We start from the raw sequence: 72089 nt of genomic DNA, 5'->3' as shown, positions 1-72089 counted from the left end.
CCCGATTCACTAATTTCGGTATTCGAGCCATCTTACATGCATTATGTGACATATTTGCATGATTCGGGACCATTGTACATTATGTTTCAGAGCTGGAAAATGTGTGTTTGCATGCCATACTTCATTCTTTGTCATGCTTAGTTAGAGTTGCATGTTGTGCCTTAGGATTGGTCCTTTGCATCCGTGCATGTTTGCATGTATTTCGGTTGTCTCATTTCCATCATATGGCCACTGATGTGAGTGTGGCTGAGGTCCACTCATATTGGTGTAAGTCCATCTTGCATTTGCATATGCCATTTAGTTCATGTGCGCATGAAAGTCTTCGTAAGTGTATTGTGTATGCCATGTTATGTCACGTGCATTGTGTATGCCATTTTAGCCCGTAGCATTGCGTATGCTAGGTTGCATGTTAGTTGCATTGTGTATGCCATCTCATTGCTTTGTGTTTGGAGTAGGGTTTAGTCCGAACACGGGAAACGAGGGACGTTTTGTACTCCAAGTGACGAAACGTGCCTCGATTCTCGGTCGCCGACACTCTTGACTGTCCATGATAGAGTTGTTGGCTTTACTTGCTTATATGTGCATTCATTTCACATCGAGTCATGCAATTCGACTTCTCAACCATCATGCATCGAGATGCGTGATTGGTGGCATGAGGATCGAGGACTACACTCCCTTGAGCTTGTGCAAGGATGGGGAGAGTGGTCATGCACACATTTGTTGAAAATACATTACATTTTCTCTCTCTTGCCTTTGTTGTAGAAAAACCAGAAACCAGAGGTGGAAACTGGTTGGCCGACCAGATTTTCTGGCAGGCTGACCACCCTCTTTGGTCTCTACCACAAAGGGTGGTCGGCAGGTGGTCTCCCATGCTAATAACTAGTCGGTGGCCTTCCCAAGGTGGAGTTTCAGCCTTCTGGAGCTTTGTGCAAGTTTCTGAGATCAATTGCAAACAAAGGCGAGGCGAGGCATCGCGATGGAATTTCCCGACAAGGCGACCCGAGGATGCATGCATCCTTCATCATTCAGAACAGAGCTGAGGCAGTCCATTGCACGTAGCATAGCATGCTATTTACTTTGCTTACCTAATTCATTTGTTAAGTAATTAGTATTGTGTAATAATTCATTATTTATTTTGGTTGTGTAATATTCTTTCAGACCCTCCGAGAGAGGGCCAATTGTTGTAATAAGTGTGCGTGTGTGTGATGTATGTCTTCCAACCCCACGTCTTTCTCCCTTTTATTTACTAGCTTATGATGGTTAGTTTAGGGCATGTTTCAATTAGCATACTTATGATAACATGTTTGCATTCATTCATCTGTCTTGCACGCACCAGGCTCGGCGTATCATACTAACTGCATTGTATTTCAATTCCGAGTTGAATACTTGTTAGTTGTAGCATTTCACATGCCATCTTTAGAATAGCCGAGCCTATTGTAGTTGCATTCCTGCATCTGTTGCATTAGGCATTTCAGCATAGTTAGGATCCTACATGGATTTCTAACATAGCTTCTGTTTTGGCATGGAGTACACGATAAGTGTTTATGCTTAGCATCCTTGCATGTGTGTGAGTGACTGCCATGATAGCATGCTTACCATGAGGTTATGTGCTTATGTGATATACCTGCCTGAATGCCTGTGGGTGAAGGTTGGATTATCTGAATTGGAATAATGCATTGACTGTGAGTTTTAAGTGCACTTGAGAGTGGCAAACCATCACGTTTTCTAAGCCCACCCGAGGGTGGCAAATCCACGTCTTAGCCTACTTACGGGTAGCACCATCAAACCATTTTCAAAATAAACAAACATGAGATGTGTTGTTCCAATTCAGGCGATCCAGTCTATACTTGTATGTTGTGCGCATCACGTAGTAAATCTAGGCTAATAACCGGAATAAGAATGCATAATGTTTTCAAAACTCGATATCATGGTTAGTAGAGGCCGATCTTTGATCGGGCAAGCGGGGCTGCTCACGAAGTGACCTTCCCCAATCGTACCCAAGTTCCCGAGCCAAGGCAACTTTGGTGATGACGGACACGTGGCCTTCGGCACAAGTCAGGGTTTCCTAAATTCCCCCAAAATAAAATATTTAGGTGGCGACTCTATATCTGGTAAAGCAATCCATGTTTGGCACTTCTTTCTAAAAATCTATTTTCCAAAACGATTTGCCAGATTTGGACTCTTTGATGATTCATCGGTCTTGCGTTGCACTCTGCGAGATTAGATACAGGACCGTGACTTTTGAGTTTGAACTGTAGTGAGCCCAACAAACAAAATTTCCCTCCCGGGACGTTCAGGAACGTCTACAGGTGCATTAACTCATAAGGTTTCCCCGCCTGCTTCGCTCTGGCTCTCCCAGCCATCTCTTTGCCTTTCCTCACCCAATCCTCTTTGGTGGGCAGATAACCCAAGCCAAAGGTATGCAGGTTGTGCGGCACTTCGGCCGATACTGCAATGCCCTTCCGGCCACTTCTTCCTAGTCCCATCCCAGGGATGTGCTGGAGTTTGTTCATGAGGTATACTGACTGAGCGCTGACATACAACCCTTCATCCACAGCTAAGATGTTCTGTACGACCCGGGCCTTGGCTAGGGTAAAACCCGATAGGAACACATCCTCCGTGCCATGCTCGATTTCCAAAACCGGTGTAGACACTTCTGGCGGTGGATGGATTGACGAATTCCCAAAAACAATAGCCACCCCCTGCCCATGGGGGTATTTCAATATCTGATGAAGGGTGGAAAAGACTGCCTTCACCTGGTGCAGCCACGGCTGCCCTAGGAGTAAATTAAAGGTTGCGGGAACGTCCAAGACATGAAAGTCAGTCTCATGTTGTCCTGGACCAACCTGAGTTTGAATTTTCACAGTCCCCATCACCTCTTTGCTTGTGTTATCATATGCCCTTATCACCTGGGCTGTTGGCACAAAGTCCGCAGGCTTCAACCCGATTGCATATGTCGTCCTTGACGGGCACACGTTAATAGCGGATCCTGTGTCGACAAGAACCACCGATATCCATTTGCTTCTACATTCCACAGAGATGTAGAGCGGTTTGTTATGATTCACGCCCTTAGGCGGTAGTTCCATGTCGGAAAATGTCAACATCGGAGAAGCCCCTCCCGGAAAAACCAATCCCACCAGTTGTTCAAGCGTGGTGTCTATTAAGAGTTTGGCCTTGTCCATTACCAATAGGACAGCTTGTCTATGAACACGTGAAGCCATAAGCAGTCCCCAGATGGAGATGTCTGCTTGTATCTTTTTCAACTGCTTCAGCACGGCCTCTTCTTCAAGTAGCTTCTCTTTCTGCTTCTCCGACTCCTTGTCCTTCCCGGACGCCTCTGGTTGATCTAGGTGCGGGGGCTTGAAATACCGCCCACTCCTAGTCATATGGTCAACTTCACCAATATACCAGGTATCATCCGGTTGATTGCTCCCCCAGTCCTCATCAGTGTGGGCGAGACATAGGTCATCATCTTCCCACCACATTCCATCGACAACCGACAAACATCTATCCAGCTCCGTTACAACTGTCCTTGTACGCACAGCACCTTTCGTCCCTGCGTTCGCAGCACGCTCTGTTCTTGTGCACATAGCACGTTCAGCCCCCAAAGGAGCTTTGGCCTTTCTGGCTCTCTCAGAGTCTTCGATCTCTTCCCGTTCAAACTGCTTCAATGCAGCCTGCTATTCAACAACTCCTATAGTCAAAATACCCAAATCCCGAGCGAAATTTTTGGCACCGACACTCTCCGGTGATTCTCTTTGTTCCTCGGCCACTCCAGCCATTGCTAATGTCCCCGTTTCTGACGGACCCTATTCCGGCTGAGACTGCTTAACAACATTTCGCTCGTCGCTGAGCCACCTAGTAGCTTCTGCTGACCCCTCAAAATCAAACCAGTTGACTGTCATGTCTCCCAGATCTTGTTCGTTGAAAAACTGAAGGTTAACTATGTCCCCTTCTAGAGCTGCTAAGTCATCTATCCTCTGATCAAGTCCCTTCCCTCGTATTACACAAATTTCTGCCCCCATTGGTAATTCCAAGTTCGGCCTAGCCTGGCCTGCTGACACAATATAGCCACTCGGATCATATACCTCCTCAACACAGCTCCCAATTTCCTCAGATCCTGAATCATCAACCCCACTTTCGCTGTCAGGAATGAACACCTCCGGCTTAGGTAGGTGAGACGGGGTGATATATATGCTAGGGTCATATGCCATGACCCCAGTTTGGATTGAGTTGATGCGTTTGGGAGGTGAGGCTTGGTTGTGTGGTGGGAGAGGGTTGGTTGTGACGTTCGGCTTCTCCGAAGGCACGATCACCCTGTTGTCAACGAGATCCTAAATCTCGTGACGCAATCTAAAGCAATGGTTGGTGTCGTAACCATGTTGCTGGTGAAAGGCACAATATTTGGCTAGGTTATGGGAGGGGGGAAGTGTTTCTAGCAATGGTCGTGGCTCTAGGGGCTTCAAGTGCCCTTTCCTGATTAAAACCCCAGAGCTTTGGACAGGGGCATGTATAATGGGATGAAGGTTCTTTGGCCTCGAGGTTGGTACTTGGTTGTTTGTGAGTTGCTTACGGACGCACCGGTGAATGGTGTAGCTGTAAGGGTTCTTGCGGGGGTGGTGGTGACCATGTTTACTTCTGAGGCTCTGGCAGTTGCAGCACTGCTCGTGCCTGCATTGGTGTTGCGGTTGAAGGTTCTCCTAGGCTGCTCTCTGTCATTGTCAATCAGACCCTGTTTCAGAGCATCCTCGATCTGCACTCCAATCTTATGTAGATCTCCAAAAGTGGGGAGAGGAAGGATGATCATCTTTTGCATGAGCTTGGGCTGGAGGTTGCGCACAACCAGCCATATTTGATCTTTGTCAATTGGCCTAATGGTCATCATCGAGGCCTTGGCCCTCCAGCGAGTTACGAAGTCAGAAAAGCTCTCCTTCGGCTCCTGTCTAGTCGTCTCAAGATCACGAGTTGTGATCTCGATCTGTGTGTTATAGGAGTATTGAGCTACGAAGGCCTCGGCCATCTCCTCCCAGTTCCTCTTGACGGAATCTTCCAATTTTGCATACCAAATGGCCGCTACACCCGACAGGATCCGGCCGAATAAAGAAAGCTTCTGTAATCTGGTGAGGCCCATCAGCCTTAGTATGTCCGAAAATAGCCGCAAATGCACCATGGGATCCCCAGATCCGCCAAAGCGGTCAATATGTGGCATCTTAAACCGGTCCGGCAAAGTTACGGCCGCATCGGTATACCCATCCTCAATGTCCGAAATGGACTTCACACCTTGAGATTTCTTGAACAGCTTCTCAAGTTTGCTCACTTTTAATGCCGTGGGGTCCACCTCGAACTTGAAGGGAGAATCCGGTAGATTGATAGGCGTGGGTGCCTTGGATAGTTGAGGTAGAATCGGGGGCGGAGGTGGCCCCATTGGGATGTCTGTATCCTCTTGGACATTCTAAACATTCGCCGTCTCCCCAGGTATTGGGACTCTTGGTGGGGGAGGAGCTTGGTGTGAAGCAGATGCTCCGGTTTGCTGTTGTAGCCTGGCAATTAACTCTGCCTGTTGAGCCATGACCTCAGCCTGTTGTTTGGCAAATTCTGCTTGACGAACAGCGTCCTGTTGCATAGTTTTCATACTTTCTTAGAGTTGACGCATCATTTCCTCCATTCCTGTTATACTGCCCTGATCTAACTGAACTGCCGATATATCTGCCTCTGTAGTAGACTTGAAAATCTCAACCTGACTGCTCAAGGACCACTGATATGGGAACCGTGGTACCAATACACTGTACCTCACTGACCTCCGTCTAGCAACCGGGGGTAAAGAGTAGAACACTGGTTGTCCGTCTATCAGATCCTTAGATTGATGAAGTCTGCGACCTCTAGTCCAGACTGCTTAGGGAATATCTGCTTGGTCGGAAGCAATTGTGCTAAACTACCTAGCAAAAAGATAAATAAAGCATAATAAGAAACAACCAGAAAAACGGACAGCATAACGGCTTAAATAAACACAACACACAGTCGGTCATTGACAACACACAGTTGGCACTTGTAAGCTAAATATACTGTTCTCAAACACTGATCGTTGTTTCCAAATCACTGCCCCAAATTTGAATCCGATACCCACAGGTAAAACTGATTTCCAATTACTAATACTGATGCCCGCAGGCCTGATACCCAGACTTGCAAACTGATACATGCATTCCTGTAGAGACGAACTCTAAAAGCACATAGCAAGCAAGTGAGAGCGAAAACACCCCTATGTTGGGGTAGGGTTTCCCTGTCATACTGTGTCAGGAGCTAGGGTTTCACTACGCACACAGCGGTTTCAAACAACCTATAATCGGGTAAGCAACCTATCCTAGTTTGGGATGGTCACTATGGATTCCGAATATGCACTAGGTCGAATGGTCAAAAAGGGTGCCTCGGTAAAAATCGGGATTTGTGTTCCCATCGTGGCAGAGCCCATAACCGGTCAGCTTTATGGCACGCTTCTCAAAGCAAGCCTTCGACAAACCATTCAGGAATAGCAGATGGCAAACACGGTGTCCTAGGCGCACCAATGCACATGTAATGCAAAGAAACACATAAGTGTAGTCAAAACAAGAAATCATAAGTTCAAGTCAAGTTCTCTAACTCCCCAGCAGAGTCGCCAGAAACTGTAGATGTCCCCGAACGTCCGGGGAAAGTCCCGTTTTGTCCATAGGGCTTACTACAGTTCGGACTCAATGTCACGGTTCTTAATCTGATCTCGCAAAGTGCAATACGAGATTGATAAATCACCAAAGAGTCCAAATCCGGCAAATAGTTTTGAAAAACTGATTTTTGGAAAGAAGTGTCAAACATGGACTGCTTTGCCAGATACAGAGTCGCCACCTAAATATTTTATTTTGGGGAATTTAGGAAACCCTGACTCGTGCCTAAGGCCACATGTCCGTCATCACCAAAGTTGTCTCGGCTCGGGAACTTGGGTACAATTGGGGAAGGTCACGTAATGAGCACCCCCGCTCGCCCGATTAAAAATCGGCCACTACTAAACATGATATCTTATTTTTGAAAACATATGTGCTCTTATTCCGATTTATTAGCCTAGAATTGCTACGTGATGCGCACAGCATACAAGTATAGACTGGATCGTCTAAGTTGGAACAAAACATCTCATGTTTGTTTTTTAAAGCGGTTTGTTACTCGCAAGTAGGCTAAAATGCGGATTTTGCCACCCTCAAGTGGGCTTAGAAAACATGGTGATTTGCCACTCTCAAGTGGGCTTAAAACTCGCAATCGATGAATTGTTCTAATTTAAATAACCCAACCTTTACCCACAGGCATTCAGGCAGGTATATCACATAAGCAGTTAGCCTCATGGAAAGCATGCTTTTATGGCAGTTACTCACACACATGCAAGGATGCTAAAGCATAAACACTCACCGAGTACTACAAGCCAAAACAGAAACTAGTTAGTAATCAATGCATGATCCTAGTTTATGTTAAGATGGCTAATGCAACACATGCAAAATGCAACTAAGATAGGCTCGACTATTCTAAGATGGCATATGAGATGCTACAGATAACATGTATTCAACTCGGAATTGAAATACAATGTAGTTAGTATGATGTGCCGAGCCCGGTGCATGCAAGACAGATGAATGAATGCAAACATTCGAAGCATAAGGATGCTAATTGAAACATGCCCTAAAACTAACCATCGTAAGCTGGTAAATAAAAGGGAGAAAAACGTGGGGTTGGAAGGCATGAAGCACACACACGCACACTTGTTACAAAATTCGCCCTCTCGACGGAGGGTCCGAATAAATAATACAAAACCAACTAGCTAACCTAAGCTAATCTAATTAAACTAGTTATTACACAACGAAATGAATAATAAGCTACAACTAATTATTACACAACATTAACTAAGTAAGCAATCTAAATGAGCATACAAACTAAATGAATATAGGCTGCCTTAGCTCTGCTTTGAATGACAAAGGACGCATGCATGCTTGAATTGCCTTGTTCGGAAATCCCTCGCGACGCCCAACTCGTCTTTGTTTGCAATTGATCTCAGAAACTTGCACAAAGCTCCAGAGAGATGAAACTCCACCTTGGGAATCTGTGGGAAGGCTGCCGACCAGCTTATGGGCATGGGAGACCACCTACCGGACCACCTTTTGTGGTGGAAACCAAAAAAAGTGGTCGGCCTGCCAGTAAATCTGGTCGGCCGACCAGTTTCCTCTCCTGGTTTCTAATTTTCTGCAACAAAGGGAAAAAGAGATACACGGCAAAGTATTTGCAACACATGTGTGTACGACCACTCTTCCCATCATGGCATAAGCTCAAGGGAGTGTAGTCCTCGACCCTCGGGCCACCAATCACGCATTCCGATACATGATGGCCGAGGAGTCGAATTGCATGACTCAATGTGAAATGAATGCACATACAAGCACCTAAAGCCAACAACTCCGTCTTAGGTAGTCAAGAGTGTCGGCGACCGGGAATTGAGGCATGTTTCATCACTTCAAGTATGAAACGTCCCTCGCTTCCCGTGTTTGGACTAACTCCTATTCCAAACACAATGCAACACATAACATGGCATGCACCAATGCGACTCTAGCATTTAATCTCAATGCAATGCAACTAAGTCATGCAAACATGCAAGGGATAACATGAAAACGTGCAATTAACATGCACAATGCTATGAACTAACAGTGGCATACTCAATACACATGGCACTTAGCATACACAATGCACATAGAAACTAACATACACAATGAGATAAACAAGGCATGCACAATGCAATGATCAATCATGCGACAACATGGCATACTCAATGCTATGAACTACAATGGCATACTCAATGCAAAATAGACTTAAACCAAAATGGATGGGCCTCAGCCACACCCAAATCAGTGGGCAATAGATGATGAAACTAAGGCACACAAAACACATGCAAGCATGCACAATGCAATGGACCAAGCTTAAGGCATACTACACAAATTTCCCAAATGCATTGAAATGATGAAATATGAAGTGCAAGGGCATGTGTTCCAGCTCTGGAATGGCATGCAAAATGACTTCGAATCATGCAAACAACTCATGTAATGCATGTCGAAAGGTTCAAGCATCGAAGCTAGTGAAGTATATTACACTATAGGCATGCAAGGCAATGCTCAAATGGCCAAACCAACTCTGAACAGACCCTATGCAGGCCAGAATATGAGCAAAAATGAACTAAGATGATGGCTTGAAAGGGACAAAAATGAAGCTCATGCAATAGCTCACAAATGGGGTATAATGATGCAACTCTCAAGCACATTGAAAGAGTGACAAACATGAGAATATGGCCAAGATATAAGCTCTGAAATAACATTCTTCATAATGCCAAAACATGCAAATACCTCAAGTTAAGCATGCAAGGGACCTCAAAAACTCAAAGCTAGGCAAGACTATTACACTACAAACATGCATGGCAAGCATCATTCGACCAAGAGGCCTCAAAACAAAGCTAAGGCAACCCAAAATATGGACAAAATCAGTTTGGATCAAGGTCAAAATATGCTAGAATAGAGGACCAAAACAACATGCATTTCAAGCTCGTAAACATGATTTACACTACAAGCATATGAAGCATATGAGGGGCTATCAAACCAGCCAAAAACAAAATCATGGCATGGCAAATCATGGCCAAAAACTCACTGAAACATGACCAATACATGCAAGAATGAGGTGCTACTTTGATAAGCCATTAAAGGGGTTATTCTACAGATGCAAGAGGCAAACACAAGGTGACCAAACCAGCCATAGACAGAGTCTAGGAAGGTCTCAAAAGTCACCAAAAAGGGCCTGAACCAAGCCTTAGAAGTATGAAAGTATGTGCTCCTTTGAAAGGCTAAAAATGCAAACAAACAAGGCCAAAAGAGAGAGGGTCTCCCCTCTCTGATTTAGGCCCTCAAAACCACATGTCAACCACTGAAAATCCACTGGATTTCAGTGGCTAAAAGTTCAAGCAAAGATCAACACAAAGGTCTCATGGCATGGCACAAAACAAGGCTAAATAGAGCATGCAAGAGGGTAGATGACCCTCAACACCAAAAGAGCCTTAAACAAACATGAAAAACACTTAAATATGAAGTTTTTTTCAGTTGACAACAAATCCTAAATATGCATGCAAGTATGGCTAAGAGAATGATCAAAATAGAGCTTAAAAAGAGGGAAAAGGAGTTACCATTGAAGCTCAGCAAAACCAGCAAGTTTTGGGACCAAAAACCAACTCTTCAACCTCTGAAAATACCCTCCAAGAACCTCAAATCAATGGTGGGGGTGTATGGCTATGAGGTGTGGTGCAATAGGTCAAGAACAACACACTTTTGAACCCAAAATGTAGATATATATATATATATATATATTTTTGCCTTAGCCAATTTCAGAACCTGTGCAAAGGAGAGGGAGGGCCTCTCTTATAGAGGTTTGAAGCTAAAGCTTCCTCAAGAAGCTAAAAGCTTGGATGCAAATCCTCCATACACGTGTATGGAGGATACAGTCTGTGCCTTCCAGCTGGCACAGTTGGCATCCACATAATCTGACAAAACAGGGGGAAACCAGTCGACCAGAAAAGGTGGCCGGCCGACCACTTTCCCTGGTCGACCGACCAGGGCAAGTGGTCTCCCAGATAAAAAGTGGCCGGCCAAGGGTATTGATGGTCTCCACAGTGAAAGCAAGCCCAAAGTGTGGTGGGAAACTAGTAAATGTGGCCCAAAGATCAAGAAAACCAGTTTCCCGACCAGAAAATCGACTGGCGGGGAGAAAAGTGGTCTCCAAGGAGAAAGCTGGTCTCCCACCCTTGTACCACCTCCCAAACAAGGAAAACAAGGTTCATGCCAAAAATGAACCAACATGAATGCAAAACAAGAGCTCGAGAGGCAAAGCGCGTGGCCGGGGGCCTCGAAAACTGGCTGTTGGGCACAAAAAATGGCGTATGACCACAAAAGTGATCTCCCGGACCACAGTGTCCCTCTAGACAGAGGAAACAAGGCGTGTTCCAAAAACTGTGCCAAACGGAGAATGTTAAGCGGTCCTGAACCAAGGCGCACGGCCGACGGCTTTGAAAATCGAAAACTAGTCTCTAAACAGGAACAGTGGCCCACGACCACGAAAAGTATTCTACGACCACTGAGAGATGGTCTACAAGACCTCTCCCTCCCTCCGGGAAGAGAAAACAAGACTTAGTCCGCAGACCAAGTCAAAGCACAAAAGGTCCCGAGGTCCGGAGGCGAGGCTCTCAGCCAAGAACTCCGAAACCTCGAAACGAGCACAACATGCGCAATCACCGAGCGCTCAATCGATGATGTCTGAGTCTTGAGGTCGGTCAAAAATGGGGTGTTTGCAGTTACCAAAACAAAAAACGCAACCTAGTTGACTGGAGATCCCAAGATCTAGTTTCAAAAGGATAACCTAACTGTGTGTAACGGGTGAGTCACTAAAGAGGTAAATCCTCTTACCCATTCCTTTATACAGTGATACCCTGTGGTGGTGGAAGGTTAAGCTAATGTTTTTAATGACCTAAGTGATATAAATAATCAACCGTGGTATAATGAGACACCTTATATAGGTCACCTATGTGAGTGCGAAGTGGGCAAACTTATTTAAGAATTTGGTAAGGCCGAATTTTTTAAAAGCACTCATTGAACCAGGCTAGTGTTCTAGGGTCATACCAGACACAATAGTGAAAACAAGAACAATGGTTGGACTAACTCCTATGTGAGGTCTATTGTCTCGGTTTACACAAATGGCCGAACAATTCAAGACATCATGTTCGCTATTAGCTAGTAAATCCGATAGCCTTTCACTACGAAAGGTTCAAGGCCAACAACTACCTTTTCTGATGCAGGGTTAGTCTGTGTACTCTCTCCTTCTTTGAGTCTTTGTTGTTAAACGTTGTCTATTTTCTTTATTCAGACAATTTTTATTCATATGGGGGATTGTTAAAAAAATTCTTTTATGGTGACTTTAATGTGAAATTAAAGTAGGTCCCCACCACCAATTGAGGTGTGATTAAATAGGTTTAGATTCTTTGTAACAAGATCTTTACACCACAAAAAGACTGACCAAAAAACATCGGCAATTAAATGATAAATTATCTCATAAAGTTGGCCTCATAAATGAGGTATTGGGAATAGTATCCCACATTGATTATAGATGAGAGCATTGATGGGTATTTAAATCCCAAGTTTTGGATCAGCATGAGCCCTTTTTGGCATCCAAATTTTCCGAAGGAAATGAGTTATGGATGCTTCAAGGATGGGCTTGGGCCAAAACTATAGTCCAAGTTGGTTATGTAAAAATTGTCACATGCTCACGCGTACCGCCTGCCCACCCAGACTGGACCGGGCTAGGTCCGAGTCCGAGTCTGGGTCAAGGTCCGTGGTCCATGGTCCGTGATTCATAGGTCATGGATCTTAGATCCTAGGACTTGGGTTTGAGCTTGAGGCTTATAGCTTGCATTAGGTTTGGGTTGGGCCAGATTGGTGGCCCATCAACCTAATCCTTTTTGGGCCAAGTCTGTTAGGTGGTTGCAGATATACACACGTGTATATAAAGTGTATAACTTATACACTAATTGTCCCATCAATTTTGCTGCATTAGTTGGGTAGTTTTGCAAAAATTGAATTCTGCATTGGTTGCAGAAAGGCTCCTCATTTCTCGCTCATTGTGTATAAAAGGTGACCATCCTCTTTGGTTGGAGTACAAAAATTCTTTTACTCTGTAATGATAGTCAGTCTGTTCGTAGATTATTCTTACTGTGGAAAAGAGTTCTGCCATTGTCAGTTCGCTGAAACTAAACAGAAATTGTTTTTGCATTAGCGAGCTTCAACCGTTGTACCCTAAGAAACAAACACCTACATATCTCCAGCACTTACGGTGAGGTGACGAATCTGTTTTAAAGAGACTGTAGAATTACATGAGTTTCAGTTTGCTTCCTTATCTTATTTCAATAATTTATTTTGATATATATTTTTGTTCATCATATTGTTTAGTTTCATGGATTTCTTGATATGTAATTTAAATTATTAAATATGAATTTTTTTATTTTTATATAATTATACAATTTATACAACAATAATTACGTGTATTTATTGTGAAATATTAGCAATTTATTAAAAAAAATTAAGGCTCTGTTTGGTTATGTTTTCAAAATGTGATTCTACACCGAGTTTTGAATATGATGTTTGGAACGTGTTTTGGAAACTCTACAGAGAAGTCTGTACCAGGCGCGAGTTTCGAAATTTTTTTTTGCAAATTTTGCTTAACCGGTCGTCCCCCGGTTGACCGGAATAGTGATTTTTTTTTTTTTTGTAATTGATATGTTAATTTTTATATCTTCAAAAAAAATATTTTTTGAATTTTTTAAATTTTTTTATGTATTTTAAAATAATTTTGAGTTGTATGTTTGGTTATAAATTGTAAATTTTTATATCAAATATCAAATATCACATCAATAATTTCCCACTTAATTCAAAACTGTTTTCAAAACTCTTTACTAAACAAATTTTTCACATTCAAATCATAATTCTAAACTTCATAAACTCAAAATATAACTTATAATCTCAAATCATAATTACAAAACTCTATCAATCTAACTTTTTTTACTCACAGTGACAGTGGACTCCGTACACTACTCTTATCACGAGTAGATAGAATACGTGGTAGAAAATGGTGGGTTCGTAGCTGAACTCATGATATATTACCGCATTGGATTTTGTTGGTTTGAATTTTAAGATTTTACTTTTCAAAACATTAAATTTTTTTTTATTTTTTTGTATTTTTTATTAATTTTTTTAATATTTTAAGTAATTTTTTTTTAATTTTTAAATACATCTAACATAAATATATTTAAAAAATATAATATTTGTGAAAAAAAATCTTTAGAAAATTCACTAAATACCAAAAATATAAATAAAAAAAATGAGAATTTAGTATTTTTCTTATTTTTTGTGTACTTATTGATTTTTTAAAATATTTTTTTAATAAATATTTTATTTTTTAGATACATTTAAGTAAGGTACATTTAAAAAAAATAAAAAATTACTTAAAATTTTAAAAATATTCACTAAAAATAAAAAAAATACGAATAATAAAAAATTCAATTTGTAAAAAATTGAATTTAAAAAATTAAAACCAAACCCAATTAATGGTTTTTTATATCACTTTCTACATAAACACCCACAATTGATTCTCTTATTTTATATAATTATTAAATAATTAATGAAAAAATAAATATATTATTATGTAATCAGGTAATAAAAATTGTTAAAACAACAATCTTTTGTCAAGATTGTATTGACCAAAGTCTCACTACTTATATTCATTAATTGAATGATGAATGAAGAGGGTGTTTGGAAAGTAATTATTTTAATTGATTTTTTTAAAATTTTACAAAAAAATAATAATAGCTATGATGGGACATTTTAATTGTTTTTGATTATTCTACCGAAAAGGTCAACACACCAAGCGGGGATTAACTGTGGAATATAACTATGGTTACCATTATGTTCCTATAAAAAAATAAAAATAAATAAAAATAAAGGATAAATTATAAATATATCTCTTGAGATTCGTTTAAAATACGAATTGTTTCATGTGATTTGAAAAATTACAAATATTTTTTTGTCAGAATTTTTTATTTATCAGAATTAATTAAAAAAATAAAATTTCTAACTGTTCACATATACAATAATAAAATTATCTGAATTATTAATTGAAATAAAATTTTAACATTATTAAAAACTGTTAACTAACTTGATGATTTATTAATAAAATGACCTATTTGTTATGAAATTAGAAACTTTACGGGGCATAATGTAATTTCTAGAACTATAAAGAGTAATTTGTAATTTAAGTAAACTTCAAGGGGTGCGTTTGTAATTTATCCAAAAATAAACTATGGTTACCCTTACTCATGCATAATTTTTTTGGAAAATTTTTTTTTTTTAAAAAATCTTAAAGTTGGGCCCTTAGAGCAAAATTAACCTTAAATTTTAATTTTGTCAATTTAATTCTAAATTTTTAATTTTTTTAATATAAATTATATGTCTATTTTCATTACGTAAAATCGACAAAAAAAAGAAAGAAGAGTATTTTAGTTACTAAACTTAATGAAAATAGATAATTTATATATTTTATGTATATCTACATTGAATTTAATAATTAAAATACTATTTTTCATTAATTTTAATTAACGAAAATAGAAAATAATTTATATTAAAAAAAATCAAAAAATTAAGATTCAAATTAATAAAATTAAAAACTTAAGATTCATTTTATTATAAGAGTCAAATTTTAAGATTTTTTTTAAAAAAAATTGTTCTTAATTTTTTTATGGTATAAACAAATGTGAAAAATAAATTTATAAAATCAATTTTAATTTTTGAATGGGAGGAAGGCAAAAAAAGTAGTGAAAAAAAAAATACTATAAATTGTCATATTATTTTTTCTATTTTTTTTACATATATTTTCATAAAAAATTAAAAAATTATTAAAATAACATGTTCCAGTTTTAATGTCAATCACACGACTCTTTTATGCGGATACATTTGAAATTTTGGACTATTTTAAAAAGATAGTTAAATGTCATCTTTTAACTTTTAATTCATTTTATATGATATTATCTCTCATATTTTTTACACATTTTTCAAAAAAAATAAAAAAAAATCAAATTTTAATAATCTTTTCAAAATAACCATTTGTAAGTCGGGTTGGTAGCATTTTCCGTAGAAATAAGGGCGCGAATATGCGGGGTCGTCATCATTCATCAAACACCGGTCGGCGCATACGACGATTCGATTCGATTCGAGTCAAAACCACAAACCCACCAATTACACCAACCATACAAGTCCAAACCCATATATAATTGTAATTGTTTATGTTTTCCCATAATTTCACGCTACAGATAGATAGATAGATAGATAGATAGATAGATAGATAGATAGCGAGATACATATATATCATTTTCAGACACCATTCTCGGGTTCTTTGGCCTCTACACTTGCCAAGACCCCAAAAGCTCTAGATTTTGCTGACCAACGATATTTTGTCGGATTCCTCCAACTTGGTTTCTTGGGCGTGCATGTCTTTTGCTTCAATTTCAATTCATACTTGATTCTTGAGACCAAGGCCTGTTGACAAACCCATTTGTGCTTTTTTCCTATTTATTTTAACAAGGTTAGTGTTGTTTCTCTTTTGTGATCATTGGTTTGTTTGAGGGTTTTATTGGAGATTATGATTATGCTTTATATAATTCTGGGTTTGTGTTTCTATTTTTGCTTCTGCTTTTGTCAATGTACTCAATATATGTTTGCTATTGTTGATTTTTTAGTAGTGGTAATAGCATGATTGTGTCTGCATTTTTCCCTTTGATTTTTTTTGGGTTGTTATGATTATTAATTATAATGGTTGTTATTTTTTTACTGTTTAAATTTTTGTTTTTAATGATTGCATGTTCCATTTGATCCACTCTATGATAATCCGACAATTTGATTGATGATTCATTGATTAACTTCACTATGTTTAATTTATGAGGCTTCTAGAAGTTTCCTTTTGGGACATATACACTATGCTCTGCACTTTCTGTTGGGATTTAATTGCAGATTATGCCTATATTTACATGTCTTTTCTGTATATTTTGCTTGATTGATGATTGCAGAATTCAAGCTATTGTGTTCGTGGCGCAGTTTTTATTTTCTCCCGTATTAAGAAAGTAAAGTTTTGGGTTTAAGCACTTCTTTATTGTTTGTTGGCTTTGAATTCAGCTTTAAATGTTGTTTGTTTACCCTCATTTACGTCTTAATTTGGCCTAGTGTTATCTGTAAAGAATCTATAGATATACTTATGAGTGCTAGTCTACTAGATATGTAACAGTTACCCTACATTGTCTCTCTATTTATTTTGAATATGATAGAGATTGTTTGAATTTTTTTAACCATCATTTAAATGGAAAAATGTAAAATGCTGGGCTATACTTTCTTGAAATTCTTTTCTGCTTAAAGTGTTTATCTCAGATGTGCATATGCCTTATTCTTTTTCCAATCGCTTATCACAATTTTCTATATGGATTTTCTAGGAAACCAGGAGACCATAGAAGTAGGGAAGCTTTAGATTTGGCATCCAATTCTGGTTCTTGCTGTATCTGTAACATAGAGCAAATATTTAAATGTAGTTTTTTCCCCCTTCAGTTTAGGTTTGTAAGTTTACTGCAAAATATGCTGCCAAGGCCTCATGATTTTTCAGCATGCCAGGCACAAGATGGTTAACATTTGTGGTCTCCTAATGGGATCTCACTGAACTGGGTTGCACCTGGGGTGAGGAACTGTGTGATTTTTGCGGCAATACAAGAAACAGCTCTTATTTATATTCTAAATAACTAGAAGATTGCTATTTTTATTGGATATATGAATCGTGCTTACTATCCAATTACATGTATTACATTATATTTGACTTGCATTGAATGCATTGTCTTGTCTTTTGCAGCGTGCCTATCTTTCAGTGGTTTCCTTCTAAAGGGATGGAATCGAAACAAGGTCCGCCCAGTGTCATTGCAAGCTTGATGGGTCTTGACGAATTGTCACCACAGAAGCCTGTCTGCAAACCTCACCGAGTGCTCTCTGAAAATTATCTCCGGAAAACTGCTTCCATCGGTTTACTAGAGAAGCGATCTTACCATGAAAGACGTTCATTCAGGGTCACTTATGAAGAACAAGAAGAATTGATGGATGCGTTTGAAGTTCGAAATATACCAACGATGGATAAACACTATATCCAATCAATCCAAGAAGTGCGAGCAAACACAACCATGACTGAAGTGAAGAAGTCATTTGTAAGGCAGAAATCAGAAACAACTGCACGCCGGAATATTTTGAGATCACTTCAGAAATTTGAGAATGGTGTTTTAACGGATTCGTGTGGTGACCTTGTTATTGATTATACCTCCCAGTTGTTAAATCCTCAAATGGAGTTAAAGAATGAGACATGTTTTTCCCCTTCAAAGACTACAAAGGATGGCACACATCATTCGCCTTCAAGGATTGTTGTTCTAAAACCAAATCTCGGAAAGTCACAGTATGCTGCGAAGTCTTCATTTTCGCCTATTTCTGTGGATTGTTCTCAGTCAAGTGATAGAAATCATGTGGAGTTTTCTAAGCTTAAAAATGGAGAATTGAATAATCAAGTAGTAGAAAGGAAAATTTTGGCCAATGACATGGAAACTTCTAGGCATGCTTCTAGAGTATCTAGGAAGTTTGCGAAGGGCATTTCCAGACACATAACACATAGCATTAGCAGCAGTTTGAGAGAGGTATCAATAACTGAAACGAGAGTTGATAAGACCTTCGTGAATGAATCTGAGGTAAAGATGCCTTCTTGCTTGAGTTTCTTTGACTGGAAGAACCAATGCGAAACCACAAATTCTCCTTTGAATAGGTCATCGAACGCCAACCAAGCCAAGAAACAACTCTCTCGAAGGTGGAAAATGACCAAAAGTCATGAAGAAGTTGGAGTAGCTAGTAGGGGCACCACCCTTGGTGAAATGCTTGCTACGCCTGATCAAGAAACCATGCCTGAAAATTTCGACTGTAAGCTTGATAAAAGTGGCCTGAACAATCAATTGAGTCTGAATGATGGAGATACAGACTTGGACAGTCCTTTTGGTATTAGCAGCAGGGATGGTTGGAAGGAGGAGTACACTAGAAGCTTAACAAGATCGGGATCCATTCCTGGTGCTTCTATCACCATTGAAAATCATGAATCTAGGACCAGAAATAAGGCTGTTCACAGTGATATCTGCTTGAATTTAGATGAATCTGTTACTGAGGGAAATACTGAATCAATGAATCAGTTCTGGTCCTGGAAGGAAAGTTCAGAAGCCAGAGTGTCGAGACATGGTGATGAATGCCAGACTTCTTGTATGGATTCAGGGGATAATCATTTCATACGAGAAACTTGTGTTGTTCTGGAAGACCTGGAAAACAAAATTGAGAAGGAAGATTTCTCTGAAGAAAGTTCTGCAGAATATGATCAAAAAGTACGAGGAACCCAGATGGTTCAGGATCGGTTAAAAATTCCTAAATCATCAAGTAGCAGTGTTGACTCATCGAGAATATATTCAGAAGTAGTGGTAGTTGCAGAAACTGAGAATGCGGGACTGTCTTCTGGAACCCGGGAGAAGGAGCAGTCTGAACCAGTGGTCTGCATCTTGTTTGGGAAAGATGGACATTCTTCTCATGATTTTGACACTTCTGTTGGACAGGTTTGCCTTTTCTTTGAAGGTTCTTTTATATTCTAGACTAATCTTTTGCTAGCATTTGGGAAATGCAACACAATTGTTTTAGTTTTCTCTCTTAAAAAATTTCAACCACTTCAAAGCACCTATAGCTGTCCATTTCTCTTCATGAATTGGTTAGAATTGGAAGATGTTGGTAATTGTGTGATTGTTGCCGCCACCTATGAAAGATTTAGGTTGCGGCCACTTCTCTCTTTCTCATGCTAGCATTATACGATTGAAATTTTGTCTCAAGCTTGAGCTGCTGTAGCACAACCAAACCTTAGCTGGTTAGTTTAATCATGGTTTGAAGGAATTCTTTTAGTTTGGTTTTAAGTTTCTTTTTGGAGTTATGGATTATGGATTTGACATTTTATGAAACTAGTTCTTCACTGGAAATACTTTGGTTTTGTTTTCAAAATCTGTGTTCCGATTTTTTTATTTTTTTTATTTTAAAAAAGTAGAAACTAGTTTGAAGAAAATAAACACCAAAAAGATATGTTCAAAATTTTAAAAATTATTTTCTCCCCCCAAAAGAGAAAATCATATAAAAATAATAAGTATTTTTAAATTTTTTTTTTTTTCACCTAACTAGTTTTTAGTTTTTATTTTTTATTTTTAAAAAAGAAAACAGATTTTGAAAATGAAACCAAGCAAGGACTGTGTTTGGGAAACCCCATTAATTTTATTTCATTAATGATGCATTAAGTTGTGCTTATGTGAATGATGTTGAACCTAATGCTGCCTAGATCATGCATTTTTGTGGTGGGTAAATGAGGATAAAATTGACAACTATGGCATGTGGCATGGGCACTTTTCAAAGGATTGTCCCTAGCGTGATGTAGCCATGTAGGGCTATGAGGACCGGGCAATTTTTAAAATGAGTTTTGTGGACACTATGTCAGATATTACTGATGCAAAATATAAGAAGCTCAAGGAAGATTAAATTCAAAGAAGAGATGTTATTTGGACATTGACATGATTTCAAAGAGATCTTGATAGGAATTTTATATAATAATATTTCTAGTATTATTAGAGTCTTATTTTATGATTATTTTTATGTTTTATAGAATTTTTAAGTCAAGGGTATTTTGGTCATTTCTATTTTTGTTATCATGGGTTGTAGGGGTCGTGGGTCATCTTGGAGGTCAATTTATTTAATTAAGTTTTAGTTATGTTTTCTTATTTGGTCTTAAATTAGTTTTGGAAGATTAAGATATTGTAGTAGTTTTCTTTTTTGGTTCTAGTTGGTTTAGGAAGTCTCTGAAGGCTATATAAAGCCATGGAATGCATCTAATTCAATAGAGTTGATACTTTATAAAAAAATTGAGAGCTTTGAAACTTCTTTATAGATTGTGTGATGCAATCAAACCCTAGGTGCGATTCTTATGGAATTTAGGTGCGATGGTGTGATGCCTAGACTTATCTTCTTCTCTTCTTTCTTCTTCTTTTCCTTTATTGTTCATGAGTTACTACTGTTCACAGCCTCATGACTGCCCCTAAACATTGCTAAAATCCCATTTTTTCATGCTTAAACTCTTGACCTATTTGTTACCCTAAACAAACCCTATTTGTACCCTTTTACTCTTATTGCAATTTCAGCCATAAAATCCAATTAAAATCAGCTCCAAAGCCCAGATTTGTTGCTGTCGCCATGAGTTTTCACATTGTGGGAGATCCTATACAAGTGGATTGACTTGGGAAGAGGGTAAAGCGCTTCTTAGAGAAAAAATTCGTTTAACGGATCTTCAAGATGATTTTCTTGATCAATTGTATACTCTTGAGCAAGGTAATATGCATGTGATTGATTATACAAGAAAATATAAGGAGTTGTTTGTCAAGTCTAGAGTTGTCAAAAGTGAACGGATGACTATTGCTCGTTTCAAAAGTAGGTTGAGATTTGGAATTAAAAAAGAGAAGTCTTATGCTTATTTGAAAGATCTCGAAGATGCCATTGAAATGGCTATACAATTTGAGGTTTTTGTAAAATTTAAGGAGAAATCTACAGTGTTGAAGCCTACGCATAATGCAAAGACTGTCTAGCAAGAGAAACCAACAAAAACTCCAAAACAAAGGGTTAAAGTTCCACAAAAAGATGCTGAAAATTCACAACAAGATGTGCCAAAGCCAGATGTTGTTCTTAGGGATCAAAACCCTACATAGTTGAAGTTGCAAGACAATGAATATGTTCAAAATCAGCTTAAAGAGAATGATTGCCAGATTATGAAGGATGAGAAGCCACCAATTGAAGCTCTATGTATTGAACGTGAAAAGGCAAAGGGTGAAATCAAAGAAATTGTCAATTCTTATGCTCTTGAGAGCAATGAATCGAAAAGAGAAATTGCGGGTCTGGAGCATATAATACCCTTGTCATGACATTGCAATCCGAGGTCTCCAATGACTTTGCTCCAATCAGGATGTGTGAAGAATCCAAAAGTGAATCAAAAGATGACCTTGTATTGGGAAAAGAGATTAAAAAGTAAGAGATTGAGGTTGTTGGGAATATCAAAGAAAACTTTACAAACAACTGATTTGGATCAATTCAAGGATGTATTTTCTATGCTAATTGACTTTGTTATTCCAGAAAAATTTAGCGGCAAGATTGAAAAGATCAATCCTCATTATTTTTGTTGCTATCTCCAATGAAGAAAAGGTGGCATCAACTTGAAGAATTTAGTGTGAAGCCATGGATGCAATTTCAAAGCTTGTGGATTCTTATATTCCAATACTTCAAAACTCGAGGTCGAGTTTTTTCCGACCAAGGAAAAATGGTGTAGAATATAAGAAATTCATGGAAGGCTAAATTCAAAAAAGGTATGATATTTGGACATTGGCATGATTTCGAAGAGATCCTAATAGGAATTTTATATAATAATGTTTTTAGTATTATTAGAGTCTTATTTTATGATTGTTTTTATATTTTTTAGAATTTTTAGGTCAAGGGTATTTTGGTAATTTTTATTATTGTTGTCATGGGTTGTTGGGGTCGTCCATGGATCATCTTGGAGGTCAAATTATTTAATTGAGTTTTATTTATGTTTCTTATTTGATCTTAAATTAGTTTTGGAATGTAATTTCCTTTTTTCGTTCTAGTTAGCATAGAAAGTCTCTAAAGTCTATATAAAGTCATGTAATGCTTCTAATTCAATAGAGTTGATATTTATAAAAAATTGAGAGCTTTGAAACTTCTATATGAATTTTGTAATGCAATCAAACCCTAAGTGTAATGCCTATGGAATCTAGGTGCGATGCCTAGACCTATCTTCTTCTCTTCTTTTTTCTTCTTTTCCTGTACTGTTCACGAGTTACTGTTCGCAGCCTCATAACTGCCCCTAAACGGAGCTAAAATCCCATATTTTCATGCTTAAACTTACTTATGTATTAACCTAAACAACCCCTACTTGTACCCTATACTCTTATTGCAATTTCAGCCAAAAAAATCTAATTAAAATCAGTCCTAAAGGCTAGATTTATTGCTGCCCTATTTGTCCTGCATCAATTACAGTCCTCCACACTTAGCACATTCTAGCATTTCGACCTTTTCCCAATAAGAAAAAAAGAAAAATGGTTGATATCAACTGCATGGCTAGAAGCATGCAATAAATACTTTTATTATTGTAATTAAGCTTGACTCTCCAATTCATGTAGCTGTTACTTGTTAATATAGAAATCTTAGTAATTAATCAAACTATATTTCCTATAGTAGGCTTTGTCAACACTTTTTAGGTTTAGAACATGAAATTTAAATTGGTTTGGATTCTTAACTACTATAATAAGATCAATGAAAATTACATGTAAAATGCAAATTATACGTTTGCTTCCAGAAACTTGTTTGAGAAGAATCAATCATGCTAGGCAGATCACTAGACATGGTTATATGAGTTCCTCCATGTGCATCCTTGCTTTTTCTTTTTCTTATCTGGCATGAAAAATTTCTATAATCTTCTTGGTTTCAATTTAACGTTTCTGACATTTCCCTATGAGTTTTTTCTTTTGGTATCACAAGCATTCCTGTCTTATTGTCTTTGAAAGGAAGTGTACTGTGCATTGAATTGCCTCAGTTGGTATTGCTAGTTATGTGAATTGCCATATTGGGGTAATCTTGGTCCAATTAAAGCCATAGTGAGTGTTCTTGCTTGGTATATCTGAAGGAGTTAGCATGGGTTCTTTCTTTCAAGATGTAATCAGAATTCTGGTTCATTTACCTGCATGAGTATATTATTAGAGAACCAAACCAACCCGACCTCTATGGGTGAAGTTGGTTTGGTTTTTTAATACACTGATTCAGTTTAGGGTCTTAAAATTATCAACATGATAGGATTGGGTTGGGTCTTGGTTTAGGCAACCCGAGACCCGAACCTATATATACTGTATAAAATTTTATTTATGTTCACATGTCTTCATGTAATTGGCTTGTTGCAAATACTAAGTGGACTGGATTGCACGTGATCATTTCATATAAAAAACAAAAGTTAGGGCTTATTAGAATTCATTTCCTACCTTCATCCACACAGTCTATGCCACTGCAAAAATTTCCTCTACCCCCCCTCTTTCTGTTTGTGCTATATTAAACTTTGTTTTCAAGACTTGTTTACTCTAATCATTTATTGTTGATAATGTTCACTTAACTTTTAGTATATTTGAGTTGTGGTTCCTAATCAAACCAACCTGTGCTACATTGGGTTGGTTTGGTTTGGTTCCAATGCATGATTGGTTTGGTTTTAGCTCCAAAAACCTAGAACTGACTATGGTTGATTTGGTTTTAAGTTTAGTGCTAACCCAAACCAAACCAACCCATGCACAACCCTAAGTATTGTTATCTATGTTCTACTGATTGCGTGTTTAGCTGCAACATATTGCACATATGAGAAAATCAGCAGAAAACATTTTTCTGTTTTCTTTAGGCAATTTACTGCTGTAGAACACCTACTTTTCTTATGGGACACAAGGCATGAAATCTTATTTTCCTCGAATGAAGTTCAAAGTGATTCCATATTTGGCATGTCATGTTTCTTATCAAAGATACTCAACCAATAATGAGTCTCTCCTGGATTGCAATCCTCATATTCATCTTATTGATATTTTATTTTTTTGTCGTGAAGAATGATTTCGTCAAATCCATGTGTTTTGTTTCTAGATTATTTTCTTTCACTTTCCATATTGTTCTTGCTCTCTGTGTATTGTGATATATTTTTCTGTCACTGCATTTTATTTTGTGTCAGGCTGTATTACAGGGTAGATTTCCTTATTAACTCTGTTATTGAACTACAGGAATCATTAACTACATCCCAAGCAGAAGTGTTGATTTGCTCGAGCAGCCCTAGAAATGACCCAGAATCTCCCATGAGCTTCAGGGAAGGACGTTCTCCTAGTCCAAATTCAGTTCTGGAACCACCTTTGAGTGAAGAAATTTTATCTGGCTCTGAATGCTTTCAGGGTGTTGGTGCAGACTTTCATGGTTTGTGAACTACAAGGATTACTTTTTCTCACCATCTTTGTTTAGTTTTTGCTGATTCTAATATTGTCAATTTCTGCAGATTTTTGGATGCAACTTCAACTTTTGAAATCAGAGTCGGAAGAAACAAATTCAGAGGGACCTGGAATGGTTGTGTCAAGTGATGAAGATGGTGGGGATGGATCTGTCGATCTTTCTGAAGAAAACAGAAAATTAGTGGGATTGTTCAGAGTTGAAGAGAGTAGGGATTTCTCTTACCTCGTTGATGTTCTGGACAAGGCAGGCATTCATGGTAGTATCATGCAATTTGGCTTTAAAAAATGGTACTCTCCCGAATACCCAATGAGCCCTTTGGTGTTTGAGATGCTAGAGAAGAAATATGGTGACCAAACATCTTGGGAGAAGTCAGAACGGAGGCTTCTGTTTGACTGTGTAAACTTGGGGTTGAAGCAGATTCTCATGCCATTCATGGATGTGCTCACATGGGACAAACCCTTGAGAAAAATGTTTAACCTCTCTCAAAGCCGTGAGGTGATTGAGGAAGAGCTATGGAGGTTTCTGGGTAGCCAGGAAAAGGAAGCGAGCAAGGATTTGTCAGAGAAAGCGCTAGGAACAGAAGTTAGGTGGTTTGAGTTGCGGGATGATATTGATTCCATTGTCAGCGAAATAGAGAGATTTTTGTTTGTTGAGTTGGTAGCGGAGTTGGGGAGCATTGACAGTTTTTAGTCAAGGTGTTTATAGTTTTTGGGCATGCTAGGTGGTTTGAGTTGTGGGATGATATTTTGATTCAATTGTCAGCGAAAAGATTTTTTGTTTGTTGATTTGTCAGTGGAGTTAGCTATCATTGAGAGTTTTTAGTCACTAGGTAACATTTTTGAGAGTTTTTAGTCAGGTAACATTTTTGCTTATATGTGTTGTATAGATACAATTTTGGTATGTCAGGATGGAGAAGTACAAGTGTAAGAGTCTTGGATTGGAAATGGAAACAGATTGGGATTGGTGTTTGCATTGAAGTTGTGTGAAATTGTGAATGAAGAGTCTTGGATTTCTATGAGAAAATTGCATTGCCTGTAGAAAATATTAGATTGGTCTGTGTCACTTGCACAGAGATTCAGAGCTCTTGTACGAATACAACCACCTCCTCATGCATATACATGTTGAACCTTGTTACTGATTGCAGGGTTTTTGATGACTTGATTGTGAATACCGTCTGGAAAGTGTGTTACTGTCATAAATGCCTTGGAAAATAAAGATGGTGAACTTAGATTCTGAAAGCTCTGTTTAGCGGCCTGACACTGCTGTCCATGGTTTCACCCTCCAGAAGCTCATGTTTGGTGCCGTGACAGTGTTTGATGATGAGTTGACAGAAGGATATGAGCTCAGGTCTGGTTTAGTTGGCAAGGCACAGGGGATTTATGTGGCAAGCTCAGAAGGTGGTAAAAACTCAGATGATAGTCTCCATTTGTCTGAGGTTCATAGGATGGCTGTAGCAGAGTGACAACTAGCCGTGCCATTCATGGGTGGTACTGGAAAGTATGTTGACTCAGAGATTTGCTACTGTCAAAGACCATTCCCTCAACCAATCAGCCCATGACAGATGGCATCGTGACATCATTGGCGTTTTTTGGTTTATGTTACTGAGTCTGTCTAAGAGGATCAAGGATCTTGTGTCTTCAAAATTTCTGTCCATACTCCCAAATGCTCTGGGAACCACTGCATTTGTGAGATTTTGAGACAGCAAATCTTGTGTTGTCTAATAGCCCTAGCGATCTCTATTTGGATTTTTCACCGGTGTTGAGCTCAATATCAAGTGAGAAGAAAAAATGTTTCAATTTCACCTGTTTTGTTTTACTTGAGAATTTGTTTTTCTGATTTTTTTTTAATTTTTTTTATTATAAATAAAGTAGTTTAACAAAAACAAACACCAAAAAGCTATTTTTTGAATTTCCAAAAATTATTGTCCCAAAAAAGTGAAAAACGTACAAAATGATGAGTGCTTTTTATTTTTAATTTTTTTTTTCACCAAAATAATTTGTTTGTATTTTACTGGAGGAATTCTATGGTTTCAGCTTGTTTCTATTTTACATTTGGTGGTACAAACCATACCCTTTTTTTTTTTTTGTGTATGTTGTTACTTAATTACTTTTCACAGCTGAAGTCCCTTTTTTATGTATGTTGTTACTTAAAGATAGCTCACTATGGAAGAAAGTCATTTGTAACAACTATGAATATGTGGGGAGGCAAGTGGCTACCCTTTCTTTTCTTACCTACTCAGATTTGGTGTGACATTGTCTCTGTGGCTGAACATAACAACTTGCTGCTTAACTTCTTTTTAGAGAACCTATCTCTGAAAATTCAAGATGGCAATAGAATTATGTTTTGGAAGGACAAATGGATGAGTAACTCAAATCTTGAATCTCTTTTCCCTGGACTTTTCAGCCTTTCAACAGAAAATGAGATCTCTCTTAGATCATTGGTTAACCGAAGAATTAGTTCAAACTCTTGGAACCTCAGGTTAAGAAGACCTCTAGGAGTTGGTCAGATTGCAAGGCTTGATAGGGTCTGGTCCATCACTGAGTTCTGATTTAATAGCAATGTGGATCCTATTTGTGTCCTTCGCAAAAATGAACTTGAGTCATTGAATCATACCATGTTGTATTGCCCCTTTGTCTGGGAAACTTGGTCTGCTATAATGGATTGGTGGGGTCTTCAGTGGGTAATCCCAGGTTCAGTGGACTTGCTTTTTCAGTGGTGGGCTGGAGTGAAATTCAAGAAGAGGGAGCTGCAACTTTGGAGAGCTATACCCTTGACAGTGCTTTGGTCTCTCTGGTAAACCAGAAATGATTGCATCTTCAATGGGGCTACTCCTAATTTAGGTGAATTGTGTGAGCTAATAAAAGTGAGACTTGCTTTATGGATGAAATCACATTCCTAAGGAATTTTTCACTCAATTGATGATTTTGTTTCTAACCTATAGCAGACAAGGTTGTGCCTTGGGCAGAGAGGGTGATTTGGTATCCTGATGTTGTCATTGATGCACCAGGAGCTTGGGAGTGTAGTTGTTGCTGGTGTACTTTCTATTTTGTTTGTTTTTTTGTTGCTTGGTTGGTTGCGCACCAACTTAGTGTGATGCTTGCAGATGATTGGGTTTGCTTTTTGGTGCTAATCTAATTGAGATCGCTTCGCTTTGTTATGATATTTCTGTACCCATCCTCTTTATTGATGTATTTTTTACTCTGTCTTCTCATCAATAAAAATTCCTTTTACTGATAAAAAAAATTAATTTGATCATGACTAATAATACCTCACTAAACTTTTTCAACCAGTTCTACCAAAAATTGGACATATGATTCAAGTTGAAGCTACAAATCAAATAGAGGTGGTATTGCCTTATCATCCACACACGAAGCCCCCATTATCTAAATGTCACGGTAACAGCTACATAATTAACTTGAAACATGTAGTTACATTTGAATAGTGGGGGTTTACTGTTTTATACATAGTTGTGTTATTTGTTGATAATATCATGTGACAATAATAACGCGATATTGAAGCATCCTAAATAAATAAATAATGCCGTGATATCACCATTATGTTGAATTATTACTATTAAACTAAATATGTTTGTAGCATTGTGGTCTTTACAAGGATGGCACATCGTGAGTAATTATTTAAAATGAATTATCAAGCACAAATTTTGGACCAAGGCTTTTTACAACATTTTCGCTTCCACATTGAGAAAATAAATAAATAAAAATTCAGAAAATGTTTAGAAAAGCACACCAAGTTTAAATTTACCTCATATATTGAAATTCTGATTTTGTCTAAATATTATATAAATATATTTTCTGAATACATTGGTAAATGTTAAAGCTTGCACCATTTTAATCAACCTATCACCCATTTTATGCCAATTGCAGTTTTACAAGTCTACCACAAAAACTTCTTTGCTGGAATTGCCTTGGAGAAATTTATCATTTTCAAGTTTTTGTTCATATTCCAACTTGACATTCCTTGCTGCAACTCTCTCATCCAACCAAGCAACAATGTCGGAAAACACGGCATCGATGTTCTCCGGCAACTCGCCGTAGGTGAGTGAATGCCACATCCCTGGATACAACTTGAAAGTCTTGTCTTTGCTGCAAGCCGTTTCAAATAGGAGCTTGCTCACGGCTGGGTCAGTCACTTTATCATCACCCCCATGGACAACTAGAAATGGTAATGAAACCTGGTAGATCAAGCAAAGACAACAAATGAGTTAACAAGTTTAAAAAATATATTTAAACTTGATTTATTTATTTTTCGAGTTCAGCTTTCTTTGACAATTGGCTTAAACGCATTTTTGGGGACTTTTTTAGCTTCGAAAGGTAAAAATGCATAGCCTCTTTTATCAGCCTAACTTTCCATCCCCCCCCCCCCCCCCCAAAAAAAAAAAATTCAATAAAAGAAAATTGTACATTAATATGAAGAGCACACATGTATTAAAAAATTATGAAAAAAAAGTGAAATGTCGAAGATATATATCTAAAAAATAAATATTTCAAAACCATAATGGGTGTGTCAAACAATATAATTCATTTAGGACAAACATTTTTTGTTGACTTATTTATATGTATATATATATATATATATTTTAAGAAACACTTAACCTAAATTTTAATCGCGTCAAGTTTAAATAATTTTTTATTTTATACAATTTTATAATGTATATAAACTTGAATCTTGCTAACAAATACCTCTAAGACACAAGTGAAAAATAAAAAATTTAAAAAACATAAGACATTTTACTCTAAATTTAATGCATTTTTATTGATAGGGTTATTTACATGAAAACTTCCTAAACTATTGAGAAATATTATTTTGATCCCTTAAATTAAAAAAAAAAAAACGTATAAATAAACCCTCTAAACTATTAAGAATTATCACTTTGCATAATAAACTATAAAAACGTATGAATGGATTTCCTAAATTATTGACATATTTTACTTTGACCCCTTTTATTAAAGGGTCTAATTTATACATTTTTATAGTTAAGGGGTTTATTTGTAAGTTTTTATATAGTTTAGGAGTGATACTTCTTAATAGTTAAGGGTTTATTTACATGCTTAAATACCTTAGGGTATCAAAGTGATATTTTTCAATAATTTAAAAAGTCTCAGTGTAAATAATCCTTATTGAAATCAATATATATATATATATATTTTTCATATATTTTCAACAAACTATTGACACACTTCCTAATATTAAACAATACTCATAAACACTTGTTAACATTTGCCTATTAAATTATAAGCCTTATTTGGTTTGGTTTTTTTTTTTTAAAAAAGATAGAAACTAGTTTGATAAAAGTAAATATCAAAAATATTATTTTAAATTTTAAAAAATCATTCCTGACAACTTAAAAGATAAAATTATATAAAAATGATAAATTTTTTAAAAGACTTTTTTTTATTTTTTTTATCAAATTAATTTTTAATTTTTAAAAAATAAATTTAAAATAAATTTTTGAAAATCAAACCAAACATGATCATAAAGTTGAGTTCGAGATCACTTCAAAAAAAAAAAAAAAAAAAAAAAAAAATTAGCTTTGAAAAACTTGGATCAATTTTCAACACAACCATGATGTCTGGCAATCCGATTGAACAACAGAAAGGATGTGATACACCACCAACTAAAAGTTAGCTTTGAAAAGCTTGGATCATTTCGTTACGAAAAATGTTTTGAACTCTAATTTTTGAATTTTAAAATCAGTTTTAATGAGTTAGCAGTGGATCTCACCTATTTGTAATGGGATGTTTTGATCTTGATTTATTTTTATTTTTATTTTTCTGTATATCATGTCATTAATGCTATATTAAAATATCAAAATTAATTCTCTAAATTATTACTATTTTCCTACACAACCATGATGTCTGGCAATCCGATCGAACAACAGAAGGGATGTGATATACACCACCAACTACTATAGAAAACATGGTAATAATGTTTGAGACGGCATATGATACACCTAAATACATTCACAATAAAGTGGCAAGAAAATAGAATTTATATAATTAAATATATATAATAAATTAAAAATTGATATTTATTATTTTATATTATTATAGGTAAAATTGTGATTATTTATTAGTGGTCTGAAATATTTTTTGAAAACATCATAATATTAGAAAGAAAAAAAAAAAGAATGGATAAGATTAATCTATTGTTAACAGTAAACAATTAATATATATATATATATATATAAAAACAAACCTCGTCAAGTCTTTGCTCGAGATCTAAGCTGACAGCCATTAGTTGATTGCCCGTTTGTAACCGTGGTTTGTCTGTGTAGCAGTACGAGTTTGACCGAATCTACAAGCACAGTATAAATTTTTTTTTTAAAAAAAGTTAATTTTTTATTTATTTATTTTTTTTTATGAAGAAACGAAAGGGACAAGATTTATCATCATCTATACACACTATTATTTTAAGAAAAAAAAATCTAATAAAGAAAATTAGAGAAAGAATCAGTTACAAAACCAACGGCAACTGATCACCTACATTCTAGTAAAATTTAACTGTCTCAATTCTCGGGCGATCGCACCAAAAACTCGAGTTCCTTTTGGATTTGCTTCTTGATCAATAACAACTGCAGCATTGTCATCATATTGTATTATCATACCATTGTCACGTTTGAGTTCTTTACAGGTACGTACAATTACAGCTCTAACAAGCTTGTGAGTCTCACGTATAAATTCGTCGAAGTTTCTATGATTTTGGCCTTGTTTGAGATAAATTTTTTTAGTTCGATTTTTTTATTATTTTAGTATGGCTAAAAATTTTTTGTCTGGGATTAAATTTTGATTTTTTTTTATTTGATTTGATAGTTATGAGAGAAAAAATAAAATGATTATGATTTTGATGTAACATTTGGTCTTCTTGGCTAAATTAACATATTGTGTCTTTTTTTGGGGGATTAATTTAGCCCCAACTCATGCCAAACAGGGCCTTATTTTAGGAAAAATTTCAATGCAATGTATGATTTAAAAAAAATACAAATAAATGGTAAATTTTATAAGTGTTAATAATTAAAGACATAAAATTTTTCACCAATCTGTAACAACTTTCTGATAAGTGCATTGATTAGTAATTTTCTCTTTATTCTAGGGCTAATTTTGTGTACGTAGTATTATTTTAAAAAATTATTAGGATGATAACCAAATTTTATTTTTATTTTTTTTTCAATCCTTGGAGAGAATTCTCAATTATGCTGTTTCACAACAAGACCTAACAAATCCTTGATTGTGAACTCTATTAATTACCTATGTCATTATGGGACCATGCCACTCTAATCAACTTTCTACCACCTAATAATTTTTTTTTTCTCTAAACAAATAATTAGTGCCACTACCAACTTCATATTCAATCACGGATTATAAAACAAATCACTGCCTAATGACTTGACATTGATGAGACGCCGCCTTAACCCAAAAATTATTAGTTGTTCTTATGACGTTGAGGCACACTAATAAAATATGAGAAATTTTTTTTAAGGTTTTTAATATTAAGATTTTATAAGATAAAAGAAATATAACATTTTTATAATAGTTGGGGGGGGGGTTTCAATATTTTTACAAAGAAAATTTGATTCATATAAATTTTGGCCTAATTCTGAGAAATTTTAATCCCAACACAGAGAAATTTCAATTTTTACAGAGAAATTTTAAAAAATTTTAGTATGATTACAGAGAAATTTAATCAATGATCTTTAATTAATAAATATATATATATATATATATATTTGATCTTTCATACTACACAAAATTAGAAAAGAATGTTTCACTTATTTTTTCATAAAATATGCCATGCCTACATAGACTTAAAACAACAATATAAAAAGCTAAAAAAACCAAAAAGTTGATTTTTTAAAAAAGTTTATAAAACGTCCATTAATAGTTTAAATTCATTTCACTCATTAACTTCACACTTTATTAATTTAATACTCACAACACATATTTAAATAAATTCTGACACCCTAAATCTGGACTAGCAGTTTTGATTTTTATGCTTTTTGAAAAGAAAGCCTAACACCATGAGCTCCAATTAGCTCTGTGATTATAAGACTATTAATCGCACCCAACATGTTTATTTATTTATTTGTTTTTCCCTCAACAAATAATTAATCGCACTCCCAACTCTTAATATCACATCGCGGAGTATAAAACAAATGTTTACTTCATTATGACAATGATAACACACTCCTTAACCCGAAAAATTATTGACTAATTACTCTTTTGAATATTGATCCGCACTGATATAAAATAGAAAAAATTTAAAAAAAAAGTTAATGATAAGTGAAATTTTTTATAAATATCAATTATTAAAATCATAATCTTTACCATGGAAATTGTAATAATTTTTCAGAAGTACCATTGTGTGGTAATTTTCCCTATAAGATATGCCACACCTTGGATTAAACAACATTTTTTTTTTCTTCTTTTTACTGAATTATAATTTTCCCATAAGGGAAGAAGACGAAAAAAAGACAAAAGTAAAAAGTAACGAGGAGGGAAAAATTGTACCTCCTTTCTGACTTCAGGGTCTCTGAAGGCAACATCAACAATATCTTGAGTTGGAATAATTTTCCATGTTGGAATGACACTGCATAGCTTGGTCAATACTTTAATGACCAATGGGTTTGGCCTCAAATCATCTGCTATCTGTGTATCCAATCAAAACCAATATAAAATTATATTTTACTAATTAATTTCAAAATACTTTTTATGATTTAATTTTTCTAACTTCTATTTATTTATTTATTTTTCACCTATTTTTCACCTATTTATTTATTTAATGCATGTTCATACTTTTTATGATCAGTCAAGAATTAAGTGCAAGACTTATAGACTCTTATCTTTAAGGGTACGACTTCTGTCCAGTTCGGGATTGAATTGGACCGTGTTGTTGGATCTGTGGGAGCTCACCACAGGTCCCGTTTTGATAATCTGAACCGTTCAATGTGTAGAACTCGTCGAATACTATATGTTAGTAAAAAATCACGTTGATTGGATATCGATAGCTATATGATCAAATCAGTTTCGTATTAAAAAAATTGGACGGTGAACAAATTAACGGTTGACAAAAAACTGTTTTGATTACATAGCTATCAATATCCGATCAACGTGATTTTTTACAAGCATATAGTACTCGATGATTTCTACACATTAAACAGTTCAGATTATCAAAACGGGACCCGTAGTAGGCCCCCACGGGCCCAACAACACGGTCCAGTGGATCGGACTGGACAGAAGCCATACCCTATCTTTAATTAATGCATGTTCTAGTTTTCTACTACTAAAAAAAAAGCAAAAAAAAAATTGTTAGTGAAAATAACATTTGACATCTTGTAAAATATCTAGCTAGGTTTATCTTTTGCATCAATCTCTCCTAGAATAATCAAAAATAGCAGCAGTTATAATGGGGCAATGGTGGTCCTCAAAATTAACGGAGTTGGAAGTCAAGATCCAACTTTTAAGGGTTAGGCGATTATTTAGAAGAATATTAAATTGAATGAATCTAAAAAAATCTTATATATTAATCCGAGCAAAGCTTTTGGGATCTCTATTTTGGGGATAGTGATAGGCCATCTTGAACTTGTTAAACTCCATCCTGGCAGAATCAACCTATCTACCAAACATGCTCTCCTCCACTACCAATCGGTCTTAAGGTTTCCTTCATTTGGCAGAAGCTTTAAAAAAAATAAATAAATAAATAAATAAAAATTGACCAATAAAAGTTCATTTTTTTTTTTTTTTAACAAAAAATAAAAGAAAGCCTTAGTTCATTTTACTCATTTTAGTTACTTTAAAAAGTCAAAACATTAAAAATATGCTAAGCAAATTAGTTGTTTTAGCGTTAATTTTTTTTTTTGGTAATATTATTTTAGTTGATAAATTAACTTTTCAACTAACCCGCAAACAAAAGTAAATTAATAAAATAAACTGTAAAATATTTTAGAAAAATGATATGTGGAGTTGTTAAATGAAACCGGCTTACGCGGTGCAAGAGTCTTCTTAGGCCACTTTCCAATGAGTTGTTTATGCCTTGGTTAGTTTTAATGAGTCCTTCAATTTTATTAGAATTAATAAGGGTTTAGTTTATCTCAAATTGTTGTATTAATTTGAGAGAGCGTTTAGCTTTAGTAGACCTATTTTGGAATCGATTTTGATGATTCGAATTATTCACTTTTTTTAATTCGTTGAATAGAATATTTATACAATTGGACATCGCTAGTCATATGTTTGAATCATATTTATTTTAAAAAAATAAACAACAAACATAATTTCAAGAATAACCATCTATTTTTTGTAATACAAATTTGATTCAAATATTTATCCGATCATTTTAATTTTTTACATGAATATTTTATTCAATGAGTCGTAAAAATTGAACAGTCACGTATCTTTTTAATCCAATCGTGGGTGTATATTTATGTTTTATGTGAGATAATTTTTATCTTGCATAATTAAAGAGATCTGTCATTATTTCCAATGACTTGTTTTATGATTCTTTTGATCAATATCAAGCAATTGCTATCATATTTTTACTTGTAAAATCAATTAAGATATTATTGGGATCAATATAAAATTTATGTTATAATTAATTTAAGGAAAATGTTATAAATTTCAAATAATCTATCAATTTTTTTACTAAATCTCTCACATGGGTGAGATTCATACAAACCCATATGTGTGGGTCTCACACTTTTGGTAAAAAAAATTGATAAATAATTTAGAGTCTCTAGGATAACTCTTAACTTAATAATTTAAACATAGGAGGTTTGGAGAGAGAGAGAGAGAGAGAGAGAAAAGAGGGGGCACACACCTTACACATGGGCGCAACCAAAACAGCACCATCCCATGAAGCTGGCTTCTTTCTATGCAAGAGTAGAGCCACAGCTCCTCCCATGGATTCTCCTAATAAAATTCTCAACTTCTTCATATTCTCCTTCCTCTCTGCTTAACATATTCAAATTTAACATAAATTAAACCCACATGTAAAATTTTACTAACTAAACTTATCAATTACAAATTACAATTCATAATCAGTCTGTTTCCCTAGAAACTTGGAGGAAAGAAAACATGCTGTACACTAGAAAATTAGAAATTCACCAGAAATGCTCGTATAATGATCGGAACAGTCTGTGACAAGATCTTCAAAGCAAGGCACATAGCCTTGAAGCCCTGATGATTTTCCATGTCCTTCATAGTCCATCCCATATACTCCAAAACCTGCCTTGGCTAGCCGAGTCCCAGCACCTATTCCAATCAACTGACTTTTTACCTCTCATTCAAAATATGAACCATACAGGCGAAAATAATACATGACTCTATATGTATGTATTTGTTCCTTCAAAATAAATAAATATATATATATAAAAAATAATAACGAGAGTATTCAAGTTTTTGTCTTAGTAATCTCTTCGTTTCACATATACTGATTAATTATCGGATACAGAACCCATCATCAGAGATAGACCTTTTTCCTTTCTGGTTCAAAATATGAACTGAACAGGCAAAAACAATACACAACTTGACAATGGACATGTATTTGTACCGTTTCTTTTTTCAACAATGCTTGGTAGTCAGAATTTTCATGGTCCGAAAATATTCGAGCTAGTCGGGTTACACAAATTCAAGCTACCAAACATTTCTCTCTCTCTTTTTTTTTTTTTTTTTTTTGAAGAGGGTATTTGGATTTTTCTGTCAATTAGTCTCGAGTATATGAAGTCTCTTCATTCCACATGTATTAAAGAATTATTGGGCATGGGTATTTATACATTTATTTGTATAGAAATACAATTTTTCTACGTGCGCTTAGAATTTGTCATAGAAAGTATAAGATGTTGACCTTTCATAGAGATGCTGCACTCCATGGCATAACCATGGCACAAAAAGATCAAAGCTTTTGGTTCATGATTTGCAGGCAACCATCTGCACGTGAAAAGCTTCATTCCTCTTGAATTCAGTATAAATTCCTGTAATAGTTTTTGAGATTGGCCAACAAAATTAAATGGGTATAACTTTTTAAATAAAATTAAAAAAAAAGAAACCGAAAAGAAAAGAAGAAAATATATTTTGAAAAACAATTACAATTGAACCAGGCTAACCTCTTCATATCTTACGCCTTCAATTTCATATGCCTGTAAAGAATAAACGAAAAGGCGAAAAAGAGAGAAGAATACATATCAGTGAATATGGGTATCAGAATTTCAAAATTCCTATACATATTGGTGAATAAACATTGTATTGGTCGATATTTAAAACTCTGGTGTATAATAGACATATATGTATATATGTTTGTATGTATAAGAGATATAGATACCATGAGGAGGGCTTTGAGACAGAAGATAGGATTGTTGTTCTGATATGAAGAGAAGGAGAGAGAAAATGGAGAAGTTTGTAACTGAAAAGGAGAAGGAAAAGGAGGTGGAGTAATGGATAGGTTGAGGATTCGATCTATGTGTTTATATATATAGACATGTGTGCGTGTGTGTGTGTGTGTGAGAGAGAGAGAGAGAGAGAGAAAAAGAGAGAGAGGGGGGCAGCGGGGCAAGTTGGCTTGCCAGCTAGAGTGAAGGACTTCCCTTTTGTGGGTTGTTGTTAGGCATAGTTTGGAAATTCTCAATTTTAGTAAAAAAGTTAAAATATTATTAAATTAGTCAAAAAATAAATAATTCATATCAAAAAGTTAAAAAAAAAAATTTCTGGCTACTTTTTGCACATCTTTTCGTAAAAAGTTAAAAAGTCATTTCAAATATATTAATTTTTTTTAACTCATATTTTAACTAAATAATCAAAAAATTACTAAATTAACATGTTCTCAAACGAAGCCTTAATCCTAATTTGACCCATAAACATCTTTTTCTTCCGTCTCAAAACCCAAATAGGTTGTTAGCTGTTTTTCTTTTAACAGAACTTACTATTTATACTGCTCCACACACGTAATAAATTTGTCCATTATTCTACAAGAAACTTTGTTTAATAGGACCAATATTGGATTATATGCCATTGCTGAAATTAGTTCATTGCTAGTTAATAAAATCCTCTTCTCTTGGTGTAAAAGGATTTAGGCTGAACTTGGATAAGGAGTCTAATCTTTTCTTGGGACAAAAGGATTAGGGCTGAGTTTGGCTAAAAAGAAGGGCAAACTTCACTTTACTCCTGTAGTTTCGATCGAATGTGATTTATTCCACTGACATTCGGAAATAATCACATAATTCTCTTGTGGTTGATGGACTAAAACGCATAGTTAATTTTTCTGTCTAAAATAACAGAATGTGTAAGTCACGCGCCCTATAGAGCGTGAGTCCATTTTATGACGAAAATATTCTTTCTACCTCTTCAAATTTACAAAATATGTCATTCTATTTTCAACTTTCTTTTTCTTCACCCCTCTCTCTCTCTCCTCACTTCTTCTCAAACAACCACAAATACTTCGCGGCATACTTCAAATTCATTTTTCTCTTAAATTTGCTGATTCTAATAGCAAAATTCCAATGTAAACAGATCAATTCAATGAATAATATTATCAAGGACTGTAAGCTCGGCATAACCCCTGAAGACAATGGAACCTCAAATTAACCAAAAAGACATTCCTATATAGTCCAATAAAGACCATGATTGAAACAATAAAAATAAAAACTGTAAACTGTGGTTAATTGAATTTTATTTTATTTTTTTCCTTTTCTGGGTAGAAGTTTTGAATCAAACAGGTTCAATATTTCTCACCAAATCACTCAATTAATTATATTCATCAAATAAAGAAATTATAGAATTTAGATCAAACCATCTTTCAATTTTTTTTTTTTATTTTTTTTTTTTTTCGTAGAAGTTCTGAATCAATATATATATATATACAACCGAATCAAACTTTTTTTAGTTTTATAACTTTTAAATCAAACTATATATATATACAACCCAATCAAACTTATTTTTAGTTTTATAACTTCTGAATCAAACTTTATATATATATATATATATATATATATATGTATATATATATACAACCCAATCAAACTTTTTCTTGATCCCATTTTGGTTCGAATCTGAGGCAAATACAATAGGACGATCTTAGATGGAAAGAGAACCCAGATGATCCTAGTCTGAATATGAGGCAAATATATATGCATATTATTGGATATTATATCATTAAATTTAATAAAGGTGTTGATTATTATGAGTTTTAATAAAGGTGTTAAAGAAGATAAAGAAAAAGAAGAGGTGAAGAAAAAGAAGGTTGAAATGAAAGAGAGAGAGAGAGAGAGAGAGAGAGAGAGAGAGAGAGAGAGAGAGAGAGAGAGAGAGAGAGAGAGAAGAAGAAGAAGAAGAAGAAGAAGATGATGATGAAGATGGAGAGAGAAAGAATTGGGTTTCCCCTTAATTATATATGAGGGTATAATTGTCAATTTATAACTTATTTTAACAGAAGTTAATGTGTGTTTTAGTCCATCAATCACAAGGGGGTTATGTGGTGATTTCCGAATGTCAGGGGGTAAATCGCACCCGGCCCAAACCATAGGATGGTAAAGTGAAGTTTTCCCTAAAACGAATTTTGGCCTGATTGAGATTGTGTAATTTATAACAAATTAAAATGAAAAACTAATTTTTGATTATTAACGTAGCATTTTTTTTAAAAAATAAAAATAAAAATTAAAGAGTAAAAAAAATAGATAAAGATGCTCATAATATTTAAATTTGAGTAAATTATACAAATAATCCCTGTAGTTTATACGATGTGTCAGTTTGGACCCTATTGTTTTAATTTGATTGATTTTGCAACTTAATTCAACAGATTATATCATATTGGTCCAATAAATAACGGTCATTAGGTTTGGTGGACGAAAAGTTGTCACATGCTCAAATGATATGTCAATTTGGTCCTTATAATTTACATGATGTGTCAATTTGGTCCCTGTTATTTTAATTTGTTCAATTTTGATAGGAACTAAATTTATACATCGTGTAAACTACATGAACCAAATTGACATATCGTTTGAGCTTCTGTCCACCAAACCTAACGGTCATTATTGATTGGACCAATATGACACAATCTATTAAATTAAGTGACAAAATCAAGCAAATTAAAATAATAGAGACCAAATTCATCGTATAAATTACAGGACCATTAAAATTTGGATAAATTGCACTAAGCTCCTTTGAGGCTTGAGAAAAATATAGTAAGCCTCACAATTTTGACATAATTACATTGAGCTCCTTTGTGATTTTAATTTATTTAACACTTAACCTCCTTTACATAAATAATTTATTAGTTATATGAATGTGTACGAGCACGAAATAATCTTTTCGTATAATCCTGTTGACCAAGTTTGCATTCCTCCAAACGTCGTCGTTTTGCTACTGTGGAGAAGTCGTTTGGAAATACTCTTCTAATCCTAGGGAACGCTCGTGATCCGCTAATAGTCACCTGAAAATGAATAAACACTCCGGTCGGGGGTACCGGAATTAGCACTCCAACGGACAAGTCAGTCTCGACTCTCAAGATTACTTATATTCTAAGTTAAGCACAACAATTCTCACATATCTTTCTTAGTCTGTTGTTCCTTTATTTATACTCGTTTCTTGGGCCTCGGGGCTAGGTCCACTTTTCACTTATTATCCTTTTATTTACTCGGCTCCATAGTTCAGTATCTACTCGGCTTATATGTTTTATTCGGCTTCCTGATCGTGCAGGAAAGAGCCGAGTAATATCTGTCTTCTAGAGTACGCTTTTGATTCTTCCAATTATCCAGCCCACAATTGCCCCCCAAACACCCTGCTATCATCAGTTTAGTCGGCGTGTTTGGCTTTTAGTCTGAGAAGTCAAAAAAAATTCGGCGATTAACCCTCTTCCCAATGCGTGTCAAAATGCGCACACGCTTCTTAGTCATCGTAACGCTTTCCCGCCCCTTCGTACACTGCTTTCATTTAATATGATTTGAAATTACCTCTTCTAATGCGTGTCCTGAATGTTCAAAAGATATTTTGCTCGCCCTTCAGTGCAGCTCTATCTCTTCGCGGCTTCTACAACTCATTTTTCACTCTATCTCCTGTAAGTCTTCTTCTCCTTCATTTTTGATCCTGCTTCGTTATTGGCTTTTAACTTTCCCTAATCCTTAAGTTTGGCTTAAAAAGAATGGCAAAACATCTGAAAGAGCTCCCTTTCGGCGGATCGAATCTCCGACTTTCGACGCCATTTCTCCATCCCTGATGACGTCCATCTGTCACTTTTGGCAGACAACATCACAGATATGCAGAAGGAAAATGAGAGCATAATCGTCTTTCCTTTCTTATCAATTGTTGAGGGCAGAGTCCGCTTTCCTCTTCACCCACTTTTAAGGGCCGTTCTTAAATACTGGGGTCTGATCCCCTCCCAGGCCAACATCAATTTCTTTCGTATCATAATGGGGATCGTAGAACTAAATTGTCGTCTTAGGACTAATTTAGGTATTCCTGCCATTCGGCACTGTTACGCCCTTGCCAAATCCACTAGCCGGCTAAGGCGCTACTTTCTTAGACTAAGGATACTAATCATCACTTAGTGACTATGCTCGCCATCTCTGGCAAGCGTGTCGACGACATAATGGTCGTTGTCCGCGGTAACTGGGACTTCAGCGAAGGCGAAGATCGTCTAGACCCGGTGCCGAGGAAAAAAGGCGAACCAGGTGGTCGATTAGATCACTTTGGTCTTCATATTTGCATGTATATGTATTCGACACTATGTTCATCTTATCGTTTTGTTTCTACAGGCAGCGATTTGAAGAAAGTGTTGGTTTCAGACGACGACGTCGTGTTCATAGAAATCAAAACCGCACTACAGTTCGTCGGCCGTCCAAACCTTCGAAAACAAGGGAGGGCAGCCCACATTCTTATGCGGTATGAGTCGACTTACACAACGTTCTCGGCGGTAGACAACATTCTGATCGCGCAAGGCGACAATCAACTTGCTGCCCTCATCTTCCCCAGCTTCAAAAACTTGAGGCAGATCAGTTAGAGTCATCTGATTCTGAACACGTGGAAGAACAAGTGGCCAAACTAATCGCCGAGGATTCGGACCGGTCAGCCGCGAAAGTTGACGACGCGACTAATTCGGCCTTTGAGGAAGCCGGATTGAATTATTTTGACCCTCCGTCTACATCAGGCCGAGGGGACGCCTTCAAAGATATTTTTTCGAACTTAGGAGACCTTCCCGGCGATTACTCTAAAGATATGGCTGGGAAAAATCTTACGCAGATGGCACGGAAGAGGAACGCCGAACGCATGGCTGCTCGAAAAAAGACTGAGGCCATCCGTTCCGGATTTGTCCCGACTAAATCTGTTCAACATACTGTTGTAGAGGAATCGGCCCAGGTTGTCGTCGTGGAGACAGAAAAGGATGTCGAGCGCCTGATTACAGAAGAGCTGCTGATTTCGGAGGATCGAGACGAAAAAAGAAACGCCGAGGACAAGGACGGCTCCGAAGACGGCCCTGTTGATATGTGGCCACGCTTGGAGGAGTCGGTTATGGTTGCTCTTTTCATTATTGAACCAAAAATAAAAAACATGCCGATCTCCTCTGAAGCGTCGACTTTGAAAGATCCCGCTGTGGCATTGAGCTTGGCTGTCGCGGTCTCCTTCTCGGCTGACATGGTGACCTTTCGTGCCGAGCCGTACTTGGCAACGGTAGCATTAGTTGCTCAGTCGGCCTTTTTGGTAAGTGTTTATCCTTGAAATGTGATGATCTTTTGGTTTGCATTCGATGTTTCTTGGAATGTGTCGATCCTTTGTTTTGCAGACAATTGGTAGGATTACCGAATTAGGCCGACGCCAGCGTGACGCTGTTAAGAGGATTGGCCGTTTGCAATCGGAAGTTGATGGCCAAAGGAGCAGGGCGGAGTTTGAGGCAATGAGGGCCGCAATGGAAAATGCACAGGCGGAGGCTGAGAAGGAAAGGGCCAGGACTGTTGATCAACTCAGGTCTGACACCGAGGAGAGGGCAAACGCGAGCGAGGAATTGCTCAAGTTAGCCAAGGAGGCGCTTGCGAAACTGGAGGTCGAGTTAGAAGGGTTGAAGCAGGACAAGGAAAAAGCCGAATCTAAGGCTTTCGCGGTGTTCGAGGCTAGGAAGAACGCCACTTTTAATGACTACGTAGAAGAAGTCCCCAAATTTGAGAATCGGGGATTTAGACACGGCTGGCTCAAAGCCCTTGCTGTCGTTGGAGTTACATTGGCCATGCCAATTCCATACGAGCAAGTGGACGTTGAGCCGCTTGAGTTTGATCCTGAGACTTGATTTGGGTGACATTCTAGTTTTGTTAGGCTTTACTCAATTACAATGTATGCTTTTTAGTTGACTTTTGTCTTTTTTAGATTTTCATATGTAAAATGTCCGCTGCTAGCGCCCAATATATGAATGAAAATTTTGTATGCTCTCAAATTATTTCTCATATTGTTTGCTGTATAAATATATAGTTAGGAGAATCAGCAGTTAGGACAAAATGTCAAGCTTACGTAAGACGACAGACTTAATCAGCCGATTAAAATTAGGGATCTGATTTAATCATAAACAAAATGAATTTATGACTACTGTTCAGATAAATCGATTCGTGGAACGGCTGGGGCACTTGAGCCGTCTAGATTGATGAATCTGCTCTTGCCCCAGCTGGTTCATGATCGTAGAATGCCAATTAACATGTTACGTATGAATCTTGTACAGAATCAATTCGTGGAACGGCTGGGGCACTCAAGCCATCTAGATTGATGAATCTGCCCTTGCTCCAGCTGGTTCATGATCATAGAACGCCGATTAATACGTTACTTATGAATTTTGTACTGGAGAATCGATTCATGGAACGGCTGGGGCACTCAAGTCATCTAGATTGATGAATCTGCCCTTGCCCCAGCTGGTTCATGATCGTAGAACGCCGATTGATATGTTACTTATGAATCTTGTACTGGAGAATCGATTCGTGGAACGGCTAGGGCACTCAAGCCGTCTAGATTGATGAATCTGCCCTTGCCCCAGCTGGTTCATGATCGTAGAACGCCGATTAATACGTTACTTATGAATCTTGTACTGGAGAATCGATTCGTGGAACGACTGGGGCACTCAAGCCGTCTAGATTGATGAATCTGCCCTTGCCCCAGCTGGTTCATGAATGTGGAACGCCGATAAACAGTGGTGGATGGGGCGATTGGGGCATATGACTCAGTCGGCACTGGGCTGTTGACGCTTCAATATTAATGAGATTGCCTTAGAGGTGCTGCCCTCGTAGGGAATAAATGGGTATGTACTTCGTGAACGAGGGTCATATTTATGTGCTCAGTCAGCAACTCAGTCCAGCTCTGGGAATAAGATTAAATAAGTGCGAATGTCAAATAAGCTTTTCTTCAACAGCAGAGGTGAAGCGAAGACGCTAGCTGAGTTGGGAGGTGCCATGAGTCGAAGCGATGAACCTTCACGTGCAGGCAGTAGGACTTCGAGGGATCGGGAGGGACACCAATCTCCTCGTTGTCGAAGTAGGTCGCCCAGGAGGGACAAACAGGCACAACGTAAGTCTCCTCAACCTCGTCCTAGAAGGGAATCCGACGCGATTCCTCGCTAATTGAGTTTCGCGGTCTTCGTGGGTAATAGACCAATGACAGAGGCGGATTCGATCATTCGAGATCCAAATGTGGCAGTCGAGTTCGCTCGACAGATTTTTCCACTCGAAGTTCAACAATCGATGGTAGGGCGGCCAGACTTCGAAGTGTTTCGTGAAGGCATTCACGGGGCGGTGAGGGGATTGTACACGGCTTATGAGATCGGCATGCGTCTCCGCGCCGCTCGCCGCGACATAGAAGAAAGAGATGAACGCATTCGGAAGTTGGAAGCTCTGACTGAGAAGGCTGAGGGTGAGCTAAAGAAAATCAAGTCTGCCGGGCCCGAAGCAACCAGCCACCCCAACCCGGTTGTCGAAGAGAGGGTCACTCAAAGGCTGATTAGTGATGCGATCGCCGATCGTAATACGGCTAGCATGTTCACGATTGAGACTACGAGGGGTACGGCTTATGAAAAAGGTTTCCATGACGGCTGAAAGGTCGGGATTCAGAAGACCAAGGAGAAACTCACTGAAGAAGTCTGCTGATGTGAAAATCGTAGATTTAAGCACTGTTGGATCAAGGCACTTCGGCAAGTCAAGGCATTTCGACAAATTAAGAATCTCCAGGCGGCAGGGTTGGATTCGATGTTTTCGTCGTACCAACAGGATGATTTACCCTTCTCTGCTTTCGAAATTGAGAAGAGTGATGATGAAGAAGCCGCCGAACCGAAGAAAACCTTGTAATGATTATGTAGATTGAAAGTGAAATTATGTATTTATTAGCTGATTTTAATAAAATGCTTAGTTCTTAATTTATAATGCACTTATTACACATTTTATATTAGTACACAATTTATTCAGCATGTGCGCACGTATTACGTTTATACGGCTTGAACAATCTAATTTGAATAGGACATTGTTTATTTCAATTTTGCTTGTTTCAACTTTGTTTAGTTGTAATTTTTATTCGGCACACGTGTATTTCGACTCCGGAGGCGTCACGCGCCGAGGGCGCTCAGAATCCGGAGGAATTTTCGGCCTAAAGACATCGTGCGTCGATAGGGTGCCGAATCCGGAAACTCTCATCTTTAACTTTCGTTTAGATAATTGGGCCATTTTAACTTCGAAAAGTCGAAAATTAGTACATAGAATGGTTGTGGCCAATATCGATCGGCGTCCGTCTTTTGGAGTTCAGTGTGTAATGAAATCGCCTCAGGGTCACTACAAAGGTTAGAAATAAATCACCTCGGACTCTTCGCAACAGTAACTTCACTTACTGTGTTTAGACTCGATTTAAAACAATTGCGCCGCGTGGGGTTAGATAAGTGTGCATGTCAAATGGAGTTTTCTTCAATCAGCAGAGGAGAAGCTCGAACTTTGGCTGAGCTCGATACTGCAATGAATCGTAGCAGGGAACCCACCCGTGCGAGGGGTAGGGCGTTCAAAGAACGGGAAAAACGTCAGCCCCAAGTCGTCGAAGCAGATCACCCCGAAAGGAGAAACAGCAACGGGGAAGTTCTCAGCAACCACGACTGAGAAATGAGGCCGACGTAGCGCCGCGACCGTTGAGTGTTACTATTTTCGTGGGGGATTCCTTTCTTGTCCTGGATCTTGGCCTTGATGTTGTCTATGGTGTCAAAGCTCTCCACCTCGAGGGTGGTTGCCTCGCCTGTGTGAACATCGTGGATTCAAGCGCGGCCAGATCAAAGCTTTTCAAGCTGCAAATGCCCTCCTTCTAGCGTGGGCGCCGATTCGGTGCTACCACTGTACTAACGCGAGGACGAAGGCGATGACGTATGAAAATAGATATTGTAATGCTCGAATGCGGATTGCGTTTTTGTAATTGTTGTTTAATCGAATAAAATGTGTTATTTTAAAAGTGCATATATCTTGTTCTGAATTTTTTATGTTTAATTAAACATATTGTTTCGAATGTTGGCACGTTCTATTTTGTTCATGTGGTTATGCCGGCTCAACTTGCATATCCCTGCTTTAATTAAGCATTTTTTTTTATACGGCCCGTGAGCATCGCCCGGTGGGACACTATTTGGTCAGCCAAATTTGGAGGCTTTAAATAGCCAATCGTGATATCCAAAAAGGGCGCTCCTGTAGACGCACCCGCGTGAGGCCCTCGTGCTACAGTTCGAACTCGATTTGTGTCACGGTCCTTAATCTGAACCAAAGAGTCCAAATCCGGCAAATCGTTTTGAGAAAACAGATTTTTAGAAAAGAAGTGCCAAACATGGACTGCTTTGCCAGATACAGAGTCACCACCTAAATATTTTTTAAGGGGGAATTTAGGAAACCCTGACTCGGTGCCAAAGGCCACGTGTCCGTCATCACCAAAGTTGCCTCGGCTCGGGAGCTTGGGTACGATTGGAGAAGGTCAGCTATGAGCACCCCCTCTCGCCCGATCCGAAGATCGGCCTCTACTAACCGTGATATCCGTTTTTGAAAACGTTATGTGTTCTTATTCCGGTTATTAGCCTAGAATTACTATGTTATGCGCACAGCACAAAAGTATAGACTAGATTGCCTAATTTGGGAATAAGCATTGCATATCCGTTTGTTTTGGAAAAATGTTTTGGAATTTGCTACTCGCAAGTAGGCTAAAACACGGATTTCAATGAGCTATTCTAACTCAGACAATCCAACCTTCACCCACAGGCATTCAAGCAGTTATATCACATAAGCAGCTAGCCTCATGGTAATCATGCTATCATGGCAACACTCACACGCATGCAAGGATGTTAAAGCATAAATACTTACATCGTACTCCGTGCCAAAACAAAGAACTTGTTAGCAATCAATGCATGATCCAAGTCCACGTTTAAATGTCTAATGCAATGCATACGGAATGTCACTAGAGTAGGCTCAGCTAGTCTATGAATGACATGTGAAAATGCACAAGTAGCCTGTATTCGAGTTATATTTGAAATACTAATGCAGTTAGCATGATGCGCCGAGCCTGGTGCATGCAATACTGATGAATGATGCACGCATGCATAGCATAAGGTATGCTAAATTAAACATGACCTATTACTAACCGTCAAAGCAGGTAAGTAAAAGGGAGAAAGAAGTGGGGGTTGGAAGACATGCACACACTCACCCACACTTATTACAAATTCGCCCTCGCTCGGAGGGACCAAAAGAATAATACAATTCGAATAATGAATTAACTATCCTAGCTAATTAATTATTACAGACCAACTAAATTAATTAAACAAATTAATTAATTTAAGAAAGCAAGAAAAAGGGCCTCGGGAAGAGGGCTCAATGTAATGCATGCTCGGTCTTGCCCGGAAGTCCACTGCCATGCACAAGCTGCCTCTGTTTTTCCCTGCTATACTCTTCTGAAAACTGCCAAAGTCTCAGAATTGCTTCCCTGGACATTGGGAGACACCACCGGCTGAGGAGAATGGCCACCGGCAGTAAGATGTGATCATCGGCTATTGATGAAGCTATCGGCCACGGATTTATGGTCGGTTGGCACTGAACACTGCCGGTCGGCCAATAATGTCTGCAGAACCTGCAATTGACAGCAGCAGAGGGCAAGGCACAGCATGGCAATGCATTTCAAGCAATGTATGCACCGACCATATCCCTTATCATGTTTATGATTCAAAGGGACATGGTCCTTGGTTCTCGGACCATCAAGCGCGCATTTCAATGCGTGATAGCCCAAGAGACCAAGTTGTGCATTTTTTATTTCAAATGTAATGCAATGCACATAGTCAAACCAAGGGGCTTCTACCTCTATCATGACTCACTTCAAGAGGTGAGGCAATGCATGCACAATGCAATGCAACCTAGGCATGCGAGCTAAGGATGCAACATGGCAATGCAATGTGTACATGCAAGTATGCAAGCAACCATGCGAGGTGAGCATGCAAACAAGCAAAGAGATGGACTTAAACATGATTAGGCAATTCTCAAACAAGCCTAAATCAGTGGCCAAAGTGCTCAAACATGGAGGCCAACACACGCACACACATGCACATGTTAAAGGGCTAATACTTAAGCACAAAAGGGCAACTCTCAAGCACACTTGAAAGAGGCATAACATGGACAATTAGCATATAAATTAAGCTTTGAAAATCATGCAAGAACATGGTGCCAAACCAACCCAAACAATGCAATCAAGGTATGCAAGCAAAGTCCTAGATTCAAAGCAAGCTAATGGGGTATTGAACCACACTTAACAAGACCAAACATGGCATGAATTCAATGACCCAAAACAGAGTTTTAGCACATAAAACAAAGCCCAAAAGATTACTTAGATGGCATCTAAATGACTTGAATTCAAAAGCATGCACAATGACCAAAACATGGAGCATGCAACACAAGCCTTTGACACATCAAAAGGACCATGAAATGAAAGCATACAAGCATACTAAGTGGACTAAAATGACATGGAAAATGGTCCTAACCCACTAAATCAAAGCAAGTAATGCATGCTATACACTCACACCATTTAGGCCAACAAGCCAAAATGCAAAGGGGCTATACAATGCATGCCAAAGTCGACCCAAACAACTAAGGACAAGCCTTAATCATGGCAAAATAAACATGAAAGCTTCACAAAGCCAAGCCTAAAACATGCTAGAACAATGGTTTACAACCTAAGGCATGTTAAGGCAACAAAATGGCATTACAAGGCATGTATGCTAAGAAAGCATGGTGTACCAAAACCAACTTAAAACAATGCTATTTCATGGCAAAATAAGCATAAATAACAGCTAAGGCATGGTCAACAAGAGCCTAGGCTAGGTGCTCCCTCAAGAGGCAAAAATGGTCCTTTTCAAGGACAACAAGGAGAGGGCGTGGCCCTCTCCTTCTTGGGACCTCAAGGCACCATCCTTACTACTAAAATCCTTCAAGATTTCAGTGGTGAGGAGGCCCAAACACCAAAGTCCCGGAGCTCACCCAAAATAGCACAAAACAAGGGCCAAACAAGGCTTAAGAGGGGTCAAACAACCCCAAAGCTTAAAACACTCTTAACAAACTATTTAGAGGCCTTAAAAATAGAACTTTTATGTATTATATGCAAAGCCAAAAAATAGTTGCAAGATAGGTAAAAGTAGTGTGCAAAAATGGGGTAAAAAGGGGCTAGTTTCTTACCCTTGAAGTCCTCCTTCACAAATGATGATCTTGTTGGCTCCTTGAGCTCAAATCTAGTCAAGAACACCAAGAACAACCCTCTAGTCCCTCAACAATCAAGAGAAGGTGTAACACTATGTGTTTGTGTGCAATAGTATGGACAAACACACACTAGACACACACAAGAGAGAGATATAGAGATAGGAAATATGTATCAACCCTAACCCTAATCCAGAGCTCCCTCTGAAATTTTTGTAACCCTAATGCCAAAGGAGAAAGCCTCTTCTTATAGGCAACTCCCTCTTGTAAAGCTTCCAAAACAAGCCATCCAAGAGAAAAATCCCTCCATACACGTGTATGGAAGGGAACAGAGTGGGTGCCAACTATCACAGCTGGCACAAAATATCTACTAAAAGTAGATGAACAGTGATCGGCTATTCAAAATTGCCATTTTGGCAAAATGAATGGCCGACCGGCAACAAAGAGTGCCGACCGGCAATATACATTGCCGATGGCATAAAATCACTGGCCAGTGGCCTCAAGCCATGGTCGGTGATGTGTGGGGATGCCTCACAAGGCATTCCGTGCCCCTCCAAGGCAAAACACAAGTGTTTGGTGCAAAACCAGACACAAAACAGTCGAGTTGAGAGATCCTGAGGCAAGGCGCGCAACCGAGACCTCCGGGAACTCAAGACGAACACAAACATGGATGATCACCAAGTGTTCCAATGGTGACGTCCAAGTCTTGAGGACGATCAAAAATGGGGTGTCTACAGTTGCCCCTCTTTGACAGAACTCGAAAGTCATAACAATGACGGGAGTGAATGTCAAAGCCCAGAGACGACCCATTTTTGACAAGGCCGAAGGCTTAGACAAACATGCAAGACAAACAAGATATGCGCCCGAAGGCGGGGGCAAGATGCAAGACAATGCACAGAGCCGGACATAACTTATGATCATGCAAAGAAAGCTGTAATGAAGCACACATGTGACAGTTTTAAGCTAGCATACACCAATGCAACTACATTAAAAATGCAGAAAAGATGTAAGGGAATTATGCAATTCTCGATACGTCTCACTCGGAGGATACAATACCTGTGCGGCTCGTCTGGTTGCACCAGCTTCAAACGAACCGTACATACAATATCGTGCCTGCAACGAAAGCAAACTTAACAGGTACAATGTTATTAGCAACATGCATGACAATGCAAAAATGAATGCAAAATGATATGCAATATATACAAAACTATGTATGAACAATGCAAATGAAAATGCAATGCAATTGAATCATGATCCAATCATGAGCTGTTCGAAACCACACCTATGTCAAATAGATTGATGGAGGTAACAAGTCCGTCTACCATAGAACGGTCAACAGAACTATGAGTAATGTAGACGAACACAAGAACAAGTATTGGGGAGAATGACAAAGGTGGGGAAACGACCCGCTGGGGAAAGGACTACGATCCTAATGCTGGATGCAACAATTACACAACAATGTAATAAATAATGAAAATGCTGGGGAAATGGCAATGGATATGGCACGCGGGCCAAACCAAATCTTGCCTAGGCAAAGCATGTACGTATACAAGCCACGTCTAACATAGAACGGTCCACTGAACTATGCTTCGACACGAGAAGTATGGGCACATACCGGACCAAGCTCAATATGGAAAGGCGCAAGCCATAAATGGAAGGTGATGCAATGAATGCATGCAAATTACAATGCAATGTGCACTGGGATGGAAAAGATACGATGGATAAGGCACGCAGGCCAAACCCAATCTTTGCCTAGAAAGGGCATGTACACGTACAAGCCGCGTCTAACATAGAACGGTCCACTGAGCTATGCTTCGACACGAGAAGTATGGGCACATACCGGACCAAGCTCAATCATGGAAAGGCACGAGCCATAGATGGAAGTGATGCAGTGAATGCATGCAAATTACAATGCAATGTGCACTATATTACAATGATGCATGACAATGCAACTATTTACGATGGTGCATGACAATGCAACTATTTACAATGATGCATGACAATGCAATTATATTTTTTTGTTTGTTTTTTGAAATGCAAATGATGCATGAATGATTTCGAAGTGCGCGACAATGCGCGGCTTTTAAGATGCACGTGAACTTGAATATGCGACGACGCGAGTCGCTTGAAATACATGTATAATGCAACTTATCAAAAGTCGTTCGGGCACGACAAACACCGAAGGACTTGCACCTTCAGAGGATTTAGGGTCTCCTAGACCGTCGTATGTACAGGACGGTGTGATGCGCAAAATAGCGCGATTGAATTCATGCAAAATGCAATGAGATGCGCAAAATAGCGCGATTGAATGCATGCAAAATGCAATGAGATGCGCAAGATAGCGCGATTGAATGCATGCAAAATGCAATAAGATGCGCAAGATAGCGCGATGGAATGCATGCAAAATGCAATGAGATGCGCAAAACAGCGCGATGCGTTAGACAACGCGAGTGCACAAGACAGTGCGATGGGCAAGATAGCGCGATGGAATGCACGTAAAATGCAATGAGATGCGCAATACAGCGCGATGCGTTAGACAACACGAGTGCACAAGACAGTGCAATTGATTTGAAATGCACAAGACAGTGCGATTGATTTGAAATGCACAAGACAGTGCAATTGACATGTGATGCACATGGGGCAACTTTTGAGTTTTGTAAAAGCCAAAAGGATACGGAAAGGATACACCTTGCACGAATTCGAGTGCCACGCACAGAAGACACGATCCGAGGTCAAAACGGAGGTCGGTTGAGCGTCGGAGATGCACGTTTCTTGCACTGTCTTGAGCAATGAAGGCCCTGAACCACACATATAACCCAAACAAGGGTGTAGGAGGCTCCAAAACCACTGTAGGAGACCACCGGATGTCCACCGGCCATCAGAATGCATCACCGGCCATCCATTGGCCATCATACAATTTTCATCGGCAAACTATTTTGCCGACCGACAAAGAGTGTGGCCGACCGGCAAAAAGTCCCTGTATCGGGCAATTTTGGCATTTCGCTACGGGCCTTTTAAAATTGGGCTTCTAGCCCTATTTTCTTTACTTCTCCTTGCTCGAAATCTCTCCCCCTCTCTCTCTAGATCATTTTCCTCCTTTGATTTCCTCGTTTTCTTGCGTTCTAGCCTCCATTTCGTCATCCGATTCGCGAATACCTTCGCGTTTCGAATGTTTTGAACCGAACGAAACTTCGTTTTGGTGTCTCGTTTTTGATTTCCGCCACTCGGGGCTTGTTTTCCTCGAGTTTTTCTCGATATCTGTGCCTTTTCCGCACTTCGGCTTTTCTGGCCTTTTCCGGCCCTCTCGGGGTTGACTTTTTGTTGACTTTTCACATTCTCGCTCGGTTTTTTGTCTTCTGGCCATTTTCACATTCTCTTCGAGATGGCGGACGATCTTCCACAGGGCGGGACCCCTCCAGAGCATGAGATGGATCCCGAGGCCGACCCCTTGCCACGTCATATCCGGCCGTTCGATCCGGAGACCTACAGGCCTGCGGTTCATGTGATGCTCCCCGATGGACTACGCTAATTTCGGAGCTTCGAGAGGGGCGTGGCACCTGAGCTTCTCCTGCGTGAGCCTACCTCCCATCTGTCCTTCGGCGCTTCCGAGATAACATTCTTTCTTCTGTTTTATTATTTTCCGCAATGTAGAACATAACTGCCATTAGTTGATTCTGTTCTCTAACTGCTTAGCCCGGATACACCGATACACTGTACACTGTAGTTGATTGTAAACAAACTTACAATTGATATCTGTTTGAAACTTACACGTGCACACACACTGCACTGACCCTGAATCACCCAAACACACGGCGCACACTGTATTTCACTACATGCACACTGGTACCCGGTATCTGCTTGAGTCTGAAAACATGCACACATGCTGTATTTGCCCTGAACCACTCAAACACGCTGACACATCACACGTTGTAGTTCACTGTAAGTACACTGGCACCCAATGTCTGTTCGAATTTGAAAACATGCACACATGCTGTATACCCGTATGCTTCTTAAAACTGCGTTTTGAATATTGCCTCGCAATTGTTGTTTTTGATTACAGGGGGATTCCCATACCATCCGCGGGTATGGGAATGTCGTTGCTCGGGATTGGTACATAGAGCTACCAGATGCGGTTCGTCATATCGTCGATGAGGCCGGTTTCGGCATCTTTTGCAGGGGGCTCTCCCAGCTTACGACCTGCAGGCCCTTGCTTGCCGCTTTAGTGGAGAGGTGGTGGGATACCACCAACTCCTTCCACTTCTCCGTTGCGGGGGACATGACGATGATCCCTTATGATTTCTCGATGCTCACCGGCATCGGGGTAGGGGGTGATCTAATCCCCTTCGACACCGATATGGATGAGTGGGACGCCGCCCAGCTGTACCTGCTCTGCACTCAGCCTCCCCTCGCTCGAGCAGGGTTTGTCAGGTACTCTTGGTTCGAGAGCCATTTCCGGATTCAGCCAGCCTTGGCGGAGGAGGTGCAGATGACCCCAGAGGAGGTGGATCAGTATGCGCTGGGCTTCATCATGTTTCTCTTCGGGACGACTCTTTTCGCCAACCGGGCGAACACCATGCCTCTATGCCTGTTGAGCGCACTGGTGGATGTCAGGCGGATCCATCGTTATGACTGGGGTGGCGCAGGCTTGGCCACATTGTATGGTTACATGAGCTCTTCTTCCCGCCTCAGCGGACAGCTTCTCGGCGGCTACTGGTGAGCTTGGGAGGTACATCTTCTTCCCCTTTTACATTTTTGCTTCACATTTTCTGTATTCTGTACACTGCACACACCACGGTCTGCCTCTCACTGACTATATACTGCACATACGGCACATATATACTTTACTTTACTTTGACTGTATACTGCACACACTGTATACTCTGTACAATACACTGCACAACACACGGCTCTGCCATTTCTGCTTTATTTTGTATTTTTCTTTATCTGATAGTCATACTTATATCTGTTCTGCAGTTATGGCTGTATGCCTATTTTCCCAGGCTTGCCCCAGTACCTGATGTGGAGACCCCACTTGGCGTCCCATTTTCTCATCGCTTTGACGTGCGATGCATGCGGAGACCACGAGAGTCTTTTATTTTCTTCCGCCGCTACTTCGACACCATCACCGCCACGGAGGTATGTTCAACTTTAGAATTTGCTTAGGCTTCGCTTAGCACTGTATGTTTGATAACAGATAGATAACAAACTGCATATTTACCCGCAGATCACCTGGCAGCCCTGGGCTCCGTTGCCGACCGTGGTGAGGGATCACTACGAGGGCGCAGAGGAGACTGCCCGTTGCCGGATTCTATTGAAGGGCCCGGTCTGTTGGGCTTGGTACCTGGGCAAGCGTTTCTTGCATCAGACCCTGGGTTTACCGGAGCAGATAGTTCCGGGTCCGCCTCCTACACATATGAGGCATACAGAGGGGTTCTGCTTTGAGCACATGAGGGACTACACCGTCGGCTGGGGTGCAGAGCGTCACAGAGGCGAGGGCGACTACGCAGAGTACGTCCGGACCTACATTATGCGACCCTTGAGCGGTGGTTGCCGAGCTGAGAGAGGGGGACCTACGGCACCAGTGGCTGGAGCAGGAGCTGGGGTAGGGACGTCGAGGACGGCTCGTGTCCGTGGCAGGAGCGGAGCTCGGAGGGGTCAGGGGATTAGCTGGCCAGCGCTACCCACGATACTGACATGCCGAGGGCAGGGTGGGGCGACGTACCAGATTCCCTTTGCTCCTCCTCCGGCTGACCATGAACGGGTTCTATGACTTACCTCCGGTATGTACTACTTCATCTTACATCTTTCATTGTCATTTTATCTCAGTTTATTTTGATATTCCGCAGAATACTGATGCCTTTGATACTTTTGCAGGCGTCCTCCGAGTACACCCGGCAGTCTCTGGAGTTGAATGCCTCCATGATGGGGATGCTACAGCGGACCTTCGACGTCCTGGCCCTCTATAGTATTCCGGTATGTTCTTCTGATCACGGCCTCAAATCATACTCATAAGCTGCTTCACATAATCTGGTGCACAACACAACACTTGATAAGCTGCTCACGTCATTCATACACTTGATAAGCTGCTCACGTCATTCATACACTTGATAAGCTGCTCACGTCATTCATACACTTGATAAACTACTCACGGCATTTGCACACTGTACTCATACACTGCATTCTGCACTGATAAACTGCTCACGGCATTTGTACACTGTATTGCATACATTGCATTCTGTACTGATAAACTGCTTACGGCATTCGCACGTTGCATTACATTCTGCACTGATAAACTGCTCACGGCATACTGATGCGTTTGCCTCTTATACTTTTCAGCCTCCTTTCCCGATTCCCACTGTGGGAGGTGTTCCAGCTGGACCTTCTATTCCTACCAGAGGAGATGGCAAAGCATACCCCCGCACCAAGGCGGGGCGCACTCACGTTGGGAGTAGCTCACGGGCACCCGTCCCTGATGATGATGATGAGGAGTCGGAGGCGGAGACAGAGTCGCCGTCGGAGGAGACCGGAGACGGCTCGGACTCGGACTCAGATGACAACGCTGATGATGTTCTTGGACCTTCGTCCAGGAAGAGGGTGAGGACGAACCCCTAGACCCACGACCTTTTGTCATTGATCCAGACTTTTGCTGGTTTTTCTTTTTCTTTATACTTTTTTTTCTTTTTCTTCCTTCTCTTTGCTGGTAGTTAGATTACCTTGTACTGCCGCAGGCAGATTTTTATTTCCAAAACTATGTACTTGAAAAAGATGATGAAATGAAACAAACCTTTTGTCTGAAAAAAAGTGTTGTATTTGTACATTTCATATATTGTATCGCATTGCATCATGTTGCACCTCAAACGAAATGAACTTGATCTGTTGTCTGAAAATTGAACACTTGCATTGTAATAATCAGATAACGAACCAGTCAATAGCAAAAACAAACCATACCAACCACTGCACATTCTGGACATTCGGCTGATACTCTACTGGGGATTAATCTGCATACAGCTCATAACACAGCGCTTGGCTCATTTTGCACACAGCGGATCCTGAACAAACAGCCCACATCTGACAAGACGGACCATGAAGGTTGAATCCACTGAAGTTGAAGCACACTCAGACGCGATCTGAAACCCAGAAGCTTCAAGGAGGCCCAGGTTTTACTGTTCACACTTATCGGGGGTGGACCCTGCAGTTTGTATGAAAGAACCAAATCATGTTTTTGCACAAATGTGGAGAATGGCACAGCATTCTGAGCACAAAACGATTAATTTTAAAAAATGAGAAAAGGGGTCTCAACCGGGTATTGAGCCTACAACTGAACACAGCATACTATGACTCAACAGAAGGTACACGACCTAAGCACATCGAGTAACACTTGAAAAAGACTCAAAACAAAAGACACAACACACAGAGGTGTTACAAAGACAAGAGACCTCTCAGTTCGCGAGGGGCCAGTTTCTCCGGGTAGTATTTCCCACCCTTTCTTATTTGTGATCCTCACATCCCTCTGGCACTCAAGCTCGTTTTTTTTTTTTCTCAAAACCCTTTGGCTCGCTTTTTCTCTCAACTTACACCTCTCTATTCTTTATTCTCTCATTTTTATCCCTCCCCAGGATTTTTTAATGGATGAATAGGAAGTTGTGGGTTCACGCCTGACATGGTTAGCTCACGGCTGTTTCTTCCGGTGGCGCTTGGTCGATGCCCCAGGTAAGGGAATAGAGTACCTTGATCCCTTCGGATTCGTGCTTTGCACTTGGTTCGATACCTCGTTGCTCGGAGCTTGAGAGAGCTTTCAGCCCTTTAATGACAGCTTAAGTTGTGCCCTTCTTGGCAAGTATGCTGGCGATGGGGGAAAGACAGGAAGCCTGACTCAACCGTGCCCATAGTTCATCATTTTGACCATTTTTTGTTTTGGTTTTCTACTAAAACAATTTTGACTAGAATGAGAGTCGGATTAACACACTTGTTCGATTTTTGATTTGAAAACCATGCAAGTCAGACTATAAGCACTGAAAATTTTCCTTTTTGGGTCCAAGAAAATGGTCCAGTTTTGGAAAATGAAATAATTTTCGAGAAAATGGTCAACCTCAATAAAAATTCTCAAAAACTATTTTTGTAAACGGCCGCCGCCCAACGAGCGCGGAACTTACCATTGAGATACGCAACCTCGGATCGGAGGCAATGGAAAATTGCCCCTTACTTGAAGGGGCTGCATGGCAATGGAAAGTTGCCCCTAGTTTGAACGGCGACTCGCGACGACTCGTGGCAACGGAAAGTTGCCCCTTGTTTGGATGATGCCGCAGCAGTCTGTAAACAATCTTCATTGGTGGTGGTCAAACTCTTGGACACGGAGATGACGAAGACGGTCATAATCAATATATGGACACAATCACTTTGGAAGTGTTGGCGACTGGACTTTGGGATGAAATCGAAACCATTGTATGGATTGAGATGCTATGAAAGCGTTGGGGGCTGGTCTTCAGAATGAAGTTGCCTACGTATCCCAAACATGGGAATCAAGCCTTAAGTAGTTCCGGTTAAGGTACACTCAAATATTTTAACCTTCATTTTTCAGGCTCTAACTTTTGCCAAGGTGCCCGATGCGGGTTTTCGACCTTACAAGCTTCTTTTCATTTTCTTTTTTTTCTTCTTTTTTTTTCTTGATTTTTTGTATCTTTTCATTCTCTTTTTTTTATTTTTCTTTTTTTGATTTTATTTCTTCTTTTTTTTTGCATTTTTTGTATTTTTCTCTTGCTCTAACTTTTGCCTAGGTCGCCCTTCCGGGTTTTCGGCCCAGCGAGCCTCTCAAAAGGGTAAAAGTGTAACAAGTCTATGCCAAATGGTTTTGAGATCCCGAAATCATCTAACTCCAGGAGAATGGCTGTTGTGTTGATTTGTAGAAGGATCCAACACGGTTGCTTCACACGCTTCTTCCGGTGAGATCTGATCTTCTTGATCTGATTTTGGTGCCTCTTGTTTGAGGGCTGCTTCTAATCTAGCCACACAGACCTTACATGGCGGTTGACCGTTGAACGTTCTGAACGGGTTCAAGGTTCGAAACGAACGGGTTGGATCTTGAGGCTGAGAGCGATCCTAGGCTGCACAATCTCAAAAGCGATTCCACACAGGTCTTCACAGGGCCACGCAAAACATTTGTTTTTGAAAGTTTTTAAGAAAGTGACAAATCGCTCGCGCCGAAGATAGTATGGAACCAATCGGGATCATACTAGGGTCCTTCTCAGTACTCACGCTAACAAGCATGGTTTCATTCATTAACGGCTTAGCATGCCTCTCCTTTTCTCAAATTCATCAAAGTTTTGCAAAACTCGAGAAATTCCTTCCTCTTTGTTTTCACCGCCATGTTAAAGAGGTTTTGAAAAACATAGGTCAATGCAAAGATTTTCAAGGCACAAGAGGAGCAGGTGAAATGCACGGCCGTTCGATCCGACTTTCTGGCACAACTGGCACAAGGCAGAAGTAAGCACAAAAGCATGAAAAATCACTGCTGTTTCATTTATAACGGTTGGTGTAAGTGGCTCCATGGCAGAAACGGACTCAAAAGAAAGCGAAAAGACAAACACAAAACAAAATAGTGATGCCCGAGGTAACACCCCCGGAATCACCTGACTCTAACAAACAGGACTGACTCGATACAACAAGACAGACCTGACCAACTCAGTACAAAAAGACTGACCATATACAAAACAACAAAACTGACCCCAATACCCAAGTCAGAAAGTACAAAAACTGTATTTACAAATGCTCAAAAAGTGCGTGCCAGACGCCACATCTGAAATACACCGAGCGCCGCCCGCAGGTGGTCCAACCCCTGATTACATACTCGCAGTATCCTCAAAGTCCAACAGCTCGGTGGTAACAGACTTCGCTGAGGTAGGTGGAAAAATGACCTCATTATCGATCAGATCCTGCACTTCATGGCGAAGGCGGAAACAGTTGTCGGTGGCGTGACCGGTCTGTTGGTGTTACGCGCAGTACAAAGCAGCATCATGTGTGAGAGGGAGATTCTTCGGGAGAGGTTGAGGTTCAAGGGGTTTGAGGTGCTCCCTTTCGGCAAGAATCTGAAGTGCCTTAGACAGAGGCATGTAGAGAGCATGAAAGATCCTGCGCCCTCGGGGCAGGTACTTTGAAGTCTGAGTATTCTTACTAGACGCATTAGCAAAAGGGTCGGCAGGCACTGCCTTGGTTTTCTGATCTTTCCCAGGTGCAGGGTTGGGAATAGGAGGAACTGTTCTGGCATGACGGGGCCTATCCCGATTTTCTGACTGACTTGAACTACCCTCAGGTGGAGTGGGGAAAGCATCCTCCACAGTTTTTGCCACAATTGCGGATATCTATTGCTTGCTCATCCCCCTGGCTTTCAAAGCCTCGACTGCCCGCAGCAGTTGTTCAATGGGATCGGCATCTGCCTTCATTTTGTTCTTGCCTCTGGCCTCGGCCTGATCAAGGGTTTGGGTTGCTACATCAGAGCGAAGCCCGGTTGTTGCTGATACGTCGTTGCTGTAGTTGGAAGCAACCTCTGGTTGGCTAAGCTCTATCACAATCCGCCCCAGTAGCGGGGGCTCCTGTGGTATGAAATTCCCGGCATACGGTGCCGCTGGCGGCGAAGCCGACATTCCATAGGCCAGATCGGCCACGGATCTCTGGAGGTCGCCTATCATTCCCATCAATTCAAATGTGGTGAGCTCACGAGCCTGATACAACTGGGGGGTCCAGACTGGGTGCGCGACAGGCGACCTAGGCGGATGCGATACATCAACATTGGTTTCATCCCGCAGGGTGATCCCTTGATCTAGCGTAGCTGTCATAACCACAATCTCTTCTGAATTCTGCGTTATCATAAGTCCTGCCTCAGCAAGGGGGAACACTAGCTATTCTGTATCAACTCTCTGAACCTCTAAACTAAAAGGAAAAACAAACAGCATTTCAGCCCAAACAGATCAAACACGGGTGTAGCCGAACAACTGCACTCTACTACTGATCACTGTTCCCCAGAATCACTGTTCCCAAAACTGAACTTGATACCCGCAGATAACTGATTTCTCAACAACATTGATACTGGTGCCCTCGGGCCTGATACTCAAACTTGCAAACTAATATGTACGTTCCTGTAGAGATGCACTCTAAAAGAACATAGCAGATAAAGAGAGCCAAAACACCCCTATAGAGGGGTAGGGTTTCCCTGTCCTATTTTGTCAGGAGCTAGGGTTTCACTATGCACGCAGCAGTTTCAAACAACCTAACATCGGGTAAGCAACCTGTCCTAATTTGGAATGGTCACTATGGATTTCGATAAGCACTAGGTCGAATGGTCGAAAAGGGTGCCTCAGTAAAAACCGGAGTTTGTGTTCCCATACTGTCAGAGCCCATAACCGGTCAGCCTTATGGTCATGCCTTGACAAGACAAGCCTCCAGCAAACTATTCAGGAATGGCAGATGGCAAACACGGTATCCTAGGCGCACCAATGCAAATGCAATGCAAAGAGACACATAAATGAAATCAAAACAAGATATCACGAGTTCGAGTCAAGCTCTCTAAATCCCCAGCAGAGTCGCCAGAAACTGTAGACGCGCCCGCGTGAGGCCCTCGTGCTACAGTTCGGACTCGATTTGTGTCATGGTCCTTAATCTGAACCAAAGAGTCCAAATTCGGCAAATCGTTTTGAGAAAACAGATTTTTAGAAAAGAAGTGCCAAACATGGACTGCTTTGCCAGATACAGAGTCGCCACCTAAATATTTTTTAAGGGGGAATTTAGGAAACCCTGACTCGGTGCCAAAGGCCACGTGTCTGTCATCACCAAAGTTGCCTCGGCTCGGGAGCTTGGGTACGATTGGGGAAGGTCAGCTATGAGCACCCCCTCTCGCCCGATCCGAAGATTGGCCTCTACTAACCGTGATATCCGTTTTTGAAAACGTTATGTGTTCTTATTCCGGTTATTAGCCTAGAATTACTATGTTATGCTCACAGCACAAAAGTATAGACTAGATTGCCTAATTTGGGAATAAGCATTGCATATCCATTTGTTTTGGAAAAATGTTTTGGAATTTGCGACTCGCGAGTAGGCTAAAACACGGATTTCAATGAGCTATTCTAACTCAGACAATCCAACCTTCACCCACAGGCATTCAAGCAGTTATATCACATAAGCAGCTAGCCTCATGGTAATCATGCTATCATTGCAACACTCACACGCATGCAAGGATGCTAAAGCATAAATACTTACATCGTACTCCGTGCCAAAACAAAGAACTCGTTAGCAATCAATGCATAATCCAAGTCCACGTTTAAATGTCTAATGCAACGTATACGGAATGTCACTAGAGTAGGCTCAGCTAGTCTATGAATGACATGTGAAAATGCACAAGTAGCATGTATTCAAGTTAGATTTGAAATACTAATGCAGTTAACATGATACGCCGAGCCTGGTGCATGCAATACTGATGAATGATGCACGCATGCATAGCATAAGGTATGCTAAATTAAACATGACCTATTACTAACCATCAAAGCAGGTAAGTAAAAGGGAGAAAGAAGTGGGGGTTGGAAGACATGCACACACTCACCCACACTTATTACAAATTCGCCCTCGCTCGGAGGGACCAAAAGAATAATACAATTCGAATAATGAATTAACTATCCTAGCTAATTAATTATTACAGACCAACTAAATTAATTAAACAAATTAATTAATTTAAGAAAGCAAGAAAAAGGGCCTCGGGAAGAGGGCTCAATGTAATGCATGCGCGGTCTTGCCCGGAAGTCCACTGCCATGCACAAGCTGCCTCTGTTTTTCCCTGTTATACTCTTCTGAAAACTGCCAAAGTCTCAAAATTGCTTCCTTGGACATTGGGAGACACCACCGGCTGAGGAGAATGGCCACCGGCAGTAAGATGTGATCATCGGCTGTTGATGAAGCTATCGACCACGGATTTATGGTCGGTCGGCACTGAACACTGCCGGTCGGCCAATAATGCCTGCAGAACCTGCAATTGACAGTAGCAGAGGGCAAGGCACAGCATAGCAATGCATTTCAAGCAATCTATGCACCGACCATATCCCTTATCATGTTTATGATTCAAAGGGACATGGTCCTTGGTTCTTGGACCATCAAGCGCGCATTTCAATGCGTGATAGCCCAAGAGACCAAGTTGTGCATTTTTCATTTCAAATGTAATGCAATGCACATAGTCAAACCAAGGGGCTTCTACCTCTATCATGACTCACTTCAAGAGGTGAGGCAATGCATGCACAATGCAATGCAACCTAGGCATGCGAGCTAAGGATGTAACATGGCAATGCAATGTGTACATGCAAGTATGCAAGCAACCATGCGAGGTGAGCATGCAAACAAGCAAAGAGATGGACTTAAACATGATTAGGCAATTCTCAAACAAGCCTAAATCAGTGGCCAAAGTGCTCAAACATGGAGGCTAACACACGCACACACATGCACATGTTAAAGGGCTAATACTTAAGCACAAAAGGGCAACTCTCAAGCACACTTGAAAGAGGCATAACATGGACAATTAGCATGTAAATTAAGCTTTGAAAATCATGCAAGAACATGGTGCCAAACCAACCCAAACAATGCAATCAAGGTATGCAAGCAAAGTCCAAGATTCAAAGCAAGCTAAAAGGGTATTGAACCACACTTAACAAGACCAAACATGGCATGAATTCAATGACCCAAAACAGAGTTTTAGCACATAAAACAAAGCCCAAAAGATTACTTAGATGGCATCTAAATGACTTGAATTCAAAAGCATGCACAATGACCAAAACATGGAGCATGTAACACAAGCCTTTAACACATCAAAGGGACCATGAAATGCAAGCATACAAGCATACTAAGTGGACTGAAATGACATAGAAAATGGTCCTAACCCACTAAATCAAAGCAAGTAATGCATGCTATACACTCACACCCTTAAGGCCAACAAGCCAAAATGCAAAGGGGCTATACAATGCATGCCAATGTCAACCCAAACAACTAAGGACAGACCTTAATCATGGCAAAATAAACATGAAAGCTTCACAAAGCCAAGCCTAAAACATGCTAGAACAATGGTTTACAACCTAAGGCATGTTAAGGCAATAAAATGGCATTACAAGGCATGTATGCTAAGAAAGTATGGTGTACCAAAACCAACTTAAAACAATGCTATTTCATGACAAAATAAGCATAAATAACAGCTAAGGCATGGTCAACAAGAGCCTAGGCTAGGTGCTCCCTCAAGAGGCAAAAATGGTCCTTTTCAAGGACAACAAGGAGGGGGGGTGGCCCTCTCCTTCTTGGGATCTCAAGGCACCATCCTTACTACTAAAATCCCTTAAGATTTCAATGGTGAGGAGGCTCAAACACCAAAGTCCCGGAGCTCACACAAAATAGCATAAAATAAGGGCCAAACAAGGCTTAAGAGGGGTCAAACAACCCCAAAGCTTAAAACACTCTTAACAAACTATTTAGAGGCCTTAAAAATAGAACTTTTATGTATTATATGCAAATCCAAAAAATAGTTACAAGATAGGTAAAAGTAGTGTGCAAAAATGGGGTAAAAAGGGGCTAGTTTCTTACCCTTGAAGTCCTCCTTCACAAATGATGATCTTGTTGCCTCCTTGAGCTCAAATCCAGTCAAGAACACCAAGAACAACCCTCTAGTCCCTCAACAACCAAGAGAAGGTGTAACACTATGTGTTTGTGTGCAATAGTATGGACAAACACACACTAGACACACACAAGAGAGAGATATAGAGATAGGAAATATGTATCAACCCTAACCCTAATCCAGAGCTCCCTCTGAAATTTTTGTAACCCTAATGCCAAAGGAGAAAGCCTCTTCTTATAGGCAACTCCCTCTTGTAAAGCTTCCAAAACAAGCCATCCAAGAGGAAAATCCCTCCATACACGTGTATGGAGGGGAACAGAGTGGGTGCCAACTATCACAGCTGGCACAAAATATCTACTAAAAGTAGATGAACAGTGATCGGCCATTCAAAATTGCCATTTTGGCAAAATGAATGGCCGACCGGCAACAAAGAGTGCTGACCGGCAATATACATTACCGATGGCATAAAATCACTGGCCGGTGGCCTCAAGCCATGGCCGGTGATGTGTGGGGATGCCTCACAAGGCATTCCGTGCCCCTCCAAGGCAAAACACAAGTGTTTGGTGCAAAACCAGACACAAAACAGTCGAGTCGAGAGATCCTGAGGCAAGGCGTGCAACCGAGACCTCCGGGAACTCAAGACGAACACAAACATGGATGATCACCAAGTGTTCCAATGGTGACGTCCAAGTCTTGAGGACGGTCAAAAATGGAGTGTCTACAGCTCCGAATCCGGAGGATTTTTTGACCCAAGGACGTCATGCACCGATAGGGCTCCGAATCCGGAGGCTTTAATCGGCCCATCGTGATATCCACGAATGGCGCTCCGAATCCGAAGACTTTTTCGGCCCAAGGACGTCATGCGCCGACGGGGCTTTGAATCCGGAGGCTTTAATTGGCCAATCGTGATATCCACGAAAGACGCTCCGAATCTGGAAGCTTTTTCGGCCCAAGGACATCATGAGCTGATGGGGCTCCGAATCCGGAGGCTTTAATTGGCCAATCGTGATATCCACGAAGGGCACTCCGAATCCGGAGGCTTTAATCGGCCAATCGGGATATCCACGAAGGGCGCTCCGATTCCGGAGGCTTTTTCTGTCGCAACACTTTTTAATTATATTCGGCATCGGGTAGGATTACAACTTTTCAACAAGAATCCTTACATTTCAAAAGTGGAATGTGTACATGGTGAATCATTTAGAGCTAGGATCATTCCCCACAAGTCGGGTTTAATGATAGAATTTTCGTAAGTGCGTCGGGTCCCATGGCCGTGGCAGACTCCTTCCTGACATATTTCTAAGTCGATATGGAATCTATTCGATAATGGCCGTCTCAGTTAGGACCTAATTTTCCATCAACCGGTTTCTTGTCACCTGGAAGTACCTTCAGGATCAACTCTCCCGGTGCAGCAACGCAGCTGAATGCATTGATTATGCGACTTGGGAAGCTGCTGCTGGTATCGCCTAGGGCTTCCGTGGCTTTAGTGGAGTTGACCTGCGACTCCGTTGGTGTCTTTCCAGAGAGGAGATAACATGCTTGTGCGGATTACTAGGAACCACGGATTTGCTCAATGCCGTGTTCAGTCGAAAAGCGTAGAAGCTGATGATAGGTGCTTGAGATGGCCTGAATAGTATACAACCAAGTTCACCCCATAATGAGATTATACGGCGAATGGAGCTTGACGACCAAGAATTCCACATCCACTGTTTGGGAGCCCGCTCGAACGGGAAGTGTGATTTTCCCCAACGGGTACTCTGGATTTGCGTTGAAGCCGAATAATGGATGAAGAGCTGGAGACAGATCTAATTCGTTGAAGCCGAGTTTGATGAAGGTCTCGTAATACATGACCTCCGAAGTGCTCCCCTAGTCTATGAGGACGTGTTCAACGGTAAATCGGTTTACATGAAGTTCAATGACCAATGGATCAATATGGGGGAGTGTTATGCCGATAAGATCGGAATCGTCGAAGATAATACTCGGAGCTTCGTGGGTCCGTTTCGTCAGTGTACATTGCTTTTGGGGGGCTGACCGAATTGCGTGTATGGTAAGAGGCGTTAGAAAGCTGTATATCATATGAATGACACCGAGCGTAGGTGAATGCTGCCGAAGGGCAACTGGTTTGATTGCGCTCTTTCAGACATGTTGTTGGAGCCGACCATCTTGCACCAATTCCTCAAGGTGGTCCTTCAAAGCATAGCAACTGTCAGTATCATGGCCGTGATCTTTGTGATATTCACACTGCCTATCTCGCCTTCTCGTGTCAGGAGGTCCCACCTTTTGGACGGCCATTTGAAGAACGGAAGATGTTGGATTTTGGACATAACCGAGCTAATTGACTCTGACAGCTATGTGTATTTCTTGTTAGCGCGCTTTGTGTGCCTACTATCAACTTGCAGTTGCTCATTTGCTAGATGTGAGCATTGATCGCTTGATCGGCAAGAATCCCGTTTCTTGTCTCGTTTAGCCCGCTATCGTGGTTCGGGGCTCTGAGGTGGTATGGAACTTATTGGTTGAGCAATTTCAGGAGGGGCCGTTTTATTGGCCATGTGTCCAGCTTTAACCCACAATGCGTCATCTTCCACTTTGCAGTATTCCTCTACTTTCTTCATCAACCCCCGGACTGTCTTCGAGGGTCTTCTAGTCAAGGAACTGAGGTGGGCACTATCTGGATGTAATCCCATTTTGAAGGCGGTGATGGCCATGGAGTCGTTGCAAGCGTCATCAACAAGATTAAAGCATTCCTAATATCGCGCTGAAGATGCTCTTAGTGTTTCTCCTGGTAGGATTTGCATTGCCCACAGAGAGTCGGCTTGTTTTGGCTGGACCTTGTCAGTGATGAATCTGGCCCTGAAGGATTTCTGTAATTGATGGAAGGTTTTGATCGAAGCCGGCTCCAATTTATAATACCACCTAACAGCCAACGGTCTCAAACTGTTGGGAAATATTCGGCACATGAGGACCTCGTCGTCTGCATGCAACGTCATGGCTTGCTTGTAGTGGCGAATGTGGTCGGTGGGGTCTGATTTGCTGTCGTACAAGGTGAATGACGGTGCTTTGAATTTCTTGGGTAGGACTGCCTTTGCAATCCGTCGTACAAATAGATCATGTTGATCTTCGTCCGAACTGTTCCTTCTTCGCTTGTGCCTTATACGGGGACATTCTTCAGAAGAACTGGTAGTTTCAGGTCGCCCCTTCTTCCTGGATTTCGGGGATAATAAGTCGGAGTCGCTACTAGTGTCGTCCTGTTGGGCTCGAGGTCGTCGACCACCTGCCTTCGGAGGTCGTTCCGGATTTAGGTGTACAGCTTGTTTGGACTTCGCCACTTCCAAGGCCAAATCTTCATGAAGACGTTCGTTTTTTGCGATCATGTTCTCCAACCTTTGTTCGTTTTGCTTTGCCTGTTCCATGACCGCTTGCATTGCTTCATGCTCTAGAGTCGAGGGTGAGGCGAAATTCAGAGCGCGTCTTACGGGGATGGTGTTCGGTCCAAGCATGTTTGGTGGAGTGAGGTTGTCTCTCTACGTGGTTTCATCAGTGACTATTGAAGGGTCCTCCGTTACGCCGGCCATAGATATGCTTGAGTATTCCCACAGACAGCACCAATTGTGGAGAAGTGGTTTGGAAATACTTCTCTGGTCTTGGGGGACGCTCGTGATCCGCTAGTAGTCACCTGAAAAGGAATAAACACTCCGGTCGAGGGTGCCGAAATTAACACTCCGACGGACAAGTCAATCTTGACTCTCAAGATGTAAAAACCCTCGTCACTATTTACCGATTAACTACCGATTACTGCTAAACTGAGACTGATTGTGATTGATAACTGAAGTAATTGAACTGATTGAAATACTGAACTGACTGACTGAAATCTAGAACTGATTGATTGACTGTATCTGTTTAAACGCATTTTCTATCTGTTGATTGTTAATTGATCTGTTCGTGTTTTTATGGTTAAATTGCGAATTGAAGGCCTTATCGGCGGCCGAATCTGAAATTGATTGATGTTCTATGATCATTAGAATTAATGTGAATTTATAGCATATTTATCTGAAAATTGATTTGGTATGATTAAATTGGATTAATATGAGTTAAAATGCATCAACTTGGGTTATTTGCCAAAATGCCATTGAGTGGCCATTTCTTACATTGTTATTTGGACTTAATTGTGAGATCATTCCACCCACTTCCTCAAAACATAACCGAGAGAGAGGGAGAGTAAGGAGAAAGCTTGATTTCATCTTGAGTTTTGCTTGGTAATTGAAGTAAATTGAAGAGTTCTTTACAAAATTGAGCTTGTACATCTTGAACTACAAGACCTAAGGTAGATTCATTGCCTCTTGTGTATGTTTTGAATTGATTTTTGCATGGTTTTGAGCAAGTTGAAGTCTAGAGCCAAGTTATGGCTCTTAATTGTTGAATTATAGCTTAATTCATGCATGCATGTTTGAATTGTTGAATGTTGAGTTAATTCCATGGAGAATTGTCACATGCATGCTCATAGTTATGTTAAGTCCATGTTTTCATCTTGTCCTTGGAAGAATTGGCTCATTAGAGCATGAAATTGAAGCTTTGAAATGGTTTAAATTCATGCATGTTTGCATGTTCTTCATATTCATGAAAATTGGTTTGAATTGAGTTGTTTGAAACACCCTTGGGCTTTGATTTTACAAATTTAGCTTTGAATCATGTTAAAGTATGAGTTTTGGGATGTTTTCTGGAAAATTGGCCCAAGAGGATCGAAATTTATGGTTTAAAACTCGGTTTTGAGCTTGAGGTTCAAATCTGGAATTTCCAGAATTTGGACTCACGCTCGAGCGGGGTGACTGGCGCTCGAGCGTGGAAATCGTGCTCCCAGCATTTTGTTCTGTTTTGAAGTCCGCTTGAGCGGAATAATTTACGCTCGAGCGGGACATTGTGTCTTATGCTCGAGCGGGTGTAGCGCCCAATCGAGTGTGATTTTCACCTATCCAGCACTTTTGACTGTTTTGCAGAACGCTCGAGCGGGTAATTCTACGCTCGAGCGGAAACCCTTGTCTGCATGTCCGCTCGAGCGGAGTAACCTACGCTCGAGTGTGACCCCTGTTTTCTGAAAAGTCTGAAAATGCTTTTAAAGTGCATCTTTGCATCCTCATCCCATCCTAGGCATTCTTAGGCCTAGTTTAAAACATCTTAATGAGGATATAGATGTACAACCACACCGAAGCAAATTAGGGATTAAGTTATTATCTTTCCCAACTGTGTAGCTTAGTGTGTGTTCAATCTGTAAACTGTGTAGGGTTGGCGACTGGGGACGCGCTCTAGCTTTACCGTAGCCCAGAACTCTGTGAGTAACAACTGTGTAAAGATATGTTCAAAATGATTATCTTCTGAACAATTGAACTGTACTGCTTTCTGAACTATTACTGTTAATTGAATGAATGTATGTCCTATTTTCTGAACTATATTGTGGCATCCTTAGCAACTACTGTTTACTGTTACTGTTACAGAGATCTCTGTCGGTTCCCTTGTTGGAACCACTACTGTTACTGATTGATGGCCATCATTTACTGTTCGGTCTTTTAAGACCTACTGTTTACTGCACTGTTATGCTAATAGATGTACCACATATGACTGAATGACTGATATACTGAATTAACGAACTGTTTTCATTACTGTAAGGACATTCATTCTTAACCCCTTTACGCATTGTATTATTCACTGGGCTTTAGCTCACTGCTCATATATATATGTAGGTGTACAGGCACCAGACCGTGGCTAGAAGCGTCGGGGTTAAGCTCCAGTTTTGTCAAGCCAACCACTGTGCCTCACTGCGAGGTTCCGAGCCTGTCAAGTTATGGCTTAGGGGTGTTTTAGTTCCCCCTTCTGTCTCTGTAACCGTTTTGTTTACTGTACTGTACTGTTTAATAGGGATTAGGTCCCTAAACTGAATGATTGTATATATGTACATACTGTTTTGTCCGACCGTATGTATTTGAATGAAAAGTCTTTTTGCATACAGACTGTCACAGCTCATTGGACATTGTTTAATTACTGTATTGGCTTCCGCCAGCCCTTGTACTCTGTATTACTGTATTACTGATAAGCAAGCCTTCGGTAATCTCGGATTACTGGCCGGTTACGGTGCTAAACCCTTAGGGGCGGGTTTGGGTCGTAACAAAAGATTACTTATATTCTAAGTTAAGCACAACAATTCTCACATACCTTTCTTAGCCTGTTGTTCCTTCATTTATACTCGTTTCCTGGACCTCGGGGCCAGGTCCACTTTTCACTTATTATCCTTTTATTTACTCGGCTCCATAGTTCAGTATCTACTCAGTTTATATGTTTCATTCGGCTTCCTGATCGTGCAGGAAAGAGCCGAGCAATATCTGTCTTCTAGAGTACGCTTCTGATTCTTCCAATTATCCGGCCCCCACAACTACCTATGTGATAGAAGGAGAAAAAAATATGAGTAAATCAAATAAAGATTTAGCTATATATGTTTTTTATAGATAAATAGATTAACAAATCATATCTTTATCTAAATTTTATTATTTTAATTGTTTTTAAATCAATTATTTAATCTTTGTCTTTATTTGTAGGCCACAAATTTAATCTTTATAAATTATTTATCAATTTTTATATGTTTATTTATCTATAAGTCATGAAATAATTTTTTTTTTAAATTTTTATCTTTATCTATAGGTCATGAAATAAATTTTCATAAATTATTTATGAATTTTTATATGTTTATCTATAATGAAATTAATTAAAGTACAAAATGAAGGGGAAAAAAAAGAAGTAATTTCGTTTTTGTTTTCAAAATCAATTATTTATTCTTTATCTTTATTTGTAGGCCATGAAATTAATTTTTATAAGTTATTTATCAACTTTTATATGTTTATTTATGGGAAGAACTTTTAAATTATCTATAAGTTATGAAATTAATTTTTTAAAATTAATTGTTTAATTTTTATCAATATCTGTAGACTATATAATTAATTTTCAATTTTTATATGTTTATCTATATGGAGAAATTTTGAAATTCAAATCTTTATCCATAAGCAATGAAATTAATTTTAATTTTAATTAATGAAACAAATAGAAAATGAAGAAAAATAGAAAACATGAAAGGCAATCAAAGAAGGTTGTCACGTAAGAAAGAGAGAGTTTTAAAATTATAAGAATTTAGGAATAAATATTTGGAGGTTTTTGACAAAACAACTACATTTGGTTATCTATCTATCTATCTATCTATCTATACTATTATAAAGTGAACACCTCTTCTGGTGTCTTGAAGTCTTTGTTTCTTATGCTACCATGTGTCTACTTTTTTATTTGAAATAAAAAAAAAAATTAGATAGATGAGAGGAGGGGATTTGAACTTTAGACTTATGTCAAATGAGTAAGGCTTTTACCACTTAACTAGCACACAATATATGATAAATGCTTTATTTTATTTTTATTTATTTGAATTGCACATGCATCGCGTGTGGCAACCGCTAGTATATATATATATACATATAGTATTTAGATATAGATAGATAGATAGATAGATAGATAGTGAAGCAAGCTCTGCTTTGAAATATGCACAACATTATAATATTAAATGGGATAGGAATATAAGATTTACTTTATATGAGTAAAACAACTGATTTTTTTCTTATTTTCCCAATGTAGGATTATCAAATAAAAACTAGCAAATAGAGATTTTCTTAATTATTTAAAATTAAGAAAATCAAGAAAATTAGTATGAGATATTGAAACTCTCACAAAACACCTCACTAAGAATCTCATTTTCCTTATATAATATATAGAATCAGTCTATTTTATTTGTTTAATATAGTTTCTTAATATTTTTTTGATCAACAAAAAATTTTAAAAACCAAAAAATTAAAAAGAGTCTGTAGTAGGGATCACATTAAAAAAAAAAAAAAAAAACTTTAGAGCTCTCAAAATGTTAAATTGGTCTAACTTTTAGAAATGGCTA

General features: G+C 39.3%; 2 protein-coding genes across 5 annotated transcripts; one reads left to right on the top strand and one right to left on the bottom strand.

Annotated features, from left to right (window-relative positions):
• The first annotated feature begins 15763 nt into the window (after positions 1 to 15763).
• On the top strand, positions 15764 to 26595 carry LOC114303753 (uncharacterized). 2 transcript variants are annotated; one of them, XM_028248902.2, is made up of 4 exons: positions 15764 to 16212; positions 17518 to 19291; positions 24575 to 24761; positions 24841 to 26595. In XM_028248902.2, exons 2-4 carry the CDS (start codon positions 17552 to 17554, stop codon positions 25482 to 25484), a joined length of 2571 nt encoding a protein of 856 aa, XP_028104703.2. In that variant the 5' UTR covers positions 15764 to 16212; positions 17518 to 17551; the 3' UTR covers positions 25485 to 26595. The 2 variants fall into 2 exon arrangements, with proteins under 2 accessions (XP_028104703.2, XP_028104702.2); XM_028248901.2 differs by lacking the exon at positions 15764 to 16212 and adding an exon at positions 16594 to 16747.
• Positions 26596 to 28545: 1950 nt separating this feature from the next.
• On the bottom strand, positions 28546 to 37396 carry LOC114303752 (caffeoylshikimate esterase). 3 transcript variants are annotated; one of them, XM_028248900.2, is made up of 8 exons: positions 37122 to 37396; positions 36907 to 36939; positions 36648 to 36774; positions 35909 to 36055; positions 35622 to 35752; positions 33320 to 33457; positions 31011 to 31109; positions 28546 to 28986 (listed from the first exon to the last, which is right to left on the bottom strand). In XM_028248900.2, exons 1-8 carry the CDS (start codon positions 37122 to 37124, stop codon positions 28681 to 28683), a joined length of 984 nt encoding a protein of 327 aa, XP_028104701.2. In that variant the 5' UTR covers positions 37125 to 37396; the 3' UTR covers positions 28546 to 28680. The 3 variants fall into 3 exon arrangements, with proteins under 3 accessions (XP_028104701.2, XP_082739195.1, XP_082739194.1); XM_082883069.1 differs by lacking the exon at positions 31011 to 31109 and having other exon boundaries at positions 37122 to 37395; XM_082883068.1 differs by lacking the exon at positions 31011 to 31109 and having other exon boundaries at positions 35622 to 35755; positions 37122 to 37390.
• Positions 37397 to 72089: the final 34693 nt, after the last annotated feature.

This window comes from Camellia sinensis, chromosome 8 (genome assembly GCF_055761805.1).
Source record: "Camellia sinensis isolate YWXY chromosome 8, ASM5576180v1, whole genome shotgun sequence".
Lineage (NCBI taxonomy): Eukaryota > Viridiplantae > Streptophyta > Magnoliopsida > Ericales > Theaceae > Camellia > Camellia sinensis.
This window is presented reverse-complemented; position numbering and strand designations above follow the sequence as displayed.

Excerpts from the sequence above, each read along its gene's own strand:
- LOC114303753 (XM_028248901.2), top strand. The coding sequence starts at position 16,641 with ATGCCTATATTTACATGTCTTTTCTGTATATTTTGCTTGATTGATGAT. Across the intron at positions 16,748-17,517 it reads TTTTCTCCCGTATTAAGAAA|CGTGCCTATCTTTCAGTGGT; the intron begins GTAAAGTTTTGG and ends TGTCTTTTGCAG. Across the intron at positions 19,292-24,574 it reads TTGACACTTCTGTTGGACAG|GAATCATTAACTACATCCCA; the intron begins GTTTGCCTTTTC and ends ATTGAACTACAG.
- LOC114303752 (XM_028248900.2), bottom strand. Across the intron at positions 33,458-35,621 it reads TGGTTGCGCCCATGTGTAAG|ATAGCAGATGATTTGAGGCC; the intron begins GTGTGTGCCCCC and ends TTGGATACACAG. Across the intron at positions 28,987-31,010 it reads TCGAGCAAAGACTTGACGAG|GTTTCATTACCATTTCTAGT; the intron begins GTTTGTTTTTAT and ends TTGATCTACCAG.